The sequence below is a fragment of the Bos indicus x Bos taurus genome, chromosome 11 (genome assembly GCF_003369695.1).
Source record: "Bos indicus x Bos taurus breed Angus x Brahman F1 hybrid chromosome 11, Bos_hybrid_MaternalHap_v2.0, whole genome shotgun sequence".
Classification (NCBI taxonomy): domain Eukaryota; kingdom Metazoa; phylum Chordata; class Mammalia; order Artiodactyla; family Bovidae; genus Bos; species Bos indicus x Bos taurus.
In genome coordinates, this window is record NC_040086.1 from 45,513,295 (window position 1) to 45,585,383 (window position 72,089).

At 46.4% G+C, this 72,089-nt stretch overlaps 1 protein-coding gene and 1 long non-coding RNA gene across 2 annotated transcripts in view; one reads left to right on the top strand and one right to left on the bottom strand.

The window, feature by feature from the left end:
- C11H2orf40 (chromosome 11 C2orf40 homolog) overlaps positions 1-2,365 on the bottom strand; it is a 10,058-nt gene extending 7,693 nt beyond the window's left edge. The window contains exon 1 of the mRNA XM_027555446.1: positions 1,533-2,365. Within this exon, the coding sequence (XP_027411247.1) occupies positions 1,533-1,956 (424 nt within the window). The 5' untranslated portion in view covers positions 1,957-2,365. The remainder of the gene's footprint in view (positions 1-1,532) is intronic.
- A 14,266-nt stretch (positions 2,366-16,631) lies between these two features.
- LOC113901262 lies at positions 16,632-39,415 on the top strand. Its single transcript, XR_003513378.1, has 3 exons — positions 16,632-16,752; positions 23,135-23,305; positions 39,374-39,415. It is a non-coding gene; the product is annotated as an uncharacterized LOC113901262 (long non-coding RNA).
- Positions 39,416-72,089: the final 32,674 nt, after the last annotated feature.

The following is a 72,089-nucleotide window of genomic DNA, read 5'->3' on the forward strand; positions in this document are numbered from 1 at the left end:
TCCTAAAATGATAAATATCAGAGATGCCATGGTGCCAATTACTGCCCACTGAACTGTAAATATCAATGCATGAATGTGGACACCACGCTAACTTTATTTGAAGAAAGGAATAAAGAACGAATGAGCTGCTGTGGGGTTTGTCTTGTAGCATCATGGATTTCTACCCCAACATCACTGGTCACCATTTTTAGGCTGTGCTCATACGCACTCCTGAGTTGATCAAGTTTAGCTCCCTGGCATTCGATCTCCCAGCGGGTTTGGAATTTTAAAATGCTCCCTTTGAAGCTCATGATAAACTGATCGAGAAAGGGCAATGGTCCTTTCTCCATTAAATGCTTTTGGGTGTCATAAATCACCTTGGGGACTTTACATAAAGATTTTTATTTGGTGTCATAAGAACTTTCACATTCCAGCTCAGTGACCATAATATTTTAACCAACTCCTATCACTGCAATCTTGGTATAAATGAAATAAAATACAAATCCTGAAAAGAATGGGTTTCTAGCTGATGTCCACTTGCTGTATTCAGTTATGATTCTTAAAATGGGAGGAACAAGCAGGAGGTGATAAATCAGGTGATGGGGAGTGATTGACTGGCCTCCCTTGTGGTCCTAAATTAGAAAAGCAGTCACCCCAGCCCCTCTGTTGTGCTAATGGCCCCCAGGGCTCCCATTGCTCCTCTGGCCTATGTTTGCTCTTCCCAACTTGTGCTGACCACACAAAACACAGACGTTCAGCAACCAAGGGGGTCCTGCCTTTCCACCCACCTTGCTTGGCTGCTTTGTGGTGTGAGAAACTTCAGTCTCAGGTTCTTGAGCAGGTCACCCTCCCACCTTCCAGCCCTTGAATCTTCCCAGTAGACCTGGGGTCACCACCCCACCTCTCACACCCGCAAAGGCACCCCTGCCTGCAGGAGGCCACTCCTGAGCCATAAAGGATGGCAAGAGGGAAGTGAGCACTCAGGGTGAAACCTCCCTAAGGTGGGTTCTGTGGGCTCCCAGGGTTCAGAAGTCCACACCCCACCCACTTCATCTGCAGCCTGTGCGTGAATGCGCGCATTTTCTAGGGAAAGAACTGGGATTGCCAACCCATTCAAGAGGGCCTCCAAGAAGTAGAGATGTTAAAGAATTTCCTTTCAGAGCTTTTCCCCAGCGAGGAGGTGAGGCCCTGCTCCTGCTCGCGCAGATTTGCAGGCCTGGAACTTAACTGAGACGAGGCGCCAGAAAGGGAACACCTGGAAGGGACCCTGGGGATGAAGGCCTTTTGACTCCTCTGAGTTCTGGGTGCCACCTGCCTACAGCGCCCACTGCGCCCTGCCTCTAGCGTTCTGTCCAAGGCTCCTCCGACTCTTTTCCCAAGGTTGCCGCGAACACCTGAAACCCTGCCCTTGACCCTGAACTCTGCCACTTCCCACCGCGCAAGGGCAGAACCCAAGACCGCTTTCAACTCTTGGCCCTTGCCAGGACTCGGGATGTACGCCTTGGTCTCCGCGCCCTCCTCTCGGCGTTAGCGCCGTGAAATTGCCTCCTTACCTGGGCCCACGCACAGCAGCAGCAGCAGCGCCAGTGCGGTCATGACCAGGAAGGCGGGCCGGGCGGAGGAGGTGGCCATGGTTGCAGCGGATGCGCTGGAGAGAGATGAGCGCGCCTTGGCCACTGCGCGGGAAGGATAAGGAAGGCGCTTGTTCTGGAGGACCCGGCGCCGGCGGACTGCGCCCTGAAGAACTGCGCTCAAGGGTACTGGAAGCGCGGGCGGTCCCCGAGTCCGTGCCGGGGCGGGACCCGGCAGACGGGCGCTGTGCCGACGGGCCGCGGGCCAAGCGTCCGTGCCAAGTCTCCGCGCCCCTCTCTCCGGCCGCGGCTCCTCCAAGGCTGCGGGGCTGCGGGCGCCTGGGCCGCCAAAGACCGCGGGCGAAGGGCAAGAGAGGTCCGGCTGCCTCGGGAGGGGACGCGGCATCCAGCGGGGGAAGGGCTGGGTGCTCTGAGGGTCCCCGCTCAGGCCTCGGGATCTCGCCGCCACCGGCCCTCCCGACCACAGTCCCCTCCCCTGCGCACCGCGCGCCCTGGTCCCTCCAGCCCGCTCCCTCCCTCCCGCTCAGGCCTTCGGAATGTCCTGGCTTTGCGTCGCAGCTCTAAAGATGCCTTTGGCAGCTCTGTGCTTCGTGCTGTTTAAGTCTCCACGCTCTGGGCTCAGAGCTGCATTCCAGGAAAACATCTCGCTCAAGAGACTCCGACAGACGAGCCTTTCAGTAATCAGGAGAGAATGAGCCCCGCAAGTGTTCACACGTCTCCATCGTGTGCCCCATCCACGCACACTAAAGGGGCACCCGGCACCCGCGTGAGGCCACGGGAGCTGGAGCCGGCCTCCCCTGTCCCTGACCTGTGCACACACGAGGACCCCGCGGGCGGCGCGTCTTCTGGGAACTAACCCCTCTAAGCCCATCTACACTGCGGCTACTTCTCCTTTAACACCTTCGCACCCTGAGCCTGTGCTCACCAGGTAAAGAATCCGCCTGCCAGTGTGGAAGAGACGCGGATTCGATCCCTGGGTTGGGAAGATCCCCTGGAGAAGGAAATTGCAACTGGTTCCAGTATTCTTGTCTGGAGAATCCCATGAACAGAGGGGGCCTAGTGGGCTACAGTCCATGGGGTCGAAAAGAGTCCGACAGGACTAAACAACATAATACAGAAAAGTGTGCAGATCAAATATGTAACTTCACAATAGAGATGTTGCTACCTTCCCACTTCTGCAGGAGCTGATGTTCCTCCCAGCTTCTCACCCCAACATGTAGCTTAACAGTTTAGTTTGAGGCAATCCTCTTGTTTTGAGGGGGGAAGATTATTTAAAGTCTTTACTGAATTTGTAACAGTATTGCTCCTGTTATGTTTTGGGTTTTTTGGCATGGATGCATGTGAAATCTTAGCTCCCCAACCAGGGATTGAACCCCGCTGCATTGAAAGGTGAAGTCTTAACCACTGGACTGCCAGGGCAGTCCCTTAGGTAATCCTCTTTTAAAAACACTTCATTGGTATTTTATTTTCATTTCCTTAAAGAGGAAAAGAACCAACAACAACCTCAAAATAAATACTTTTGGTTACCAGTAGGAAGACACTAATGATTAAAAGGATTAAGAGGATCAGATTCATTACTGTCAATTGAATCCAATTTAATTCAGTTCAATCCTTATCAATATCTGTTTCTCAAGATGTTCAGTGGACATTCCTATAAACAGTCTTCCAGAGTGACATGTCTTTGGCTCCCATGTTCACGTCTGCCTTACACATTATTAGTACCGTTTATCAACATGAGTAACAGCGCACAAAGCCCTGCATCCTCCTCTCTCTCTGTCTTTTGTCTGTTTCCATCTTTTGTCTGTTTCCAGGTCTTTGATTGCTTGGGTCCTACTGACTGGGCTTTCTCTCTCTCTTTCTCTTTCTCCTGCACAAACACAGAAGGGTTCCCTTGTAGAGGAGGGCAGGGGAGGGAAGATGACTTTGATGGCCCCAGGAGCCATAACTGCTGCTTCAGTAAGAGGCTCAGGTGTGATGTGTGATGAAATCCCCCATGTTCATTCACAGGGAGACAGCCCTGTGTCAGCAGCAGAACCCTCTCCCCACTACCACCTTCCTGGGGTCTGCCAAGCTCAAGTGCCCAGCTGGAGATGCTGTGCCTGTTCCAACATCCACCTTCCTTTCTGTTTGTTTACTTGTTCAACTGCACTTGCTTATAAAATGAAGCGCTTCGAAAAGTCCTTTTCTTCCTATTTACTTAAATCCACCATCCCCTTCTTCCCTCTACTGAAGCTGGTCTAGTCCTCATTCCACTGTTTCTCAGATTGGGTCTAAAAGTCCCAAGGTGCTTGTTAAGGCAGGTTCCTGGGCTGCATTCCTTGGGATTCTGATCCACTTTGTCCTGAGTGAAGCTCAAGGGTCTTTGTTTTTCTGGGGGATGCTCATGCAAGCAGTGCTCAGGGTGCGTTATGGGTCCCCATCCCCACCAAAACCCACCTGCCACCTTCAGCCTCTGCTCCACTGACATGCATACATGTGGCCTGTCCAGCATGGGGGCCTTAGGGTAGGGGCAGCAGGGAGGCTCAGGGGTCCCAGAGAGAGCATTCTAAGATCAGCTCTTCCAAAAGACAAGAAGAGGAAGCAGCTGACACCTTAAGGGCTTGGCCTGGAAACTGACCCGCATCAATGCTACCATGCTGTTGATGGGAGCAGTCACAGAGCCCACCACCTGGGGAAATTCTGGGGAGGGTCAAAGGTGCCATTTCTCAGTGGGAGGATGTCAAAGAATGTGTGGCCGTCTTTAATCCACTGTCCTCCCCACTTCTCAAGGCCAAGCCCAGATGCTGCCTCCTCCAGGAAGTCTCTCCTGCTTTCCCCTTGGGGCCAGGAGTATACTACCCTCTGAGTTCCTCCAGGCCTATTTTTCCCCTCAAGGTTTTTTCCTTCTGCTTTATTTCTCTTTGACCTCTTCAAGTTGTTTGTTTTCTTTATTTCCCTGTAAAACTGACACCCAATAAATATTTGGTGAATGACTAAATGTTGCCATCGAGAGGTGAATCTGTAGTTACTCAAGTCTTGTATAAATGAGATCATTTCATATGTTTCTGTCTATTTTAAGTTTGCTATTAAAAAAGTACATGTTACATATAACAAAAACGCATAGCAGCCCAGGAACAGTATAAGGAAAGCCCCCTGAGTAGAGACCCTCCTCCAAGGCCAGCGTAGAAACTGCCAACACCCCAGAACTGGCAAGTGCAGGGTTAATCTGCATACTCAGTGGTGGGTCCTCAAAACTCCCTTCCTGTTTATTAAGCAAATTCCCACATTGGAATTTTAATAACTTTTGCCATTTCAAATAACTAACTGAAGCCAAAGGCAGGGAATGCAGGAAAGTTTCTTTTCAGCCTAAAAAAATACTGAGAAGGACAGAGTCCTTATTATGCACAATTCAGCTCCCGGGAAGGCTCGTTTAGCAGGGTTCTGGAGGGGCCAAGGACCCCACAGACAGACCCTCAATGGGGCCCCTCAGGAGGATGCCCTTAGTGATGGGACCCCTCAGGAGGATATGGTCCTTCGTGATGGGACCCCTCCAGTGGACGTGGTCCTTAGTGATGGTGCTCCAAAGGCCACATGGTCCATAGCGATAGGGCCCCTCAGGAGGACATGGACCTTAATGATGGTGCCTCATAGACAGACGTGGTCTTTAGTGATGGGGCCCCTCAGGAGGACATGGACCTTAATGATGGCGCCTCATAAACATACATGGTATTTAGTAATGGGGCCCCTCAGGAGGATGTGATCTTTAGTGATGGGGCCACTCAGGCCACGTGGTTCTTAGTAAAGATGAACATAGGCGAACGTGGACCTTAGTGATGGGACCCCTTGGGCCACATGGTCCTTAGTGAAGGTGAACTGAGATCCCCAGCTGTGGTATAAAGACAGTCAACATCTTGAAGAAATGGGCTTCAGATCCCTAAGGGGCCTGTGGTGAAAAAGAGATGACGATACTAAAACAGATTTGCACATTAAACGGGGCCAGTTTCCAGTCTCTTCCTACGTTAAATTTGTAGCATTTTAACCAAAGCTGAGGAGACCCCAGAAACCTGGAGCAGATCACTGAGGTGGAGTGTAGCCCAGCTGCCCACGGTGGAGCAAGCCCCCTGCACTTTGCCTGAAGTCCTTTGTCCTGTGGAGAAGGGAGCATGCACGTTCTCAGTATAAAACCAGAGCAGTGGTTCGATGACCTGGAGGCAAAGGATGGTGTCCTTGTGGGGGCATCATCATGGGGGCGAGCTGCTCCAGGCAGGAGGGGGTCCCAGCCTTGGGTACCAAGACCGCAGCCAGAGATTTGCTCTTTACACCTGGTCGTGGGGATACCAGGCCTCATAGTGGGTGTCCAGGGACTGGGCACAGATGGGGCAGGGGCCACAGGACCCACAGGGCCATCAGCCAGTGTGACATTCCTTAAGAAATGACTCAAAATAGTCTTATTACCTTCAACAGAGACACCCTGAATCCCAGAGCGATGGGACAAGATCTTGTTGTGGCCTCGCTCCCGTGGTCAGGGGTCAGCAGTGACTGAGCACTGCTGGGGTCTCTTTGGGGCCCAGTTAGAGCATTATCACCACATAGTCCATAGAGCTCCCCCAGGCCGCTTGGGCTCTTCCAGTTTCCTTTTGTTCTTGCTGTTATTTCATTTCATTGTTTGTTGATGCTGTGAATTACTGAGCACAGAATTTTAAGACAGCCGTGTAAGTGCCTTATATGTGTGTGTGTTTAGTCACTCAGTTGTGTCCTACTCTTTGTTACCCTGTGGAAGATAAGATTTCCCAGGCAAGAATACTGGAGTGGGTTGCCATTTTCTCTGTCAGGGGATGTTCCTGATCCAGGGATGGAATGTGTGTCTCCTGTGTCTCCTGTATTGGCAGGTGGATTCTACACCACTGAGCCATCAGGGAAGCCCTAGTGCCTTATGGGTAGATTGAAAATGTGGTTCAAACCAGCTCCCTCCAGCCCCCATGTGAGCATCTGGGATTCATTCCTTCTGCTAAGGCAGCATACTTTCAAGATGCTCTGCTCAAATACAAATATTCTTGATTAGGTTATAGCAGTATGATATCCTCCATTCACAGAGATGGAGAAGTAGCCATGGTACCATCACAGGCAAGCCTCTGTCACCTCCGAGGGTGTAGACACCTGTTAGGCATAAAGGGCTGCCCTTGGAAACAGAACCTACAACTAAACGGTATTTTCCGATTCCCAAGTCCTTCCCAGGACCTGTGGGGCTTGCAGGAGTGACCCTTCCCCCTTTTACAGTTCAGGAACCTGGGTCTCAAAGGCTGTGACTTGCCAGTCAGTCAATTGGCTGACTCAGCCCAGGCTCTGACACTCCTCTGGTCTCTATGCATCCTCAGACGGCCCAGAGACAAGAGGCTGTGCTGGGTGCCCTGCGTGGGGATGTGTAGGGGCAGATTCAAGTCCTCAGGACACTGTCAATCTAGCAAAGGGAGCAGGACACACACTAAAGTGTCAGGAGCAGCGGACTGTAGGTAGATTTTGCAGCTGTTTGAAAGCTATCTCCCAATGGGCATTTTAAGGTCCTCAAACCATCAAGGTTACTATTGTTAGGAACAAGAATGATAAAGCTTTATTTAAGTGATTGATGGTTTATCAACACCTTCACATGGAGTTCTTTATTTTAAACTCATGGTCTGGAGTGAGGGTCAAGTCTTTCTGCCAAATTTTGTCCCTCCATCTTAAGATTCTGCTCAAGAATCTTGTCACCTGAGATATTTACGCAGGAAATTTCCTTTTACCTTTGGTCGGTATAAAGCTGTTTATATCATCTTGGCATGCTAGTTTGAACTCATTTAGCTATTTCCTTTGGGAGATTTGGTCTTTGCTCTATTTTTTCTCCCGTGTGTGTGTGTGTGTGTGTGGTGCAGACTAGGAGGGAGGCAGCTTAAAGTCATTTTTGTATTTCATTTGTCAGACCCTCCAAGCTGGGGATGTGTATCCTGAGTCACTGTTTACTGCCCAGCAGGACCTGGCCCTTGCAGAGCTGCCTGCATGCGCAGGAAGGGGTGGGGTGGCCCTGAGTGCTGGGGCAGCTCCAGGACTGGGGGGAGGGGAAGGGGCTTGTCACAGGGATGGACCCCAGTTACCCTTATTCACTATTCATGTTTCTCCTTGAAGGGCCCTGCCCCACATGGGAACAACAAAATTCACAAGGCACAGCCATAAGATGACCCCCTGCAAGACCATGGCAGGTGTGACCATGCTGTGACCTTCCCTCTATCCGGTAGCCCCAGGCACCAGTCAGTGGACATAAAGTCTTTATTAGAGCCCCACTCCCTATCATGCAACCTGAGTTATTTTTAAATATTTTCATTAAAGTACAGTTGACTTGTAAAGTTGTGTTAATTTCTGGTGAACAGCCAAGTGATTCCATTACGCACATACCTCTAATCCATTATTTTTCATATTCTTTTCCATTCTGGTTTATTACAAGCTATTGAATATAGTTCCCTGTGCTATACGGTAGGACCCTGTTGTTTATTTTACACAGTTGTGTATCTGCCATAGCATCATGAATGGACCTAGAGATGATCACGCTAGGTGAACTAAGTCAGAGAAAGACAAATACCTTCTGAGTTACTCACATACAACTTTCCCCTGCTTCCCCTGACTGTCTAAGCCTGAAAACAGAGGCTAATCACATCCATGTTTTCTCCTGACTGCACTAGGGCGAAACTGAAGTCAAAGCAACAGCACACTGTTTAATGTGCAGGTCAAAGGGGTCTCAGGAATGTGTGCAGCTGTGTGTCCGGCACACATCACTCTAGAAAAGACTCTAACCCGCTGCCCACTCCTGGGTTCACCAGCTGAGGCCTGAGAGCAGGTCACCTCGGAGGGGAGCACACGTGTTTGACTTGAGGGAGGTAGTTTTAATTCCCACATCAGCCATGTGGAGCATGTGCCTGCAGCCGTGAAGGGAGACAGGGGTGACACACAGGCCCCCACAGCTCAGCTGGGTCCATGACCCTCCTGGGCTTGTGTGATACTGCACCAGTCCAAGCCCTGGCTGAGTTAGGGCTTAAGACCCAAAGTGGCACAATGCACAGAAATTTCCAGAGACAGGCTGCTCCTGATTCAACACGGAACCCTCCCACAGAGCGTTCTCCCTCAGGGTTCACGTAGTTACACTTGGGCCAAAACCACTCTGCACTTCCTCTCTCACCCCCACAAGGCTAGCAACTGAGGATTCCGATGCTCTGACTCCAGGCAGCCGACAGGGCTGAGGCTGCCAGCCAGGGAATGGAGCCTGTCTCATTAGTGAGAGACAACCAGGCTCCTCACTGAATGGTGGGGCCTTCATGTAATTTGAACATTAAAGCATTTTGTGCCTCTCCGGGAAGGGGGACATCTTTCTAGTAACTGTTTTCCTGCCCCTCACATACCCCCAGACCCCTGTTTCCAAGATTGGACTTACACCCTCAAAACTAATACAACATTGCAAATCAACTTTACTCCAATAAATTTTTTTTTAAAATTGGATTTGGCTATAATGATTGGTTCCATCTCTTCTAAGCTCCCAAGGACATGCAGCAGTGGTGATTATACCAAGCATTTTGATTTCTTATATTAGTTGGTTTTTATACAGATCAAGTCATATTTTGCACAGCGTGAAAGAGGGCCAGAAGTATTCCAATACTCTGCAAGAAAATAAAATTCTAGGGGTTAAATGTTTCCTTACAGCTCCAAGCAGCTCAAAGAATGTATAGGTAAAACTGTACATAGTTTCGAGGTCATAGTTTGAAGCTCTTTCAGGGGGTGGGCTTCCCTGGTGGCTAAGTCAGTAAAGAATTCGCCTGCAATGTGGGAGACCCTGGTTTGATCCCTGGGTCAGAAAGATCCCCTGGAGGAGGAAATGGCAACCCACTCCAGTATTCTTGCCTGGAGAATCCCATGGACAGAGGAGGCTGGCGGGCTATAGTCGGAGTCTCGAAAGAGTCAGACACATGATTTCACAACTAAATCATCAAGGTGTGGGGGGACATGTCTGCCTCTGGTATGGAGGGTGACTTAAATAACTTTGGTGAAATTTCAGAGAAAAACACATTGGCCCCAAATTGCTCTGTTTAAAAGAACCTGCTTCAATACCATGAAATCTAATACCTAAACCAACTAGATATTTAGTTGACACAAGATATATTATCAAATATTTTGGTGAAAAGGACTTCAATTAAATACTACTGACAATGGAATTCAAGTGAAACTAATTATCTTTACAAAGCTTAGATGCGCATTTTTTTCTGGGTCAGCTCTTTTTCCTTCATCAAAATTCCTATGATGGCAAAAATGCGAAGATACCCATAAAGAAGATTCAGTCATTCATACTCTGCTCTGCATGTCTCATTGCTTCCAATAAGGCAACCCCTCTCACTTCCTCAAGCCCATTAGATGCTCAAACACTCAGGAGATTACTTAAAAATCAATGATTAAAGGTATGCAGGCTATGCTTTGCAGATAAGCCATCTTCCTGCCTGTAGAAGCAGGAGGATTTAAAGTTTGTTCATTGATAGAATCAACTCCAGATCAAAAAAGAATGACAAATTCTTTAGAATGTAAAACAGTCACTTCCAGGACTACTCTTTTTCTGTTGTTGTTTGAATGTTACTCTATTTTTTTTTTTTTTTTGGCTGAGGGATATGGGATCTTAGTTCTCAGACCAGGGCCTGCGTCCCTTGCATTGGGAGTGTGGGGTCTTAACCACTGCACCACCAGGGAAGTCCCCCAGGACTACTCTTTTAAGCTCTTAAATGTACTGTTAAAGAGACCACTCTCATTCAAGGAAGTCACGTGTCTTTTGGTAAATGCCATGGAGCTGACTGTCCTCTGAATCCGTTACCAGGATGAAAAAGGCAGAGATGAAGGAGGAGAAAGAGACCGTCTGGTGAAGATTAGTCCCTTAAACAACTATTTTGCCCCTTCCAGTGCCGAAACGTTGACCAGACCCATTTCCTTGGGCTTCTTGTCCACTGACCCTTCCTGTCCTGTGATGAAACAGCTGGAGGGCCACAGGCTCGGTCACTCTTGGTCATCCCTCTTTAGGACCACTGGTTGTCCATGGTGCGATCAGAGTTTGAAGGAATTGGCTGGAGAGTAGTTGAGCTTGGCTGCCAGGAGCTGGGAAGTCTGTGCAGAAAGGACCTGGCGGGACTTGTTAGGAGCTGTATTAGGAGGGCTGATCCCACCAGGCTGGGGAGCTTATTCTGGTATCCAGCAGGGCGGAGGTCAAGAAACAAGGGTGTCATGGGAGGAGAGCTTGGATGTGTGGGTGGGGTTCCACATACTCCTCTTCTCCAGGACCAGCTCAGGGGAGAAAAACACAAGAGGACTCATGGTGAAGATCAGTGAATAAATAAACTCAGCCAACCTTGAATCTTGTCATCAAGGTAGTGGTTGAGAGCCAAGAGACAAAAACCCACAAAAACAACCAAAGCAGAGACTCAAGAGGAGAAAAGTGGGGACAGGACTATAATCAGTAAATAAACATGGGTGGCAGGGTCATCAAAGCTCCAGCTGGGAGTGAACCAAAGCAGTGCTGCAAACACGGTGACCTTCACCACTGCCAACAGAGCCCAAATGTGGTGGGTGAGGGTGGGAGGGTGAGGGTGGAGGGGGGGCTTCAGCCAGGCTCTTGTTATTACCGGGACTTACTGTAGAAACTGTAGTGCACTTCCACCATGAAGATTCTACTACAAACACACACACAGCCAAAAAGCCCAAAACAACAACAAAAATCTCAACAAGAGACCTCTTTATGGGATGGAAAGGAAACCTACAGACTGTGCTAGCAAGTGGACATGGCCTGTGAGAGATGCTCTTCCCATGAGTCTTAAAAGGTATTAAAAAAAGGTGTTTTAAAAAGGTTATTAAAAAAAGGAGTCTTAAAAAAAGTATTTCTTTAGAAAAATTATTATATTATTCTTATTGTCATTTTATTTATTTTTATTTTTTGGCTGTGCCACACAGCATGTGGGATCTTAGTTCCCTGACCAAGGATTGAGCCTGTGCTCTCTGCATTGGAAGCATGGAGTCCTAATCACTGAGCCACCAGGGAAGTGCCCCTCATAAGTCTTTTAAGGAATTTAAAGCAATTGTCATGTTCAGAGATGTCATTCTGCACATTTTCAAGTTTGGTTGTGCACATCACAACTTATCCACTATTGTAAAAAGGAATAAATAAATAGAAAGTAAGTTTTAAGAATCACTGCAGCTTCCCTGGTGGCTCAGATGGTAAAGAATCTACCTGCAATACAGGACACCTGGATTTGATCCCTGTGTTGGGAAGATTCCCTGGAGGAGGGCATGGCAACCCACTCCAGTATTCTTGCCTGGAGAATCCCATGGACAGAGGAGCCTGATGGGCTACTGTCCACGGGGTCGAAAAGAGTTGGACAAGACTGAGTGAATAAGCACACAGAGGCTTTTGTGTCTTGAATCTCCTGATGAAGACACAGGAGTCTGATCAGGAAGCCCTGAGCTGTTTCAGGTGAGACATGAGGGAGGTAGACGAGGGTAGTGTTGGGAGGGACAGAGAGATGTACACAGACCTCAGAATACCGGATGGAGAATGGACAAGAGTTGGTGATGGGTTGTGGAGGTTGGGATGGAGGGAGGGGCAAGAGGGTGGATGTGCTGAAGTTGAAAGACCTGTGACTCACCCAGCAGGAGTGCCCAGTGGGTAGACAGATCTCCATGGCAGGTGTGGATCTCGAGAAAGAGCAGACTGGAGATGGTTCAGGGGCTGTCAGTATACAGGGGTCTCTGACTCCACATAACTGGAGAGATTTACCCAGGGAGGTGGCCTAAAGTGGGAAGGTGAGTGCCTAAGAGAGAACCTACAAAGAAACTGACATTTAAGGGCACTGTGGTCCTGTAGAAGACTCCTGAGAGTTCCTTGGATGGCAAGATCAAACCAGTCAAAGGTTTGAAAGGAAATCAACCCTGAATATTCAGTGGAAGGACTGATGCTGAAGCTGAAGCTCCAATGCTTTAGCCAGCTGACGCAAAGGGCTGACTCACTGGAAGAGACCCTGATGCAGGGAAAGATTGAGAGCAGGAGGAAAAGAGGGATGATAGAGGATGAGGTGGTTGGATGGCATCACAAACTCAATGGACATGAGTTTGAGCAAACTCCGGGACATAGTGAAGGACAGGGGAGCCTGGCCTGCTAGGCCATGGGGTCACAAAGAGTTGGATATAAGTTAGCAACTGAACAGCAAACCAAAGAGAAACCTAGAAATGCAATGGAGGTGGAGAGGGTTTGGCTATTTCTAAACATTTAAGTACTCCCAGAAAGGATCAGTTATTAAATTCTCATCCCTTTAGTATAAAATGAAATATCAACTGTTCTTTTTCCTGAGAGGAAAAGGCATGAACACAGCAATCACTAAAATGAAGAAAGACCCTTGAAAGTGCTGGAAGGAGAAGTCCCAGTTGTCTGCTACTCACAGTGGAACAGCGGCCAACACTTTGCTCATCCGTGGCGTGGGGGCCCTCCCAATGCCCACCCGCTCACCCCAGGGCTGTGGAGAGAAAGGGGGATACGGGAAAATCCTACCTGTGAGCTCTGATCCTCTCAGTGCTGTGTATAGTGTGTGTGTGTGTGTGTGTGTGTGTGTGTGTGTGTGTGTGTGTGTGTGTGTGTGTCCCCCTAGGCCTGCTGTAACAAATTACCACAACTCACTGGCTTAATTTAACGCACACTTGCTCTCTTACAGTTCTGGGGGCCAGAAGTCTTCAGTTAGTCTCACTGGTTCAATATCAAAGTGTGGGCAGGAACGTGCTCCCCGCAGAGGCTGCGGGGAGAGCCCGGTTCCCAGCCTTTCACAGTGCCCCGAGCTTCATGCCTTGGATTCCTTGGCTCCAGGCTCAATGTTCCATCATCTAATCCATTAACATAGCATCTCACTCTGCGGTCACATCTCTGTGTGATCTTCCGTCTGAGCCCCTCTTGGAAGGACCCTTGAAATCATACCGGGCCCACACCGGGGATTCAGGACAGCAGGCCTCGCCCCCATCTCAAGAACCCTGAGTTAATCACATAGCACTGTCTCTTTTACCAAATAAGAGAACATTCAGAGGATGCAGAGCTTAGGACATGGGCATCTTCAGGACCATTATTCAGGCAAACACACCACATGTGCCTTCCGGGGTGCAGGCGGGGGACTGGCCACATCTCAGGTCAAATCCAGCCCGATGTCCCCAGGCCCCTTTGCGTCCCATGTTCCTGTCTGAATGTGAGACCAGTGGTGCTCCGAGGGTGGTCCCGGGAACTGCAGTATCAGTGTGGGGGAACTCGTTAGGAATGTACCATTTTGACCCCACCCCAGGCTCCTAAGACAGAAGCTCTGAGGTGTTTTACGAGTCCTGCTGAAGGTTCGGATGAAGGCTCTTGGTAGCTCAGGTCTGAGTGGGGTCCAGAAGGAGGAGGGTGGCCAGCTTTTCAGCAAAACCACTCAGAGCTTTAAGCAGGTAACATACTAAGATCATGACATCCGGTCCTGTCATTTCATGGCAAATAGACGGGGAAAAGATGGAGACGATGACAGACTTTATTTTTTCGTCTCTAAAATCACTGCGGATGGTGATTGCAGTCATGAAATTAAAAGATGCTTGCTTCTTGGAAGGAAAGCTATGACAAACCTAGACAGTGTATTAAAAAGCAGATACATCACTTTGCCAACAAAGGCTTGTCTACTCAAAGCTATGGTTTTTCCAATAGTCATGTACGAATGTAAGACTTGGACCATAAAGGAGGCTGAGCGCCGAAGAATTCATGCTTTCACGTTGTGGTGTTGGAGAAGATTCTTGAGAGTCCCTTGGTCTGCAAGGAGATCAAACCAGTCAATCCTAAAGGAAATCAGTCCTGAATATTCATTGGAAGGACTAATGCTGAAGCTAAAGCTCCAATACTTTGGCCACCTGATGGGAAGAGCCATCGCACTGGAAAAGACCCTGGTGCTGGGAAAAATTGAGGGCTGGAGAAGGAGGTGGTAGAAGATGAGATGGTTGGATGGCATCACTGATTCAGCCGACATGAGTTTGAGCAAACTCTGGGAGATAGTGAAGGACAAGGAAGCCTGGCGTGCTGCAGTCCATGGGGGTTCCTATCTGTTGGACACAACTGAGCAACTGAACAGCAACAACAGATCAGAACCCGAGGGGGAGGTTCTGGTAAGGGGTTAAGTTCCCAAGTGATTCTGAAGGGCACCCACTCCTAGTGCTGGGACCCTACCACGAAACTTAGCCTTGTAAGGAGGAATCAGGGCTTCTAAATCAGGGCTTCTCAAACTTGAGGAGGGTCAGAATCACTGGTGGGCTTGTTGGGACTCAGATTCTGGCCCCACTTCCTCCCAGGGCTGGGCCAGCAGGTCTAGGCAGACCTGGCTATGTGCATTTCTGACAAGTTCCCAGGCAATGCCCACAGCGCTGGTCAGGACCCCACTTGGAGGATCTCTGCACCAATGTGTGAGAGCACCCCAAATATACTCCCAGCCCTAGTTAAGACTACTGAGTCTAGAAGCATTAGAAGTAAATTTATGAGATAATTCCCTCTCCCCTTTTTTGGGCAATGCCACTTGAACTTAACAATCAAAATTGTGGTAAATGTGACTTAAAGAAGATGAAAGAAATGGGGTGGAAATGGAATTTAAGGGGGAAGAGAAGGGAGAAGGACATTGGAAACAAGTGGAGGACTTCCCTGGTGGTCTAGTGGCTAAGACTGCACTTCCAATGCAGGGGGCCTGGGTTTGATCCCTGGTCAGGGAAATAGATTTCACATGCTGCAACTAAGACCCAGAGTAGCCAAATAAATAAAGTAAATAAATATATATTTTTAATGGATGGGATGGAGACTTTCCTGGTGGTCTAATGGCTAAGATTCCACATTCCCAGTGCAGGGGGCTTGGGTTCGATTCCTGGTCAGGGAACTAGATCCCACTTACCACAGTGAAAATCGGAGGTCCTGTGTGCCACAACTAAGACCTGGCACAGTCAAATAAATAAATAAATAAAATATTTTAAGACTATTTAAAATATATAAAATACATGTTTAAAATATATAATTATTTTTAAATATATAACAATATATTTTTAAATATATAATTATTTTAAAAATATTTTAAATATTTAAAGAATATTTTAAAAATACACAAAAATAGGCGGGATGGAGGAAGAAAACCCCAAATAATTCTAACTGGCTTCTCAAAGTGCCAACACCTTACTGTGGTGTGTGAGTGTGTGTGTGTCTGTGTGTGTGTGACAGGCCAGAACACTGAAAACCGTGAATAACCCTCCAATGTTCAGGGACAGTTCTCTGAGCATAACACATTTAAGATTCCTCCTCCATGTGGTGTGGTTTGAGTGTCTTCTCTTTCAATCTCTGAATGCTATTCCACTGTCTGCATGGACCACGCTCTCTTTATCCATCTCCTACTAAAGAGCATCTTGCTTGTCCACCAGGTTGTATGAATAAAGTTGCTATAAACGTGTGCGCACAGGTTTTGAGTTAAGTTTTCAAATCAGCAGGGTAGATACCTAGGCGTTACTGCAGGATAATGTACTGAGTTTGTCTAGCTTTGTAGAAACTGTCACTGTCTCCTAACGTGGCTGCACCATTTTGCCTCCGGCCCACCTGCCACCCCCAAGCCATGAGCGAGAATTCCTGCTGCTCCATATCCTCCCCAGAAGTTGCTACTGTCGGTGTTCTGGACCCTGATGCTGGGAAAGATTGAGGGCAGGAGAAGAAGGGGGTGACAGAGGATGAGGTTGTTGGATGGCATCACTGACTCAATGGACATGAGTTTGAGCAAACTGCAGGAGACGGTGAAGGACAGGGAAGCCTGGCCTGCTGCAGTTCATGGGGTCACAAAGAGTTGGACACAACTTAGCAACTGAACAACAACAACAAAATTGTGTACCAGTATTTCATTCTTTTTTTTTCCAATCCACATTGGAGCATGCCCAATTTGGAACATGGAGCAGTTTCTCCCTGGCCTTGGATTTTGTGTTGATTTTTAAAAATCTGTGTTGCGTCAAGGCCAGAGGGCTTAGTGGGAAGCAGCAGCCCTCAGTTCCTCAGCTGAACCTGTGGAGTTTGTATGTCAACAGAAGCATCGACTCGTGTAACGGGGATCTGGGGAGAGATCGGGGGAAAACAGAACACAACCAGGTAAGGTAATTATCCTCCAATTAGAAATAAAAATGAAAAAATTACCCCCTCCTCAAAGTATTGATGGCTACATTCCAAAAAAAGAAAAAGAAAAGAAAGCGACCGCAGTGGAGTGGAACCAGAGTGGCAGCTCTGGTCAGGCAAAAGAATGGCTTTAAATACCCCATCAAAATATGTACAGTTAAATAAATAGCTAAAGAGGTAAAAATGTATCAGCTTAGGAGGTGCTGGTTGAGAGTGGAGTTCTCAGTGTGTCCCCACTGCTCACAACTGTGTGCACGCAGGGCCAGGAAAAGGGAGGCTAACCCCACAGGTGTGTGACCGGTCAGCACCGGGCATGCTACTGTTTGCACTGGGTCTGACTCTCATGCCTGATGACTTCCCCAGGAGCCCCGCACTGAAAGCATGAGCACTTCTATCTCAGCCCAAATCTTTCTGTTTTTCCAGTATCTCTGCCTCCTTGGCTCCCTGCTCCTGCCTCACATTTAGCACAGATCTGTTTATGCAATTCTGCTTGTCTCAGAGGGGACTTCACAGCCAGAAAATACTGGAACATCAGACTCCCGCCTGGAGCCGGCGCCTTCTCCTCCCATCTTCCCTCCCCTCCTCCCTCCTCCCCTCACTCTGATCCTTGACGGAATCTTTGAAAGTCCTGGAATCACACCCCACAGCTGATGCCAAGATTGCTGATCCCAGAGGAGACCTCGCTGGACTCTCTGCTGATCTAGAAAATCTCACTGTTCTCTGGTCTATGCCCTGTATCTAATTTTAAAAGACAGCAATATTTTTCCGTTCCTAAATGATCAATTCCAGTTTTTCAAGTCCATCGACAATGATTTGGCTGATTCTCAAAATACTATGTTGTATTGTAATAGAGCAGGACGCTGTGGGACCTTCCCAGAACAGAGCCTCCACTCCACGTCCATGCCTGAGTTTTGTCTGTAGAAAAATTTTAGACAAAGAATACATTTAATTAGAGAAGTGAGAAAATGTAGAAAGGAAAACAAGCAAGACAAAATAATAATATAATAGTTTAGCCGTTAAACAAAGTCAAGGACCTTTAGTATGTTATCAAGGACTACAGATAACATCCTGAGCTATGCCCTTTGAGATGTTTTTCACATACTGAAACCCCCACCAGGTAGGAGAAGTTAACTCTATTCTGCCTACCAGCATGGAGACCCCAGACCAGTTGGAACCAAAAGAGTCATGATGTTGATTCCTGGTGACCTCACCACCAGCCAGTCAGAAGAATATTCACGAGCTGATCAGATACAATCCCCGCCCCCACCTCGGCTTTAAAAACCTTTCATTTCAGCACTAGCTCCCCGGATTCCTTGCTTGGAGCCTGAAATAAACACCACGCTTTACTTCACCACAGTCAGTGTCAGCACACTGGTTTTACTGCAGCTCTGAGGTGTGGAATTTATTCGAACTGAAGGTATCAGTGGTCAGCCATGATTTAGAAAAACGTGTTACTTCTCTCTCTCCACAGAAAGGATGGGAAGTAATGATGCCCCTGAAGCAATAAGCACAGTTAGTGCCCAGATTTTAGTCTAAGAATGAAAGTGTTAGTCGCTCAGTCATGTCCGACTCTTTACAACCCTATGGACTGTGGCCTACCAGGCTCCTCTGTCCATGGAAATCTCCTGGCAAGAATACTGGAGTGGGTTGCCATTTCCTTCTCCAGGAGATCTTCCCGACTCAGGGATCAAACCAGGTCTACCTGCACTGCAGGCAGATCCCTTGCCGTCTGAGCCACTAGTCCAAGAATCCCTCTCCATTAAAACCTTGATTCCTTGGCAAAGCAGCTGATTTGGGCCTGGAGCAGGGAAAACGTGAGATGAGCCTGGAAGCCTCTCACTTCAGCAGCTACTTGCAGGAGTTTCTCAGTTAGCATGTGAGCCCCTCCAGGAACTGACACCAAAGCTGGCCATCCTGTTCATCTCACTTCCTGTGTTCTCTGTCGCGAGCTCTCATTCTGCAGAATCTGCATATTGGTGTATCTTTAATTTTGAAATTTTTTCCCACTTGTCAAAGCCTTCCTCACCTCATCTTCTCCTTTATGATAAATAAGGTTTTTGTTTGTTTCTGGCCACACTATGAGGCTTTTGGGGTCTCAGTTCCCTGATCAAGGATCCAACCTGGGCCCCCGGCAGTGAGAGTGCCCCAAGTCCTAACCACTGGACCGCCAAGGAATTCTCCAATAAATAAGGCTTTTAAAAAGCCAGTCACAGTCTGCCGGAGGATCTGGGCTTAGGCTCTGAGCTTCTTTTATGTTGTGAAGCCTGCAAAGCTTCCCTGTTAAAACTTTGCGTGAATGTTGAGACCAGAGCTGACTTGGGGCAATGTGTCCTTTTGCAGCCTGTCCTTCCTGTCCCAAGAGTCCCTCCCTCCTTCTTCTCCTGGGAAGGAGCCAATGAGGAGAGAGGGCTGGTGGTGAGGGGAGCACAAGGAGCAGGAATGGAAAACACACTTTTTCCAATGAATGCTGAACCTGTGATAGAAATGCTTTTGGCAGTGCAAATTGAATTGCATTCCTGACATGGGCTGGAGGCACCTTACACGTATCAAATGCACAGAACCCAAAAACGCATCCCCCAAGATTTTCCAGAATATTCTCAGGACACTACTCCCCCTTAAAATAAAGGGGGGGTCAGGGTCCTTTCCTCAGTATGGGTGCTTTGTTGTTGTCGCTCAGTCATATCTGACTCTTTGTGGTCTTGTGGATTGCAGGCAGCATGCCAGGCTTTCCTGTCCATTACCATCTTCTGGAGCATGCTCAAACTCATGTTCATTGAGTTGGTGATGCCATTCATCCATCTCATCCTCTGTCATCCCCCTTTCCTCCTGCCTTCAATCTTTCCCAGCATCAATGTCTTTTCCATGGATGCTGTATGGACATCAAACTTTATCTCCAGACCATTATTTTCCATGTGTATCTGCTCTGAGGGTTTTTCCTGCTCCCTTGGCACATTCATCTCCATCTAATTCACATCTTATTGCCTGTCTTTGTGCTACAACCGTTGTCAGGTGCTGTAAGCATTCTGGGGCCCTTGCCGGCTTCCTGGGGTTCCAGGCAGTGGTTACAGCTTTTGTTTTCAGTCCGATGTGATTCAGGATCATGAACAGCTAGCTCATGGCCAGGAAGCTCCTTGCCAGTAGCTCCTAATTTACTGAGTTTGTGCAAACACTGTGACTTGGAAGTGAAGTAAAACCACTGACTTTCTCCCTGCTCTTTCTGGGTCCTCTGCGTCACTGAGCAGCTGAATCAACACTGAGGAGGGCTGTTCCTATCCCCCAAGGCCTGGCAAGGACCCCACAGGCAGTTTCCCTCCCCTGCAGCATGGAGGCCCAAGACAGCCCTGCAGAAATGGCCCCTGTCGTACTTCTCACCCTCTTCCAGACAGCACTTCTCACATGTGAGAAACACATGGGCCATTTAAAGGGGGAAGATCATGCATAGTTGAGGGTCCCACTCAAAGGATGCTCTCTGAACAGCACTGCAGAAAAAACAGCATTTTGTTCCATAAAACTTCTGTTGCAAATTTGCATTTGCAAATTGTTTTACCTGCACATTGTTGTTTAGTCGCTAAGTCCTTATTGTTTAGTCACTAAGTTGTGACTGACTCTTTGAGACCCCATGGACTGCAGCTCACCAGGCTCCTCTGTCCATAGAATTCTCCAGGCAAGAATACTGGAGTGGATTGCCATTCCCTTCTCTAGGGGATCTTGCCAACCCAGGGATGGAACCCACATCTTCTGCATTGGCAGGCGGATTCTTTACTGCTGAGCCACTGGGGAAGCCTTCTATATACAACTGGAGTAATTTAGGACGTGCCTGCAGCCCTGGCAGTTGGGGAATGGATCGTCTTGTTTTTAGAATTGTTCTTCAAGGAGTTAAGAGGATTACACTCTTACCTCCTCTCTCTGCTTCTGTGTGATGGTATCTCATCAAACCTCTGTTGCCCAGCTAGTTTTTGATCCTCACAACCATCCCCAGAATCCGGAGGGGTACTCTGGGCTTTCCAGTAATGAGGGTGAGGCTCCCCCAGGGTCACAAGAGTGACCACAAGAGGCCAGGCCATGTGCATGGCTGTGTTGGAGGTCAAAGAGACAGGGCAGGCAGCAGAGAGAGCCATGGGGTGTCCTGGGGGCAACTTCATGCCATCCACGTCATCCACACCAGACCATCCAGAACAGAGCCAGGCTGCTCCCACCCTACCCAGACCAGAAAGGGAGAGGACAAAGCTGAGCTCTCCCCACCTCCAACCCCCTTGCTGAGCCCTGGAGACACAGGTCAGACCTGCTCCGGAGGAGGAACATTTTGTATCAGGTATGAGATTGTAGTGTTCCCTGGGGACTGAACTATTATTACAACAGGAAGTGACATTTCTCAGGTTGTCATTGATGGAGGCATAACCCAGCTGGAGGAAGAGATTTGATATCACATAGTTGTGTGTGTATGTGGGGTGACTGGAGATTTCAAGGCCCTCACATGTCTGTGTTGACAATGAAAACATCGTGATCATGTACTGAAGGATCAAGTCCATGGGATCTGGTGAGCATACTTACCTGGGCCTGCATGATCTCATGTTCCAGGTGTCCTCAGCCTGGAATGCAGGTCTGTCCCACTTGGTGGGTGGTCACTGCTGGACATGGTCTTGATCAATGGCCCTGTCATCAGCCAGGTGACCCACGAGCACACTAAGCTCCATGGTTGACCAGAACCAAACGTTGTCTCTTTAGCCAAATCAGACACTGGCTTGTCCAGAGTCCTTCCTAGAATCAGGCTCTCAGCTCTCCCCCCTCCCCTTTATTTTAACTTTCAAAAAAGTGGCTTTAAATGTAGAATTACAGACACATTTTTAAAAATTGGAACATAATTGCCTTATGATGTTGCGTTAGTTTCTGCTGTGCCACATCAGCTCTATATATGTCCCCTCTATATATATGTCCCCTCCCTCTTGCTTCTCCCCTCTATCCTAACCCCATCCCACTCCTCTAGGTCATCACAGAGCACTGAACTGAGCTCCCTGTGCTAAACAGCAGCTTCCCACTGAGTGAGTGAAAACCGCTCAGTCGTGTTGGACTCTTTGCGACCCCATGGACTGTAGCCTGCCAGGCTCCTCTGTCCATGGAATTTTCCAGGCAAGAATACTGGAGTGGGTTGCCATTCCCTTCTCCAGGGGATCTTCTGGACCTCAGGATTGAACCCAGGTCTCCCTTATTGCAGGCGGATTCTTTACCATCTGAGCCACCAGGGGAACCCAAATCCTAACCCCACCCCATCCCTCTAGGTCATCACAGAGCACCGAGCTGAGCTCCCTGTGCTATACAGCAGCTTTCCACCACGGGCTATCTGTTCTACACACTGCAGTGTATATATGTCAGGCTACTCTTCCGATCATCCCACCTTCTCCTTCCCTCACTGTGTCCTCAAGTCCCCTCTGTCTGTCTGTGTCTCCAATGCTGCCCTGTAAATAGGCTCATCCATATCATCTTTCTAGATTCCATATATACACCTTAATATATGATATTTCTTTCCCTTATTTGAATGTAATACTGCACGACAAAGGCACCCACATGCTCAAACATAAGAGCCAAGCTAACCAGAGTGTGCTTTGTGAGTTAATTCCTGCAGAAGAAACTACACACACGGTCACACCCCACCACCCCCAATTATACTACTGGAACCAAAATAGTGGCGTTTTCAGTGGAGGGGTGGAACTCTAGATGATTTTTCTTCCTTTTTTTTTTTTAAATGTGGACCATTTTTAAAAGTTATTATTGAGCCTGCTACAGTACTGCTTTTGTTTTGACTTTTTGGCCATGAGGCATGTGGGCTCTTAGCTCCCCGACTAGAAATTGAACCTGTACCCCCTGCATTGGAAGGTGAAGTCTTAACCACAGGACCACGGGGGAAGTCCCATGCCTTCTTTTTATTAACATATATATTGTCTAATTTTTTATTTAGTGAAATTTTTTTCCTAATAAATGGTATTATTTAATGACATTATTCTCATTAGACCTGGAGGAGAAACTGGCAATCCACTCCATTATTCTTGCCTGGAAAAAATCTGTGGACAGAGGAGATTGGTGGGGCTACAGTCCATGGGATTGCAAAGAGTCAGACACGACTGAGTGACTGAGCACTTTCCTATTAGAGGAATTTTGTTCACTTTGCCTTGAAAGAGGAGCAGCATTTAAGTCCAACAGACGGATCCCCATGGGGTCAGCAAACCATCCCCTGCAGTGGACATCAGAGGAGATGGATGTTAACCTGAGTTCTGTTAAAGAAGGGTTTAAGGCACCCAGCTAATATTTGGCCCAGGGTACAGAATGCACAATTTTACCACTTCCCTGTGGGTTTGCTTTCTAGGTTTACAGTCATTTCTTGCTGTGAAGTTATGTCTTTACAAGGAAAAATTGCATTAAGATAATATTGAAGATTTCAGTCCATCACCTAAAGTGAGCACTGCCTTTTTGTGACATCATAACTGCTCGATGGAGACCCGATTATCATGTCACCAACAGAGGAAGAAGCCCGCAGGTAAGGAGGAAGCTGCAGGAGCAGATGAAGCCCCAGGAAACCAGGATGCCATCTTCATGCAAATGTCAAAGTTAATAAAGGAGAAGCAGGAGAGGGTGACAATTTCACTTTCATGGTATATCTGTCATCCTCACCACATGGGCTCACACTATTTTCTATGCTGCTGCTGCTGCATTTCCATTGATCCCTGGGATGGGATGATCCCCTGGAGGAGGAAATGGCAATCCACTCCAGTATTCTTGCCTGGAAAATCCCATGGACAGAGGAGCCTGCAGGGCTACAGTCCATGGGGCAGCAAAAAGTCAGACACGACTGAGCTACAACAAAGCCAACATGCTCTCCAATGTCTCCATCCTCAATGCAATGATGGAACACACTGGGACCACATCCTCTTTTCTGGTGCAGGGAGTGATGGTGAGGATGGCAGAGGCAGGGGCAGGGACACACGCTTGATGAAGCTGTTAAGGCTATTAGTCAATGTTTAAAGATAAAATGTAACCAGCAATATTTAATTAAGCTACTGTTTCCCCTAGATATAAGAGAGCTTTAAATATTTCGCTGCTGAAAGCAATTTTACTAGTTTTGTTTGTTCTTTTTCCATTATGAAGCATGCCATTTATTTTCTTCCTGTGTAGTATTTGGGTATTGTTAAAAGCACTGCATAAAAGGTAAAACCTCAAATAATGACAAGGCTCAGGGTTTAGGCCGTGGTTTCCAGTTGATGAAATATGCTGGCTCACTGAAGATTAAAATCAAAGACTCTTGTTTTCACCTTTAGGGTTGAGAATATTTTTACAAGTGAAGGTTCTGGGTGGATGAGCTCTGGTTAATTGACACTTTATTATATCTGTCCTTTAGATTAGGTCTAAGACACTTTTTCATTTAAAAGGTCAGGTCTTAACAAGGACAGGAAAGGCATGTGGAATGTGAATATTTCTTTATTGTCCAAGAAGCTGGACCAAATGATGCACAAGTTTGCCAGTCACTCATTTCTGAAAGTGTAGGCCTCCTGCGAATAGCATTTTCTTTCATCAAAACTTTGTGCTGCTTCAGAAGGTAATTTCACTGTTGCCCTTCCTGTACACCTAAATTAGCCTAGCCTAGTAGGAGTGGCGAGTGGCCAAAAGGAGATACCCCTCGTCCAAAGTGAGTAGAGGTGGCCATGAGGAGATACTCCACACCCAAGGTAAGGAGCAGAAGCTGCACTTAGCTGGAGCAGCTGTGAAGAGATACCCCACTTCCAAGGTAAGAAAAACCCCAGTAAGATGGTAGGCGCTGGGAGAGGGCATCAAAGGGCAGACAGACTGAAACCACAATCACAGAAAACTAACCAATCTAACCACATGAATTACAGCCTTGTCTAACTCAATGAAACTAAGCCATGCTGTTTAGGGCCACCCAAGATGGACGGGTCATGGTGGAGAGTTCTGACAAAATGTGGTCCACTGGAGAAGGGAATGGCAAACCACTTCAGTATTCTTGCCTTGAGAACCCCATGAACAGTATGAAAAGGCAAAAAGATAGGATACTGAAAGATGAACTCCCCAGGTTGGTAGGTGCCTAATATGCTACTGGAGATACATGGAGAAATAACTCCAGAAACAATGAAGAGATGGAACCAAAGTAAAAACAATACCCAGTTGTGGATGTGACTGGTAATAGAAGCAAGGTCCTAACCCTAACCCTAACCTTAACCCTCTGGAATGTTAGGTCCATGAATCAAGGCAAATTGGAAGTGGTCAAACAGGAGATGGCAAGAGTGAACGTCGACATTTTAGGAATCCATGAACTAAAATGGACTGGAATGGATGAATTTAACTCAGATGACTGTTATATCTACTACTGTGGGCAAGAATCCCTTAGAAGAAATGAAGTAGCCATTATAGTCAAAAATAGAGTCCGAAATGCAGTACTTGGATGCAATCTCAAAAATGACAGAATGATCTCTGTTCGTTTCCAAGGCAAGCCATTCAATATCACTGTAATCCAAGTGTATGCCCTGACCAGTAACACTGAAGAAGCTGAAGCTGAATGGTTCTATGAAGACCTACAAGACCTTTTAGAACTAACACCCCCAAAAAGATGTCCTTTTCATTATTGGGGACTGGAATGAAAAAGTAGGAAGTCAAGAAATACCTGGAGTAACAGGCAAATTTGGCCTTGGAATATGGAATGAAGCAGGGCAAAGGCTAATAGAGTTTTGCCAAGAGAACGCACTGGTCATAGCAAACACTTTCTTCCAACAACACAAGGGAAGACTCTACACATGGACATCACCAGATGGCCAACACTGAAATCAGATTGATTGTATTCTTTGCAGCCAAAGATGGAGAAGCTCTATACGGTCAGCAAAAACAAGACCGAGAGTTGACTGTGGCTCACATCATGAACTCCTTATTGCCAAATTCAGACTGAAATTGAAGAAAGTAGGGAAAACCACTAGACCATTCAGGTATGACCCAAATCAAATCCCTTACGATTAAACAGTGGAAGTGAGAAATATATTTAAGGGACTAGATCTGATAGATAGAGTGCCTGATGAACTATAGGTGGAGGTTCGTGACATTGTACAAAAGACAGGGATCAAGACCATCCCCAAGACAAAGAAATGCAAAAAAACAAAGGGTCTCTGAGGAGGCCTTACAAATAGCTGTGAAAGGAAGAGAAGTGAAAAGCAAAAGAGAAAAGGGGAGATAGACCCATTTGAATGCAGAGTTCTGAAGAACAGCAAGGAGAGATAAGGAAGCATTCCTCAGTGATCAGTGCAAAGAAATAGAGGAAAACAATAGAATGGGAAAGACTAGAGATCTCTTCAAGAAAATTAGAGATACTAAGGGAACATTTCATGCAAAGATGGGCCCGATAAAGGACAGAAATGGTAGGGACCTAACAGAAGCAGAAGATATTAAAAAGAGCTGGCAGTAATACACAGAAGAACTATACAAAAAAGATCTTCACGACCCAGATAATCATGATGGTGTGATCACTCACCTAGAGCCAGACATCCTAGAATGTGAAGTCAAGTGGACCTTAGGAAGCATCACTATGAACAAAGCTAGTGGAGGTGATGGAATTTCAGTTGAGCTATTTCAAATCCTGAAAGATGATGCTGTGAAAGTGCTGCACTCAATATGCCAGCAACTTTGGAAAACTCAGCAGTGGCCACAGGACTGGAAAAGGTCAGTTTTCATTCCAATCCCAAAGAAAGGCAATGCCAAAGAATGCTCAAACTACCGCACAATTGCACTCATCTCACACTCTAGTAAAGTAATGCTCAAAATTCTCCAAGCCAGGCTTCAGCAATATGTGAACCGTGAACTTCCAGATGTTCAAGCTGGTTTTAGAAAAGGCAGAGGAGCCAGAGATCAAATTGCCAACATCCTTTGGATCATCAAAAAAGCAAGAGAGTTCCAGAAAAACATCTATTTCTGCTTTATTGACTATGCCAAAATGTTTGGATCACAATAAACTGTGGAAAATTCTGAACGAGATGGGATTACCAGACCACCTGACCTGCCTCTTGAGAAACCTATATGCAGGTCAGGAAGCAACAGTTAGAACTGGACATGGAACAACAGACTGGTTCCAAATAGGAAAAGGAGTACGTCAAAGCTGTATATTGTCACCCTGATTATTTAACTTATATGCAGAGTACATCATGAGAAATGCTGGGCTGGAGGAAGCACAAACTGGAATCAAGATTGCCGGGAGAAATATCAATAACCTCAGATATGTAGATGACACCACCCTTATGGCAGAAAATGAGGAGAACTAAAGAGCCTCTTGATGAAAGTAAAAGAGAAGAGTGAAAAAGCTGGTTTAAAGCTCAACATTCAGAAAACTAAGATCATGGCATCCGGTCCCATCACTCTATGGCAGATAGATGGGGAAACAGTGGAAGCAGTGGCAGACTTCATTTTGGGGGGCTCCAAAATCACTGCAGATGGTGATTGCAGCCATGAAATTAAAAGACGCTTACTTCTTGAAAGGAAAGTTATGACCAACCTAGACAGCATATTAAAAAGCAGAGACATTATTTTGCCAACAAAGGTCCATCTAGTCAAGGCTACGGTTTTTCCAGTAGTCATGTATAGATGTGAGAGTTGGACTATAAAGAAAGCTGAGTGCTGAAGAATTGATGCTTTTGAACTGTGGTGTTGGAGAAGACTTTTGAGAGTCCCTTGGACTGCAAGGAGATCCACCCAGTACATCCTAAAGGAGATCAGTCCTGAATATTCATTGGAAGACTGATGGTAAAGCTGAGACTCCAATACTTTGGCCACCTGATGTGAAGAGCTGACTTATTTGAAAAGACCCTGATGCTGGGAAAGATTGAAGGTCGGAGGAGAAGGGCATGACAGAGGATGATCATCAACTCAATGCACATGAGTTTGGGTAAACTCCGGGAGTTGGTGATGGACAGGGAGGCCTGATGTGCCGTGGGCCACGGAGTCCCAAAGAGTCAGACATGACTGAGCAACTGAATTGAACTGAGGTTCATGACATGAAAATAAACAACTCTAAATTTCAGTGGCTTTGAACTTCAGAGTTTATTTCTGGTTCATTCAAAGTCTTTTACTGTCCAAAGGCAGGTGTTGTTGAAGTGAGGTTGAGGGATCAAGACTTTATCAGAATTGCAATCTATCTTCATACAGGCCACTCCCAGCCCCTCCCTGGGAGGCAAGAGATTGAAGAACAGATGAGCTTTCCACTGCCCATCACTTCTGGGTATGAATCTGTGGCCAGATCTAGACATGGGGCCCCATCAGACTATAAGATGCTGAGAGGTGTACTTTTCTGTGTTATCATCAGGTAGGGTGTGGAAACAGACTTGGATACCATCTCTTCTGTATCAGCTGCTTTAGACGTTGTAAGAAGAAAATGTCTTTGCTGAGAAAATCTGAGACCTTGACATATTATTATATGTTCAGTGCTCAGTTGCCCAGTTGTGTCCGACTCTTTACTACCTGGACTGCCACCTACGAGGCTCCTCTGTGCATGGGATTTCCCAGGCAAGAATACTGGAGTGGGTTGCCATTCCCTTCTCCAGGGGATCTTCCCAACCCAGGGATTGAACCCATGACTCTTGCATCTCTTGCATTGGCAGGAAGATTCTTTACCACTAGCATCAGCTTGGAAGCCCATATTATATATATAATTATATATAAATATATACATATTATATAAATAACATAGTACATAGAATATATAATATGAAATATATATTTCAAGGTGTTCCTGAGAAAAAGAGGGGGTTTCCACTGCCAAAGAGGCTGAAGAACACTGAATTCTGCCTTTCACACTTGGTTATTCACAAAACACTCGGATGTATAAGGACCATGATCAAAAGCCTTTAGAGGGAGTTCCAGTTATGGGAACTTGAAGATGCCCATAGGTCCTCTAGGGAAGAACATCTGTAAAGCCGCACAGAAGTGTCTGAAATATCCATTTCAGGGTACCAGAAACCAAAGGCAGACAACAAGTTTAGATGCGTCCTTGAAAAAAGTGCTAGAGTTTTGAGAAAGCGTCTGTGGTCTTATCACCCAGGGGTGGGCTGCTCTCTGACTCTCAAGGACAGCCGCTCTGTTGTCAGGATGTACAATCTCTGGGGGGGTTGGGGGGACTCCTGTGACTACTGGGGGGAATGTACACACTTTGTGGGCTGGGGGACCCCTGTGACTGCTAGTGGGAAGCTGAGGGCTTGGCAGGAGATGAATGAGGAGGGTAGAGACTGTCCTTGACCAGACTCCAGACAGCTTCCCCCAACTCTTCTCCTAATGCGGCCTCATCCTCAGGTCTTGTCCCTATCTCAGGCCTGCAGAGCCCAATTTTAGCAAGAAGCCTTCCATGTCAGGTTGGCACATACCCCCCACCTCCCTTATCTGATCACCCCCAGTATCTGATCAAACTCCTCATTCCCTACCATGTCTGTGGTGATAGCTGATCACTCTGGTTTATCTTCAGCAAGAAATCTGTTAAGTCAGTTTAGCAAAAATTTCCCCCACCCTGGTCTCTCTCAGTAATTTTCCAGCCACTGAGCCCCATAACCTGCCCCTTTCTCATAAAGCCCTGCCTGTCCTTGCTGCTTTTGGAATCGAGCCCAGTTCTATATCAAGGGCTCCTCCCCTCACCCACCTCACCATTGCAATAGCTCCTGAATAAAATCTATTTTTACCACTTTGACTCCTGTCCAGCTCTGGTTTCTTTAGCAAAGGACAGCCTGCAGCTTTAATAGCCTGAAATCAGAGACCTCAGTTAGGGCAAGCAGCAGACTTGTGAGAAATTTAACAAGGAAATTCCAGAAATGAGAGAGCTATAGAAGGGCTGAGGTGAGCCTCTACATACTCCTGAGTGACTGGAAAACTGTTCGGTGCAGAAAAGACTCCAGTGAGCCTGATGAAAAGTGAAACTTGAGACATAGCTGTAACTCGTAATGCATTCTCCAGCCCACACACCTGTCCTTCAGAGAGGACTTGAGTCTCACAGACACGAGGTCTGACGTGTCAGTGACCGCAGAGCTGTGTAGACACAGGAGCTGTGATTAGGACAGGCAGACAAAAAAAAAAAAAAACCTTAGTAGCAACATCGACTGAGTATCATAGAGGAGGCAATTCCAGGGTTTCAGTCCAGATGAGGAGGAAGAAGAATCACAATCTGAAGAAAAGTAGAACAGAATCTAGAATTGTTATAACGAATTGCCTAAAATGTCCAGATTCAGTGTAAAACTTTAAGAGACTGAAAAGAAAATAGGAAAGTATGACTCATACTCAGGGAAATTAAAAAAAAAAGGGAATATAAGCTGTCTCTGAACGGGCCCAGATTTGGGGTTTGGCAGACAAAGACTTCAAAGCCCCTTTTATAAATATGTTCAAAGAATTAAAGGGAAATATAACAAAGAATCAAAGAATCTCAATAATGAAGTAGAAACTATGAAAACATTAAAAATTAATCCTAAAGTTGAAAATATTTTAAAAACGAAAGAAATCACCAGGTGGGCCCAGCAGTAGATTTCAGACAGCCAAAAGATGAATCAAAGATTCATCAGTTCAAAGAATCGATGAATTCAAAGATTGCTTAATAGAAACTACCCAATATGAAGAATAGAATAAAAGAGGTTGAAAAAAATGAACAGAATTTTAGCAATCTATAAGGCAAAATCAAGTACACTAGGAGAGAAGAGGGAGAAAAAATAATTGCTGAAAACTTCAGAAATTACTTAGAAACAACCTGTACATTCAAGCTGCTCAATAACCCTCAAACAGGAAAAACAAAGAAATCCCCAAGTAGATCTTCAGACTTACCACTGTAGGCAAAGGAAAAAGAGAAAATTTGAAAGCAGCAAAAGAAGACAACATATAATGAACCATTGTTAAGATTAACATCTGTATTCTCAGACAATGCAAGCCAAAGGCCTTGGAATTGCATATCCAAAGTGCAAAGGTCAGCTGTGGACCAAGAATTCTTTGTGCAATGAAATTCTTCACAAATAAAGATGAAATTAAGATATTCTCAAATAAACAAAAGCTTAGCCCCAATCTACAGGATATTTTTAAACAATCCTTCAGGATGAAAGGAGATCGATACATAGGAATGCATAGAAAATACCAGAAATGGTAAACATGTGGGCAAATATAGGACTCCATAAAGCAGTAATCATAACATTGATCTTTTTTTAGGTAAAGCCTTCTCATATATGACACCAAAAAAGAAAAAATGCATGATAAAAAAACAAATAAATAAATTGGACTTTCTCAAATTCTAAAACTTGTATGCTTCAATGAACACCCTGAAAAAAGTGAAAAGACAGAAATAGAATAGAGACTATGAAAGAAAAATTAGAAAAAATGTAACTTTAAAAATGGCCAAAAGATCATGATAAGAATTTCTCCAAAGAATTTATTGCTGTTGTTTATTCGCTAAGTTGTGTCCAACTCTTTGCTACCCCGTGGATTGCAACACACCAGGCTTCCCTGTCCTTCACTATCTCCCTGAGTTGGCTCAAACTCACGTCCACTGAGTCAGTGATGCCATTTAACAATCTCATCCTGTCGCCTCCTTCTTCTCCTGCTTTCCGAGCATCAGGGTCTTTTCTAGAAATGGCAAATAAGCATAAGAAAAGATGCTCAACACCATTTGCCATCAGAGAAACTCAACTCAAAATCACACCAAGATACCACTTCACACTTGTTAGAATGGCATAATTAAAAAGACAGTTCTAACAAGTGCTGACAAGGACGTCAGAGATGGGAGCCCTCATACACTGTTGATGAGAATGTAGAATGGTGCAGCCACGGTAGAAAATAGTCTGGAAAACAGTTTCGCAAAAGTTTGAACATGGAATTACCACATGGCCCAGCAATTCTACTGCCCAAATTGTTCCCACCTCAGATCGACCCTAAAGGAATGAAAACATATCTCCACACAAAAATGTATACATAAATACTCATAGCAGAATCATAACAGTGAAGATGACTCAAACTGAGGAGTGGTTGAGTACAACATGTGGCATCTACAAAGGAGAATATTATTTAACAATAAAAAGAATACTATTTAGCAATAAAAAGCACTATAGCATGGGTGAAATTTGAAAACATGCTCAGTGAAAGAAACCAGTTATAGATGACCACATGTGGTATTATTTCCTGGGTATGAAATGTTCACAGCAGGCAAATCCAAAGAGAGAAGGCATGTAGTGATTGCCTGGGCTGGGGAAGGGGGAACTGGGCTGGAATAGGGAGTGATTCTCAGTGGGGCTGCATTTTTGGGTGGGGGGTAAAGAAGACATTGGGGGGCTCCCCAGGTGGCTCAGTGGTGAAGAGTCTGCCTGCCAATGCAGGAGACACAGGAGACATGGGTTTGATCCCTGGGTCGAGAAGATCTTGTGGAGAAGGAAATGGCAATCAGTATTCTTGCCTGGAGAAATCCCATGGACTGAGGAGCCTGGCGGGCTACAGTCCATGGGCTCACAAAGAGTCAGACACAACTGAGCACATACGCAGGAAGACATCCTAAAAGTGATTGTGATGATTGTCGCACAACTCTAAATGCACTAAAAATTATTGCATTGTTAAAAAGAAAAGCCAAGTGAGTACCTAGATGTGGTGTACATTTCACACTCTAATCGGTGGTATAGGGTCTAACTACTGAGCTCCAGATGTCCATACAGTGCACTAGGAGATAAGGACAGATAGACAGCCTTGTCCTTCGAAGAGCCCAGAGCCGGGCTTAGCACACGACAGGCAGGCAATCAAATTGACCGTGGACAAGTTTCAAAATAGAGAATTTAAAACAGAACAAATCCCATGCTTTCCTCGTGCTTCATTCTATCTCTTGTCTGTTCACTGATTGATGAAGACATTTCAGAATTCTTCTGCCCTCTGAAGTTAATTGTATGAACTACATGAAGCCGAGGTTTCCAGGTGCTAGAACCCACGTACCACAGGGAACCTGTAATGAGCAAGACCTATGTGTCCAGGTGTGGAGGATTTTTCAACTCCCCAGGGAGTATTTTGGCTTGGATATTCTGGGTTGCTTTATGCATTTTCCAGATTGCATTGACCATAAATTACCATTGGCTTGGAGCGGTTCCCATTCTCCTCGGCAGGCTGCTGATCTAGATCGTAAATGCGCCAGCCTGACCTGAACTCACCGGCCACTGAAAACACAGCTGCTCACAAATGTGCCAACAGGCTGTGGCCACAGCAGGGGCCAAACCATGGGTCTAATCTCCATCAATTGCTCTTTCTGTGTCAGCTTGGAAGATGGTTCCCTCTGATCTGTTCCCTGTTTACCTGACTGCTCCCCGCTTCTCTCATCTAGGAGCCTTGACTAGGTCTTCAACAAAACCTCTTTCAACACTCATGCCTTCTTCTCATACAACTGCAAGGTTCTTTAGGAAGAGATGCCTCCCTTTAGCACTTCCCAAGTAGCTCAAATGGTAAAAAAAAAAAAAAAAAAAAAAAAACCTGCCTGCCAATGCAGGAAACGCAGTTTCGGTCCCTGGGTCAGGAAGATGCCCTGAAGAAGGAAATGGCAATCCATTCCAGTATTCTTGCCAGGACAATCCCATGAACAGAGGAGCCTGGTGGGCTACAGTCTGTGGGGTTGCAGAGAGTCGGAGCTGACTGCAGGTCTCTCATTATATGTTTCTGTACTGAGACTCACACAGCACTTTCTATACAATGAGCACAGGCAACGTAACTCTTGGTATAGCTACCACCAAGACACTAATTGGGACTTTAGAAAACAAAATGGACTTTTCCTGCCAACTATATCTGATAAGGCTTAGTGGTAAAGAATCTGCCTGCCAACACAGGAGACTTGAGTTACGTCCCTTGGTCAGGAAGATCCCCAGGAGAAGGAAATGGCAACCCACTCCAGTATTCTTGCCTAGAGAATCCCATGGACAGTGGAGCTTGGCATGTGAAAAGTCCATGGGGTCACAAAGAGTTAGACATGACTTAGCGACAGAGTATACACATTGCTGGTAAAAGTAGATTGTAATAACCAAAAGGACTGTGGGAGGAATTTAAAAAAAAGAGATTTCATAAAAAAAAAAAAAAAGAAACCTTCTGGGATGTGTCCAGGATGAATAGAAGTGATCCTTAGGTTTGGAGAGGAGTGGACATGTGCCACATTTTCTTGAAATTTCACCCCTAGAAATTCATCTTTTAGTTGAACACTTTTCCTACTGTGAAAATGTAAATTCACGCAAGATAGTGAGTACACTGAAGTCACATGGTTTTTACTATCGTAGTGTGGATTAGTTGACTGGTTTCTCACGTGACAGCTCACAACTCCTGAGAATTCGTTTTTGAAGACACAAAGACATGGCCCACAAGTTTGTTGTGGAGGCAGGTAAGCAGACCCAGCTGTGCAGCGATGGTGTAGGTGTGGGGTCCGCAAGTGGGCTGGGGTGCTGGCAACCCGTCGGAGGAAATAAGGGAAACAAGTGTCTCTCAGGAGAGGAGGCAAAGCGAGAAAAGAGGGGAGCGGGTGCTGAAAGGAAGGAGGAGGCACCCATCCCACAGCACGTGCGGAGAGGCCCGGGGCTGCTGGAGCACGCGCTGTTTGGGAAACACTCCATTGTATACCTGGCTGGCACGGCAGCCAAGGCTGCTGCCAGGTGTCTGATCCTGCTCACGGTGGCCCCGTCCTGCTGAGAGGTTCCTTCTTCAAGCTGTTAGAGTTTCCTTGAAGTTGGCTGAGGTGTCCTCCATGTCCCCAACCCTTTCTCCCCGCCAGTCCCTACCTACATGACAGAACTTCACTTTTCCCCCACATCCACAGCACCCCGCTTTCAGGACTCCGCCCTCCACTGTCTCTGCCTCTCCAGCAACCCGTCCCCTAATCAGACCACAAGGGCCTGGTGACAAAGCACTCATCTTCACAGACTCTGTGGCCAGCAGAGAGGAGACCCTCAAAAAATAATAACAAAAACAATTTTCTTAACAAACGAATACTATGTTTGTTTGAATTACAGTACTATGTTTACAAAAATACAGCTATGAATCAGTATTTCTCTGAGTAAATAAACCACTGAGCTTGAGAAAATTGTTCTCTCTCAAGGGCTTTGCCCCAGATGGGTTCCTCTCAGGGGTAGAGAGTGATTTATGAAAGCAGGGGATTTCCACCAAGGGTAGGATCCCACTCTGTCTGCACGAATGCTCCACCAGGCCAAGAGGAAGAAGTGGGGATGTACGTGTTGCCCGGGTGACGGATAAAGCAACTGGGAGAAAGGACACTGAAATGTACTCAACACGCACACCTGACCATGAGGGACCTGGAGTTCTTCACAGAAGAGGCAGAGCCTGAGCAGGTGCTCAGCACCCACCACGACCCACCTGCGACCAGCATCCTCTGGTGATAGGGGCATAGCAGGGTGGGATGCAGAGAGCCAGGGGGAGGGGTGATGGAGGGCACACAGAAATTGCACTTTCTGCTGTAAAGGGCCTTGGAAGTGAGATATTCCTGCCCCCCGTTCCCCCAGCCTCCCTGCCACCCTATTCTCCTAGAGAGTTCAGAGTCCCTACACACAGACATTCTCAATTTCCAAAGCACTCAAGCGAGACACAATAGATCTTTCCCATCTGTAGTTTCATGGACGAATGATTCACGAAGCTGAAGGGCTCTTTGCCCAGCGCTTTGAAGAGGTTCCTTCTGTTCTTTGCCATACAACTGAAAATAAGGGCAGATCCACAGCTCTGCAGTGTACCTCGTGGGTCAGATGATGCTCGGCATTTCGGTCCTCTGGGCCCTTTCCATGTGAAACGGTTCTTGGCTAACACAGACAGATGAACTGTGGGCTCGGGGCTTGGTCTGGCAGCACTGTAGTCTCAAGGAACAGGGCACCGAGGCTGGATTCCTCCTGTGTCTTCCCTGTGAGGCTGGGGGGCTCATCCAGCTGGGAGCCATGGACCCGTGAGAAGGCCAAATCTCTCCTGAAACCAGGCTCCCCTGGGCTAATGGGGGGCCCTGTCTCTGAGACAAGCCTTTTCTGTAGGGGTTCCCTGCCCTGTCCAGTCTGGGAAAATCAAACCACACACTAGCAGACTACGGCACTAATAATATAGAGTGAAGGATTTCCAAATCTCCAAGGATAACATCCTATCAGGGATCATGACTAATTCATCCTTTTTTTGGAATGATTTTTAAGCTTGAAAACCTCTTAGATTTTTTTTTAATAGGATGAAATGATATAAAAGCAAATAAATAGGTACACAAACTGGAAAAAGTCATTTTTGCGTAAGGATTCCAATCCTGTATAATTTTTGTTTGTTCAGTCACTCAGTTGTGTCTGACTTTGTGACCGCATGGACTACAGCATGCCAGGCTTCCCTGTCCTTTACGATCTGGAGTTTGCTCACATTCATGTCCATTCAGTCAGTGATAATATCTAACCACCTCATCCTCTGCCACCTTGTTCCTCTATGCACAAACCAGTTTACTAGAACTCTAAATTAGCTAGAATTTTTAATATCCCGATATGTATATATAATCATGTGTCATTAATTTTGGTCTGTCTACATCTTTATCTAAAATGTGAATTTGGCTGAATTTCTATAGCCCTCCATTTTAGAAACCTGGGATTCACTGATAAATTTACTATAAGCATCTTTTTCTTTGAACTAATCCATTTAAAAATAGCTTATACACATATTTTAAAATAGCATATGCATGCTTTTTTTTTTAACAAAATAGCTTATATGTACCCCACTAAGGGAAGTTTGATGGAAACAGCCACGTTTAGAAGGTGTGCAACACCACAATGCAGTGCTCACACTGAACAGGCAGAGTGAGCACAGACTTCAGACTTAAGAAGACTCTCCACTTCAGACACCAGCCACAAGTTCCCGTGCTCCCAGGCCCCCCACGCTTCTGACCAACAGGCTACAAAGACTCACAGCCCTCTCAGGTTCAATAACTCCCTGGCACAACTCACAAAATTTGGGAAAACATGATACCCGTGATGCCTGATTACTATAAAGAGCACAAATCAGAACCCGCCACAGCAAGGGACCCCTGGGGTGAGGTCTGGGAAGGTTCCAGTCAAGGAGCTTTGTAGAATTAAGGTGCACTACTGAAAGTAGTAGGCTTCCCTGGTGGCTCAGACGGTAAAAGCGTCTGCCTCAATGCTGGAGACCCAGGTTCAATCCCTGGATCAGGAAGATCCCCTGGAGAAGGAAATGGCAACCCACTCCAGTACTCTTGCCTGGAGAATTCCTTGGATGGAGGAGCCTGGTGGGCTACAGTCCATGGGGCCTCAGAGTCGGACACGACTGAGCAACTTCACTGTTTCATTTTCACTGAAAGTAGCCACGAAGTTAAAAGACACTTGCTCCTTGGAAGAAAAGCTCTGACAAACCTGGACAAGCATATTAAAAAGCAGAGACATCACTTTGCTGACATAGGTCAGTCTAGTCAAAGCTATGGTTTTTCCAGTAGTCAGGTACGGATGTGAGAGTTGGACCATAAAGAAGGCTGAGCACCAAAGAACTGATGCTTTCAAATTGTGGTGCTGGAGAAGATTTTTGAGAGTTCCTTGGACTGCAAGGAGATCAAACCAGTCAATCCTAAAGGAAATAAAACCTGAATATTCACTGGAAGAACTAATGCTAAAACTGAAGCTCCAATACCTTGGCCATCTGATGCAAAAAGCCAACTCTTTTTGGAAAAGACCCTGATGCTGGGAAAGATTGAAGGCAGGAGGAGAAGGGGACAACAAAGGATGAGATGGTTGGATGGCATCACCGACTCAATGGACATGAGTTTGAGAAAACTCTGGGAGATGGTGAAGGAACAGGAAAACTGGCATGCTGTAGTCCATGGGGTTCCAAAGAGTCGGACACAACTCAGCAACTGAACAATAATAAACAACCCTCCTGGCACACTGATGAATGGTCACCAATTAAGAAGCTGAACGAAGCTTGTCCAGAGTATTTATTCTGATTTCATTACATAGGCATGATTCCTTAAATGATTGATCCCAATCAGCCCCCTTGTCTGAACTGTGATTTCTACTTGAGGAATATACCCTGGGGGACAAGCCAAATATCTCACTGGCCCATGTGAAAGATGAGAACATTTACTTTTATCTCATTTTTTCATTTTGGTTTGGTAGTTTTTTTATGGTGTGCAGAAGATATCTATGTAGAGTACATTCACATACGTATAATGGAGCGATATACTCAGACACTTTAAATAATAAAAATTGTGTCCTACATCAGATGAAGAGCACTATTTTAGAGCTGGAGAAAGTAAGATCTCTCCAGGCTAAACTCATACATTTGGTTCCTCCTAATGAACTCTGATGTATTCCTCTCTAAACAGATGTACATCAAAACATACTTGTTTTGTTTTAACGAGGACCTCAGATCTTGAGAATAACATCAGGCTTAGCACTCATATCTTAGTGTTTAATGTTCATCCATACACTTGGAAAAAGAAGTTCTTTTTTCCCCACTCTGCTGTAGCAGTTTCCATGCTGGCGGATGCCGTCATACCATGTAATCTTTCCAGGAGGGAGGACCAAGACCGTTGATCAGGCTGGTCAGCACCTTGCTTTCTTCTCCTCTTGTTTTGGGAGCAGCAGTCAGTGTCTACACCCTGGGCACCCCAAGGAGATCCCAGAGTTGTCCTCAGGAAGCCGACAGGTGGTGCTGTGGTCCCGTGCTCGGGATGGGGCCTGGGCTGCAGTCAGAGCTTGTTCCCACAGGGAGGACAGAGGACACTGGTCACCCCTCTACCTGTGCACATCAGGAAAGGATGCTCTGCTTCACTGCATGGCGGAAATAACAGCAGTTCTCAAAGGCAGCCTCCACAGCTAGTAGAGATCAAGAAAACACTTTCATTTCCCCTTCAATGATTGACAGTAGCTTTCTTTTTGACTGGAATGCAGGGTTGGAAGTTACCAAAATTCCTAAGCCTGCAGGGCACAGCTGGCCACGGGGGAGGCCCCAGCTGGTAACTGCTGATGGTTACCTGGAGCTGTGCCTGCCATGATGACCTGGTAAATGGTCCAAGGGTCACTGGCCGTCCAGACGGCCCTGAGGTCCATCTCATTGGCAGCTCTCCCATCCCAGCCCCTCCCACCCCAGAGACACCACTAGAATCTCTCCTTCCTCCATCTACACACTAAAAATGTACCTTTCCACGGCCTATTTGTCTCCAGTAATTGTAAAGTATTTGAATGAAGACTCCCAGAAACAAATTTTCCATGAAATTGAAAACCTTTTATCAACTTCAGTTTCTCTAAAGCTGAAATGTCTGTTAAGGTGTGTGTGGGGGGGGCTAGATGGGGGTACTGAAGGGTAGAGGGCACTTGGGCTCCCATAAAACCATTGGTTTTCCACCCTGGCTACACAGCAGAATCACCTGGGAAGATTTCTATGTCTGATGCCATAGGGACCCGCACCACGGCCACATTATGATTTTTGTGGGCCCTGCCTTCATAAAAATTATTGAAAATCATATTTTTACAACTGTGTTGGTATAAAGACAAATATGTTAATGTTTCAGGTTAAAAGCTTTCCTATGATCTAAAAGTTCATTTTGAAAAAATGTTTGTAGGTCCCTGGAAGTGCAAGGAGATCAAATCAGTCAATCCTAAAGGAAATCAATGCTGAATATTCATTGGAAGGACTGATGCTGAAGCTCCAATACTTAGGCCACTTAATGTGAAGAGTCAACTCACTGGAAAAGACTCTGATGCTGGGAAAGATTGAAGGCAAGAAGTGAAGGGGATGACAGAAGATGAGATGGTTGGATGGTATCACTGACTCAATGGACACGAGTCTGAGTAAACTCTGGGAGATAGTAAAGGACAGGGAAACCTTGTGTGCTGCAGTCCATGGGGTTGCAAAGAGTTGGACACGATTGAGTGACTGAACAACAACAACAAGTGTCGTGGGCCCACGCACAGTGCCATCTGTGTCCAATGGGTTAGTCAGTCCTGCCAGGAAGCGGACTTTCTCAGGGGAACTAAGGCTACAGTGTTTTCCTAATGTTCCAGCTTTTCCAGAGAAAAGCCAAGAAAGACACTCACTTCCAACCACTGGGGAAGGAATGCCTACTCACTGAATGGGTGACCAAGAGACCAGTTTCCTCTGGTCCCCACAGAACACAGTCAGCCAAGGTCAGCCTGAAAAAAATCTGGCAGAATAAAGCATCACTAACTCCATCATCATCCTGCCTCTGGGATTCTGACCCCACCTGCCTAATGAGACAGCCCCAAATCTTAGAGCAGAGGAGCAGGAAGCCATGTCCATCCGTCTCATTTCCGGTTTAGGAACAGCCCTGTTGCTAAAGGCCTGGACCAAGGTCATGGAGCTGCTGGAGCCAGAGCATGCCTCCACATCTCCCTGCAGGCCTAGAGGGCAGAACCTGAGCTGCAGGCCAAGTGTGCTGAGGATGGAACAGGCCCATCACTGTGCCCCGAGGCTCACTGGACCTGGCATCTCATCACACGTGCCATTCGAGCTGGGTTTGAATAAAGGTTCCTGGGTTGCCATGGAGATGAGTTTGGGGGCTGAGAGGGCACATGTGTGGAATTGGAGGGGAGTTCGTGTCCTGCAGTGCCATTTATTTAAGTGTTTTCCATTAGGAATTAGAGCATTAATTAATTGAAAACACCTAGTCACTTTCTTGGCACCCTTTGTGCAAAGGCAGCCGGAAGGCAGGGCTGAGTGCTTCACAGGCTTTTCCCTTCTGTGTGCACCCCCTGAAAGCCACTTACGATTCTTGTCCACAAGACCTGCATTCCTAGTTTCCTCATAGTCATCAAGTTAAACACTGGGGTTGGGGCATAGATAAGACAGAGCTGGAAATGGAAGCAGCCAAGAAAGTGCAGGAAAGGGCTGTGTGGGAAGTAAAGCTTACAAGTTGATGACAATGTATGTTTTCCTTGGTAGGGGTCACTTCTGAGCACTGGAATCAGTACAGCTTGGACCAGCCACTCAGAGCCCAATACTGTTTGCTGGTTATTATGGTTTCTCACCAAAGCTATGCCCAGCCACATACAGCACAGAAATATTTTAAAAGCCCTTTATCTCTTTGATATCTTGCATTACTATTTTAAATCACTGCTTAGAGGAATATTGAAGAGAAATATACCAAAATGTTAACAGGATTTGTGCCTGAGTGATGGGATTTTTAATAGTTTATCTCTCATATTTTCAACTTTTTATTTTGAATTAGATTCACAAGAAATTGGAAAAATAATACAGTGTATCCTTCACCCAGCTTCCCCCAACAGTTACATCTTACATCATAACCATAGTTACAGTCACCAAAACCAGAAAGTTAACTACAGATCTTAGAAGATTTCACCATTCTCTAACACATGCCCTTGTGTGTGTGTTTCTATGCAAATTCATCACACAGAATTGTGTTCTCTTGTTTTAAAAACTTTTTATAATGAAAAATGTATTTGTCTTGTTATAAAGAGAAAGGTTTTACTTTTAAATCTGTTTCTGGGAATCCCAGAAAAAAACTCAATATGTAAATTGCTAGGCACAAAAATATTTCCTGTTAAATTATTTATAAACAAATTTAAACCACTTACATGTCCAACTTGACATAATTGAATTGATTTAACTGGAGTACATTTGCTTAATGGATATGGTGCAACCATATGCACTGTTTATGAAAAAGGATGTGATGACAAGCAGGTGTCTGCTGCTGAAAAGGAGCAGGAGCCTATGGTCCTTCCCTCCCATATCCTCTTCCTGCCTTTTTTCTGTAGAAAAACTTTAGCCAAAGCATAAGTTTCATCAGAGAAGAAAATACAGGAGCAAAATAAACCAGCAAGCAGGACAAAATAATAATAGTTTAGTCCTTAAACATAGTCAAGGACCTTTAGTTCCTCCTCAAGGGTTATAGATAATATTCTGAGCCATGTCCTGTGAGTTGTCTTACAGATACTGAAACCCTGACCAGATGGGAGAAGTTAATCACATGAAGGCCAGACTGCATCCATGACATAAGCTGCCGCAATTCTGAGAGCTGGCCTCAAGGAAATGGAAACAAGCAGCTTGGAATTGAAGACTAACTGTACCTAAAGCATTCAAGGTGACATTGATCAGACCACCAACGACCAGTTTCAAGATGACAGTCAGAGCTGACGGTGCTGTTTCTGCCTGGAGCCCCCTCCCTCCACCTATGAAAGCTCTTGCCCCTTGCTTATCAGTTGGGGAGGAGAGTTGGCCTTTGGACAGATGTCCACCCTCCCCCTCCCACCTCCCCATACCCTCGGGTTGCCAGCATCCAAAATAAAGCAAATTTTCTTTTCTACCAACTTGGACTCTTTATTGGCTTTTGAGCGACCAGCAGCTGGACTCCACTTTCAATAACAATGAGGTTGAATGAAAGCAAGATATTAATACAAAACTGTTCAACTGGATGATAACTGTGGAAAGAGATCAATGCACCAGAAGTGGGGGAGGATGGTTGGGGGGATGGGAGGCCAACATACTAAAATCGTTCCTGTCCATTTTCCTCTATTTTCCAGACTTTCCTTCTTGTGAAGGACTTTCAAATATTGCACCAGTGTGCATCACTGGTGACCTTACTAAAGTACAGATTCTGATTCAGTTGGCAGGGCCAAGCTGCAAGCATGGCCTAACGTATTAGTTTCTAACAAGCTCCCAGGTGATGTTGATCCTGCTGTTCTGTAAGCCACGCTGTTCAGTGATGGATTATAAGAAAACAAGCCCTTCAGATATAAAGTGCTTATATTCAAAACTGACCTCGAATGCCAAAGCATACCCAAAAAAAAAAAAAAATCAACAAAATCTCCAGATTCCACTTGGATTTCAAGTAACAAGTGCAGGCATTGCTTTGCCCAGCCCCCAATGGTGAGATTATTCTTTGTTTTGAGTTGCCCAATTTTATTTTTTTTCCCGGCCGTGGCATGAAGGATCTTAGTTTCCTGACCAGAGATAGAACCCGCACCCTCTGCACTGGAATCGCAGCGTCTTGACCACTGGATTGCTAGGGAAGCCCTAGAGTTACCATATTTTACTGGAGGTGGCAGCACAGGTTTTTTTACCTACTCTCAACTATACATGCTTCAATCCAGGGCTTGAGCCTTGTTGACACACTGCTTCCTTGGGAAACCTTTTCTGTCTCCTTATGATGATGCCCGAGGACCTAGGACCACACACAAAGTGGGAAAATGGGGCTCTCACTCCCCCTCCTTGGGTCCCACAACCACCTGTCTGTTTAAGAAAAGTAACTTGAGGAACCTGGGTGCGCCTTATCTCTTAGTGGCCTAAACCACGAAGCACTTTTTTCTTTCAACCTTTCAGCAGAGGCTGTTTGTTCTTTGGTAGCCAAATTAGATTACTGTATAAAACTTTCTATTTTTAGTGACAGAATGCAGCAGAGTTATTTCTTGTGAGTCAATACAGCAACATACGACTCCCTTTCTTTGTTATTCATAGATTCAAGCGCTCTATGAATAGTACTTGACTTTTGTAATATATTCTTATTACCTGCATGTTCTGTGCAGAATATACGGACTTTTAAAAATGTAGGACTTCCCCCGTGGTCCAGTGGTTGAGAATCTGCCTTGCAATGCAGGGCACAGGGTTGACCCCTGATCCAGGCGGATCCCACATGCCTTGGGGCAACTAAGCCCATGTGTGTGCTGCAACTACTGAACCTGTGCTCGAGAGCCCGTGCTCCACAAGAGAAACCACCCCAATGAGAACCCCGTGTACCATAACTAGAGAAAGCCTGCGCACAGGAGCAAAGACCTAATAAATAGATTAAAAAAAAATAAACTGCCCAAGCTTACAGGAGGGTGTGTTTTTTTTTTTTTTTTTTCACTTTGCTTGTTTTTAGTTTTGCCTGGATATAACATGCACGACTCTTTCTGAAGTTGTTACCATATGTGTCAAGTTGTGTCACATCTGCTTTATCTTACTTGATCCTCAGCAGCTTCTGGAGGAGCTGGGTGGATGTTACAACTCCAGGTCATCTGACTGGCTCACCATGTGATGGTTATTCCACCATGGACCCAGAGGCTCTTGAAGCTGCTCCTTTTCAGCCTGGTCTGTCACCTCTCTGGGGACACTCCCTGAAGACCAGTCACAGCCTAAACTGCTCTGCTAATGTATCAACAAAACAGACTAATGCAGGAGGGGCAAGCTGCTCCTAAACATTAGTTGGATGAAATGGAATTTATGGAGCACTCCCATCTTGGAAGAGGTGGCTGCAGTGTACAAGATGGTTTCCATCTTTTACTGAGTCCAAGTTTATTCTGCTCACCACAGGCCAAAAATTTGAGAGATGAATTGTTGGGGCAAGGAACAGTGACTTTATTCTGAAATCCAGTAGACAAAGAAGATGGTGGACCTGTGCCCCAAAGGACCATCTTGCCTGAGTTAGGATTCAGGCTCCTTTTATCTTAGAGGGGAGGGACTACAGCATTTTTGGGTCCCTGTCAGCCTCTAGAGGGAATGTGTGAACTTCTTCCACCTGTAGCTACTCAGAGCTGGGCCTGGCCAGGAAGTTTCTCCTGTTGTTCTTTTTTGAAGACTTTAAAAACACCATCTATCAATTGAGAAGTGTTCATTCCAAATGCACCATCTAATTTTTACAACTTATCACCTATTTATCTAAGGCACTTTACCCCCAAAATCAAGTTTACCACTAGAATATGTGCAGGGGCCTTGGGATCTGCATTAGTACAATGTCTGATAAATCCTTTCCAAAAATTCAGCAGGTTCTTCACTTCTGGGGCTTTTTTTTTTTTTGCTGACCTCCTGGAATTCTGTTCAAACCCTTTTGCTTTGGTTCCCTTTCCAAAATCATGCTGAGATACACTGATGTGTGTGTGCTCAGTCGTTGCTCAGTCATGACCAACTCTGCAACCTCATGGAGCCTGTCAGGCTCCTCTGTCCATGGGATTCTCCCCAGGAATACTGGAGTGGGTTGCCATTTCCTGCTCCATGGGATCTTCCTGACCCAGGGATCGAACCTGGGTCTCCTGTGTTTCCTGCAATGGCAGGCAGGTATTTTACCACTAGTGCCATCTGGAAAGTATGACTCAGGGAACTCAAACCGGTGCTCTGTAACAATCTAGAGGGGTGGGAAGGGGTGGGAGGTAGGAGGGAGGTTCAAGAGAGAAGGGACATAAGTATACCTGTGGCTGATTCATGCTGATGTATGGCAGAAACCAACACAATATTGTAAAGCAATTATTCAATTAAAAATAAATGATTTCTTTAAAAAAAACAAACACAACACTGTAAAACCACAGGTACCAAGGGATCATCTCTAACCATTAAAATGACGACTTTCCGCTTTGGCATCAACCAACCGGGCTGAATTGTAGGGTTTTTGGAGATTGTAGGAACCAAGTGGAACCTTTCTCTTGTCCTCGGGACGAGAACATCCTGCTCTTGGACAAGAATAGACAGGATTTTTTCTTTTGGTTCCTTTCTTTCATGGGACATCAGGAAAAGTTTTAAGTATCACAAGGTTGACTTGGCTGTAAATGGAGAAACAGTACCAAGCATAATGAAACAAACAAACAAAAAACCCAGGGGACAAATAGAATCCTAAGTAAACCCTCAAGTTTGTTTTGGGGTTGTACATATACCAAGAACACAAAGCAGGAGACCATACATGACATAATTAAAACAAGCGGAACAGCACGTGGTGCACAGGACCCCAGGATGACGCTGCCTGCCTAAACCCCCAGTGGAGACCCTTTCAGGACTGTGTCCACACATTGTCACAATAAGACACCATCTCCCCTCACTCACAGGTTTATGGCTGTAAGCAGACTACATATCCAAAATAAGCCTCAGGGAACTTTCTTTAGGGATAGTTGTAACATTCCCTGTTTCTAAAGATAAACTCAAGACAAATGAAGCAAGCTGCCCACAGCAGTGCTAGCAGCCAAAGAAGCAAGTGAACCACTTCCCAAATCAGGTGAAAGTCCAACAACTCTTTCTTCTCTCCAACAGTGTGCCCCATTCAGAGATTTAAAAAATTGACTTATTCTAGTGAAGAAGACCCAAATGGAGAGAAATACAACTCTTTATATCGGGGGGGGGGGGGGCACCCCAAACACATTGATTTATTCCAGAGAAAAGACCCCAAATGGAGAGGAAGTAAATTCCCAGCTGTTAAATGCCGGGGAGACTTATTCTGTGGGCCCCTCGGCTCCCAAGTGTAGATTTCTTGCTCCAACTGCCATTGGGGTGGCTGGTGTCACTTCAGGGAACTTTGAAGGGCAGACCCTCAGGACAAGTGGTCTTGGGGGCTGCTAGGGCCTTACCCGGAGAAGGCAATGGCACCCCACTCCAGTACTCCTGGAAAACTCAATGGACGGAGGAGCCTGGTAGGCTGCAGTCCACGAGGTCGCTAAGAGTCGGACATGACTGAGTGACTTCACTGTCACTTTTCACTTTCATGCATTGGAGAAGGAAATGGCAACCCACTCCAGTGTTCTTGCCTGGAGAATCCCAGGGACGGGGGAGCCTAGTGGGCTGCCGTCTATGGGGTCACACAGAGTCGGACACGACTGAAACGACTTAGCAGCAGCAGCAGCAAGGCCTTTCCAGAAAATTTCTCCAATCAGGGCCACCTGGTCACGAGCAGCAAGGCTCCTGGTTTTTTGCACCAAATTCATTAGCAAGTCCAAGCTCACATTGCTTGCCACACCACAGGATAATAAATTGAGATGAATTGTTAGGGTAAAGAATAGTGACTTTATCCAGAAAGCCAGCTGACCAAGAATGTGGTGCGCTCATACCCCTCAAAGAACCATCTTGTCTGACTTAGAATTCAGGCTCCTTCTATACTGAAAGGGAGGGAGTATATAAAGCCAAGCATTTCCCAGCAGCCTCTGAAGGGAGTGTGTTACTGTTTACCTCCACACACAGGTGGGCCTGGTCAGGAGGTCTCCTGGGATCTAAACAAAGGTATTTTAGCTTAATGCTCATTACCTCGGAAACAGCGGTCCCAGAGATGGGCCATTGTGTAGAATTTAGGCTGACGCTTTTAAAGTGATTAACTTGCCACAGAATACAAAGCTTCTTCCCTTTAACACACCCAACCTAGAAAATGACACTAATAAGGAGCGTGTTAACACCAAGTCTCTGATAAACCAGCTGTGGTCTTCATACATAGAGAAGTTCTGTGATCTGAGAAGAAATGTTCTCCAGCCACAGGCAACAGTATGAATTGATGTGTCTGTCAACAATATGAATCGATGTGTCTATAAACAGAATAGTCAGTAAAAGAAGCTAGGCACAAAAAAATACACCCTGCATGGTTGCATTTACATAAAGTGCAAACACAGGCAAAAGGAATCCATGGTGTCAGAGGTTGGGAGAGGGGTCCCACTTGGGAGTGTGGTGACTGGGAGTGGTGGGCAGGAGGCAGGATTCTGGAAGCCCTGATAACATCTTTTTTTTTTTTTTTTTTTTGCTGTAGAAAGCAGACTTTCTGAAAAACCACTTTATTAAGTTATGATTGGCATGCATAAGTCTACTTGTATTTAATGTATAAAGCTTGATGAGTTTGGACATAAGTATTCACATGTTTTGGGGCTTCCCAGGTGACTCAGTGGGTAAAGAACCTGCCTGCAATGCAGGAGACACAGGCAGACTTGAGTTTGATCCCTAAGAGTTGACTTTTTCAGACTCCATGGTCATGCAGTATTTGTCTTTCTGTGTCTGACTTATTTTACTTGGTTTAATACTCTCACTGGAAAAGACCCAGATGCTGGGAAAGATTGAGGGTGGGAGAAGATTGAGGGCAACAGAGGATGGAATAGTTGGATGGCATCACCAGCTCAATGGACATGAGTTTGAGCAAACTCCAGAAGATAGTGAAGGACAGGGAAGCCTGGCTTACTGTGGTCCATGGGGTCACAAAGAGTCGGACATGATGTAGTGACAGGACAACAATAGTGTTTTCCAGGTTCATCCGTGTTATCACAAATGGCAGGATCTTTTCCTTTTTTAAGGCAGAATAATATTCAACTATATATTTACTTCCCTGGGGTAATGGAGGATGCTGCTTGGCCCTGCCCAACTTGAATCCAAGTTGGGGGGGATGCAAGGTCTTCCCAAAGTGCCTGTCTGTGCTGTCCCAAGCCCAACTGCACACAGTGGACAGAGAAGCTGTCCCGTTTCTCAGCCCTGCTCAGTCCATGGGAATATCACCCTCCTGCTTTTATTCCTTCAGACCTCAAAACACCTGAGCCTAACTGGGCAGGGCCAGTGGCAGGCCTAACCATACAGAAGGGAGAGCTGGTGACCATCTGGTAAGAAGTTGATTAGCATCCCTCAGAGAGGAAGAAAAGCTGGAGCTGGATGGCAAGTTTTATCCAGATACTTTCAGTTTTGCCAGGGACAACAGTGGCTGCCATGGGGATCCAAGTGGGTTCTTCCTGGCCCCTCAGAGGGTGGAGACCCCCCTGCCGTCTCCCTGTGTCTCCCCACCCCCTCCACCCAATTGTTGTACCAGGTGCTCCAGGGAAAATCTCCACACTTACTGCCCATGTTCAGAAGGCTGGGAAGTAGTGGCAGCAGAGACACAGCCTCATACCAGACTGTAAACCCAGTGTATGGGATGTGTACAGAGCATGGGCCTTGCTGTGAATTACAGCCCAAGGGCAGGTTGTCTGGAAGCCCTCACTCTTTGGGAGGATGCAGCTCGTTTGGAACAAATTTTTCCAGGTGGTGTGAAAGAAGTTCTCACTGGAGCGCGAGTAGAGACAGGGATGAATGGGCAGTGCTGTCAGGGGACAGGAGGTGCTTGTCAGCGAGGCGGAGAGTGAAGTCATGAGCCTTGCAACCTCTTCCAAGTCTAACATCCCCTGTTTGTAGACTCTGTTATGAGGGAAAATAGGATCAAAAGTTCCAAAGGACATCTGCTCCTTCACTCATCCGATTCACTGAGGACTGTCTGTGTAGAGGAAAAATTAAAAGTGAATAAAGTAAGCTGAGACTGTTTAAAGGTAGAGTTGAGCAACCTAAAACCTAGGAAATTATTTTAGGAGATGAATTCAGACTAAGTAGGAGCTGATGGGCAGAGAAGATGTGCAGAACTAAGAGCCCTGAGGGAGGGCAGCCCGAGGACACCAGATGCATAAAGAAGTCAGGTGCAGGGACACTTGGTGGCTCCATGAATGTGTCAGGATCTGCTCTGTCATGTCAGGTGGGTCCCATCCTCCTGGTCCAGAGGTGGACACTTCAGCCACTTGAGCCACTTCAGCCAACATCTAGGAAGAGAGAGAGTGCCGGCCTCATGGAAAGCAATTTCCTGCGAGTCCCTCAGGCAGGTCTGATGGCACCTCATTACCTAGAACATCCATCTGCAGCCTCTGTAGCTGCAGGGCAGGCTGGGATGTCTTTTGGTTGCAGGAATGCAGATTCTGTTATTTTGAGAGAAGGGAAGAATGGCCACTTTTGTCTGCCACAAAGTTAATGTAGAAAAGTCCAGGTACACAAAACAGTTAAGACAGGTGATGATTCTCCCCGCAAGTGACCTGCTTGACCTCCACATCAAAAGCCACGCCTTCAGCTCTGCATCTGAGACCCTTTCTGACTCCTATTTCCTGTCTCCTTCTACCCTCCCTGCCCACACTCACCTCCTTGCCGCCCCCTGGGCAGCCCCAAGCTTCTGCTACACGAGAGATCCCCAAGTTCTGAGTCTCTGCTCTCTTCGTCCCAGCTTGAAGTTCAACTCACACACAAGAAGCCATGTAAAACCATTGTGTTGGCCTTCCCTGGTGGCGCAGTGGATAAGAATCTGCTTGCCAATGCAGGAGACATGGGTTTGAGCCTTGATCCAGGAAGAATCCACATGTTTTGGAGCAACTAAGCCCATTCACCACAACTACTGAACCTGTGCTCTAGAGACTGGGAGCTGCAACTACTGAAGCCCATGTGCCCTAGAGCCTGTGCTCTGCAACAAGAGAAGCGACTGCAATGAGAAGCCAGCACACCATAACTAGAGAGTAGCCCCCGCACCCTGCCACTAGAGAAAAGCCTATGCAGAAAAGACCCAGCACACTCATATTAAAACAAATAAATAAATGAAAAAATGAAACAGGAAACCGGGAGATCCAGCAGGGAGGAAAGCCTAGGCCTCCATGAGATGACAGGAAAGACACTGATTTTCACCAATACAATATCCACATACCATGCAGCTTCATCAAATTCTGTGCCTTTTCAGGCTGCACTCATGACCTGGGACTAGATGAAAAAAATGTTAAGTAGACAGTGTGAAAAGCCATTCTCACATCAACACAGCATAGAGGATATGAAGGCCTGCATCCTTCAAATGTCCACAGCCCAGGAAGAGGTCCCAAAGCTACAGTGAACAACAGGTCATGGGAATCAGAAGAGATTTGTTTACTTATAGGACGTGATGTTGTTCTTGTGGTCACCCCCTAAATATTCAGTGCACACGTATCTTAAGAAAAACTACCTAAAACTTGGAAATAAGGAGTCGGGGACAGCTGGTCCTTTCAGTGTCATATGGTGGCATTAACAAGCCTGCCCAAGGGGGTTTTGAATCTCTAGGAGAATAAACCTGCCCGATGTTGCTGGCCACTGGTGTGGGCCCAGGCTGGGATGTCACCTTTCCACTTCTCTTCACTGGAGAAGCTGTGATTCCCTCATCCTGTGGAGCATTAACCGCTGTTTACAGACAGGATGGACAATCTTATTCTGTGTTCTGTTCTTCAAAATGTCTATAGATACCCGACTCCTTCGATTGCTTTCTGAACCACCTTTTTTATTACATGTATTCTTGTATCAATGATCTAATAGATCTTTGACCCATATTTATTCAAGATTAAGATGACACTGTAGTTTTGATTTTTTGAAGTTACCCTCTATGCTGTCAAAGATGTGCAAGAATAACAGCAGGAAATCAGAAGAGAATAATGACTTAGGGCCAGAAACTTTATTGTTGTTGTTCAGTTGCTCAGTCGTGTCCAACTTTTTGCGACCTCATGGACTGCAACTTGCCAGGCTTCCCCATCCTCCACTATCTCCCGGAGTTTGCTCAAATTCATGTCCATTGACTTGGTGTTGTCATCCAACCATCTCATCCTCTGCTGCCCCTTCTCCTGTTCCCTTCAATCTTTCCCAGCATCAGGTTCTTTTCCAAAGAGTCAAAACATTCCAGGTCTCTATGCAATATTGTTCTTTACAGCATCAGATTTTACTGTTACCACCAGACACACCCACAACTGGCTGCTGTTTCTGCTTTGGCTCAGATACTTCATTCTTTCTGGAGCTATTAGTAATTGCCCTCTGCTAAATTCTTAAACAGATGGGAATATCAGACCACCTTACGGGCTTCCTGAGAAACCTGTATGCTGGTCAAGAAGCAATAGTTAGAACCGGACATGAACAATAGACTGGTTCCAGATTGGGAAAGGAATACGTCAAGGCTGTATATTGTCACCCTGCTTATTTAACTTCTATGCAGAGGTCATCATGCAAAATACCAGGCTGGATGAAACACAAGCTGGAATCAAGATCGCTGTGAGAAATATCAACAACCTCAGATATGCAGATGACACCACCCTTATGGCAGAAAGCAAAAAGGAACTGAAGAGCCTCTTGATGAAAGTGAAAGAGGAGAGTGAAAAAGTTGGCTTAAAACTCAACATTCAAAAAACAAAGATCATGGCATCTGGTCCCATCACTTCATGGGAAATAGATGGGGAAACAGTGACAGGCTTTATTTTCTTGGTCTCCAAAATCAATGCAGATGGTGACTACAGCCATGAAATTAAAAGATGTTTGCTCCTTAGAAGAAAAGCTATGACCAACCTAGACAGCATATTAAAAAGCAGAGACATTACTTTGCCAACACAGGTCCATCTAGTCAAAGCTATTGTTTTTCCAATAGTCATGTATGGATGTGAGAGTTGGACTATAAAGAAAGCTGAGCGCCAAAGAATTGATGTTTTAAACTGTGGTGTTGGAGAAGACTCTTGAGAGTCCCTCAGAAAGCAAGGAGATTAAACCAGTCAATCCCAAAGGAAATCAGCCTGAATATTTATTGGAAGGACTGATGCTGAAGTTGAAGCTCCAATACTTTGGCCACCTAATGCGAAGAACAGACTCATTGGAAAAGACCCTGATGCTGGGAAAGATTGAAGGCAGGAGGAGAAGGGGACGACAGAGGATGAGATGGTTGGATGGCATCACTGATTCAATGGACATGAGTTTGAACAATCTCTGGGAGTTGGTGATGGACAAGAAAGCCTGGCGTGCTGCAGTCCATGGGGTCGCAAAGATTTGGACATGACTGAGTGATTGAACTGAACTTCCCCAGTAACATATTGGACACTTTCCAACCTGGTGGGCTCATCTTTTGGTGTCCTATCTTTTCGCCCTTTCATACTGTTCATGGAGTTCTTGTGGCAAGAATGCTGAAGTGGTTTGCCATTCCCTTCTCCAGTGGACCACATTTTGTCAGAATTCTCCACCATGACCTGTCCATCTTGAGTGACCCTGCACAGCATGGCTCATAGCTTCATTGAGTTATGCAAGCATCTTTGCATAACTGGACAAGATTGGAAACTTTGGGAACCTTTAAGAAAGCAGGGCTGTCCAAAGAGCCTAGGCAGTGGGGAGAGGCGGGGCCATCATCTCCTTGTGCTTTGGGATATTTAATTCCATCTCTCTTACTTGTGTCTCTTTGTCTTTCTTTTCTTTCTTTTACTTTTTAAATCCCTAGACCCTCTCATCCCCACTCATCCTTTTCTGTTTCCTTTTCTTGGCCCCCAACCCCTTTCTTAGGGAAATCAGGCAGCGGCGCCTCCCACAGACATGGAGCTGAGCACGGCTTTCAGCAAATTGCCAGCTTTGCTGTCAGCTGGAGCTCATTTTAAGGCAAAAGCCCTAAGGTATTAGAGGATAAAAACCAAGGCCAAGGAGCTGGGCGATCTGCATTTATTTAAAATGGTTTCATGGAGTTGGCCGTTCCCTTTAATAGGCAATTTAAAACAATATCAATATTCATGTGGCATTGCTACAGCAGGGACGAATACCGCCGACACTTCCATCCTGAGGCATGGAGGATTATAAAGGCCTTGTGGGTCTGAGCCTTCGGATGAGCTGAGCAAATTGCTCCCTGGAGCTGAGATCATTCTTCCAGGGCATGGGGAGGGCCTTATACAGCCCAGAAAGAAGAGTTGTGCTCAGCGGTCCCAAGAGCCCCCAACACTGGCCCCTAACCCATTCAGGCTCAGCATCCCTCCTATCAGCCAGGATCTGGATCAATCAACCAGTCAGAGCACAGTGGTCCCCAGCTGTTCTGCATTGTTGTTGTTTAGTCACTAAGTCGTGTCTGACTCTGCGACCCTATGGACTGCAGCATGCCAGGCTTCCCAGCCAGAAGGAAGGAGCAGAGACCACCCCTTTCATTTCACAGACCCAAGGCATCTTGCCTGACTGAGTCTATCCAAAAATGGGTGACAGCAATGAGAACCAGGACCCCAACTTCAACCCAGCTCACACTGCACACACGTGTTGGCTCCTGGGGCCAGAACATGAGCTGCAGGTGCCCCTGGGTCTCCGTATGTGGACCTGAGCAAAAGGCTTTCTCTCAACAACTCGACTTTCCCGTGGAAGGAACGGCGGCCCTCTCCCACTTGGAAACGCCTCTTGTTAAAATTCCTTTTTCTGGAGAGACTGAAAGCCTAACTCTGTCCACAAGTGGCTCGGCAGAGGGGCTGTGATGTAGACACAGTCGTCCTCTCCAGGTGACAGAGGTTCAGTATCTCCAACTTGCTTCCAGTGACACCAAGAAAACCTGAGTTGGTTCCAAAAGATGTTGCCTCCGGGACAACAAGACACCCCACTGTCCCTGATCTGCAGGGTCCCTGGAAGCTTCTGATCTGCTGAACACCAGCTCCTGACCTAGTTGGAATCTGCACCCATGGAAACCGTGTGGAGTCTTACAGAATCGGGGTCTGGATAACAACAGTAACAAGCGCTGCTCGGGTCAGGGAGGAGGGCCTTTGCTGTAACTGACACCAGGGCCAGGGACCCAGGCTTTTGTCTGAGGACAATCCTACCAAGGAACCAAGGGGCCTTTTGATGTTTGAAGGCTGGAAATAAAGCTAATTGTAGAGAAAAGGCAAGGAAACAAAAAGGGGAGGCAGAGACTTGGGGAGAGGGGGTCAGAGGGAGGAAGGCTGGGTTGAAAGCAGGATGAGACTTCAGAAGAGGGGCTGCCCATAGCAGAGGCTGGTCTCTGACAACCTATCTCCTCGGAGCTGCAAACCAGCTGCCTATCTGGCCAGAGATGGTTTCTTTGTTCATTAGACTGAGCACGTCAGAATGATCAAGATCACAGTAGTATCTGGGTTTTGTGTTCCCTCCAGATCAGGATCATCAGGGCTCCCATCTCCCTCCTACAACAATCCCTGTGCTTCTGAAGACAGCTTCTCCCTGCCTTCCCTCCTTTCCAAAACGTGAGCAGCCGGAGGCACCCTCAACACACCATGCTTAGTTTAGCCCGCCTTTTAGTTCAGCTAGTGGGATGCATACTGAGATGTGCCCACATGGTTGCAAACACAACACTGGTTTATATCAGGGACCTGAGCATCCGCGCACATTCAGGAACAACCATGTATCTTGACCCTGTTTTTGGGTTGCCCCTTGCAAATCCTCTTGGCATCTCGAGCTTTTGGTTTCCCTTTGAAAATCTTCCCTGGGCCCTGGTAACGTTTGGTATCTGAATGCCGAGCCCTTGAATCAACTCAGCTTCTGCACAGGCCTCCGCACAAGAGTCCCTGCCCGCTCTGCTGAGCTGTCCTTCTGGGAACTGAGGCTCTTCCTGCCTCCCAGCACTCCCCAGTCCGCTGAGTAGAGATGCACCCAGGGGATGCCTGCAGCTGGTACGGAGGAGGTAGTTGTGTCCTCCTGTGTGCGTGCTGAGTCATTTCAGTAGTGTCTGACTCTTTTGTGACCCCATGGACTGTAATCCACCATGCTCCTCTGTCCATGGGATTTTCCAGGTAAGAATACTGGAGTGGGTTGCCACGCCCTTTTCCAGGGGATCTTCCCAACCCAGGGATCAAACCGAGGTCTCCTACACTGCAGGTGGATTCTCAAACACTCACATCTCTTTCCCAACAGGAGAGAAAGTCGAGGCTCACTGGACACCTTGGCATCAAACCCAACAGATACTCTTTCTTCCTTTTTCTCAAGAAAGTGATTCCTAAGTGAGTGTCCATCTCTGTGAAGCAATCTGTGAAGCTGATGAGGGTGGTTTTAGGGTTACTCTTCCTTTTCCCAAAACTCAGCATTTATTGATGGGGCAGGTCATAGCCGAGGGAAGACGATGAGCAGCAGAGTAATTGTGGAGCCCAGAGTGATGGCGGAAGAGGAAAAGAAAACTGGTCTCAATGCTCTTCCTCTGCAAGAGGACATCATGCTGTGAGAAGGCAGTCCTCTTGCCCTCGGGGCAGCACTGGCCCTGACCGTGCAGTAAAGCTTAGAAGGACCTCATCTAACCCAACTCTTTTGACCAAAGAGGAGCAGAGTCCTGGTTTGGGGGGGCTGATCCCCTTGGTTTGTGGAGGACACTGATGACCAGAGAGGTCAAGTGCCTCACCCAATGACACACAGAGCTTCTGTCCTTGGTTGGCTCCCCTCAACCACAACTATTTTTGGCTAATTATGCCTATGTTGCTTATTTGGCAATGTTTTCATGAGTTTAAAATTTTTGGTTTCAGAGCCAACTGAATTGTTTGAAAGAAAATTGGTTGAACATCAAGGTTTTCTACTACATAGGTAACTTCTCATTTCACTGTGTGTTATTTTAAAGTGTTTAAAATTCACTTTAAAACATGTTTCTTATTTATGTTTAGAAATTTTAGATACTTAAAAAATCATGGTAAGATATACATCATCTACACAAGATGAGATTTAGCATTTTAATTATTTCATGTGTACAGCACAGGCAGAGGCTCCAGAGAGCAAATAGAAACAGCAAGGCACTCTCAGGCTTGATCTCAGGGTCGGCATAGCATCACTTCAATTCACTGGCCAAAGCAGGTTACATGGCCAACAATTAGGGAGGGAAATGTATTCTTCTTGGGAGGAAACTGTAAATTCACATGGCAAAGATTCAGGCATAGAAGGGCTGAAGAATTGTGGCACCAGTGGTAAAGAATCCACTTGCCAGTGTAGGAGACAAAAGAGACTTGGGTTCAATCTCTGTGTCAGGAAGATTCCCTGCAGGAGGGCATGGCAACCCACTCCAGTATCCTTGCCTGGGAAATCCCATGTACAGAGGAGCCTGGCAGGCTACAGTCCATAGAGTCCCAAACAGTCAGACACGACTGAGTGACTGAGGACAAACAGGACAGAGACAGGACAGAGCAGTGCACCCTCCAAATCCAGCCATGGAGAAACAGCCAAGAACAACTCGGTCTTCCCAGAGAGGCAGCAGCAATCAGGTAGCATTCAAATGAGATTGGTCAGCACCTCAGTGAGGACCCCAGCAGGATGCAGCCAGACCCCAGGGGACATGAAAGAAAGGCCCACGTTCCTGCTCCTTTCAGGGCACTCTCTGGAGCTACCATCAGCCAAGAGTGCCTTCCCTACTTAGGTGCAAACTCTCAGATTCTCTCCATAGATTCTCATCCTCAGAACCTTCATTACATGGCAAAACCAGCTTCTGACTGTTGAAGGCAAAAGGAGAAGGGGGCAGCAGAGGAGGAGATGGTTAGATGGCATCAGTGACTCAATGGACATGAGTTTGAGCCAACTCCAGGAGATGGTAAAGGATAGGGAAGCCTGGCATGCTACAGTCCATGGGATTGCAGAGAGTTGGACAAAACTGAACGACTGAACAACAACAAACAGTAAACCCTACTCTCTCCTCCAAGAGAAAAAAAAAAAGGTGTAACTTCTTCTGTGCATGTGATTCTTCCATGATGCAAGGCCTGCTGATGTCAGAGGCTATTTGGATGGCTTTGTTTTCTGGCAGCTGGAGGTAAGCCCCTGGCATGAGCTCAAAAGCAAACAGCAAGGCCCCTCCTGATACTGGCTCTGGATCCAGGTGTGGGGCCAGATAATTAGAGCAACATTCCTGTGGTTCATCTCCTGTGGCAAGGAGCTCTCATCAAAACCAGACACACTGGAACAGAGTACCAGTCAGGCTGGGCTCCTTTCAAGATGCCAAGTTCTGTGGCCAGGGTATGTCTGGGGGGCCCCACGTCCCTTGCTGTCCGGGTCTGGTCACAACAGGAAGAGTCGGGGACACAGGAGGCACAGATGCCCAGGGCTCCTCTGCCCAGCTGCTAGTTTCAGAAGGGCCAGCCGAGGGCACTCCTCATGTCCTGAACACTCACCCCAGAGCTCTTCCTCTGTCACCAGGATCTGAGAGACTCTTTACTCAGAGAATGTCTAGGGAGCCAGGGCTCTGGGAGGGAGCGTTTATGTCATAAAGACGATTGAGGTTGGAGGTGACGTGATGAAAATGGATGTCAGGGAACAACAGGAGGGAGCCCTCTCTGTGGATCTGTCTAGAAAAGAGACAATAAGCATTTCCATTCCTAATCCCAGGTGGACATGACAGACTTTTCCATTTTACCAGACTGCGTTGCGGAGGACAGACAGATGCTGAAAAACCTGCCCCCAAACTCTTGAAATGTAAAACTAACTCAGACCTTGTGTCCTAGGCTGTGAAGACAATGGGGCCATTTCTCTGCCGACTCTGATGTCCTGGTGAGCACACAGGGCGGTAGGGTGAGGTCTAGGGGGCATGATTCGCACCATTTCAGAAGACAGGAAACTGGCAGTCAAAGTCTTGGTGGGTGCCCTTGACACAGGCAAGAGAAGCCTTCGGTGGCGCAGTGGTAAAGCATCCGCCTGCCAATGCAGGAGACAGCAGAGACTCAGATTCGATTCCTGGGTCGGGAAGATCCCCTGGAGAAGGAAATGACAACCCATTCCAGTATTCTTGCCTGGGAAATCCCATGGATAGAGGAGCCTGGTGGGGCATAGTCCATGGGGTTGCAAAGAGTCGGACATGACAGAGCATCTGAGCACACACACGCACACACACTCGACACAGGCAAAAGAAGACCTAGGTGCAATTCTGAAAGGTTTGACAAACGCAAATGAAACCTTCCAGAGGCTGGCCACGAATTTTGGGTGGAGGGAGAAAAAAAAATTTTTTTATCAAATACATGAAACTGGTTGAGAGGAGCAGATCTGTTACTATGAGTTGCAGTTAATCACTTAGCCATCATTTCCTGAGGACACCTAAAGCCTCTGCTTACAGGTTAGAGATGCACAGATCACCGACCTCAGGAGGAAATGCTGATTCAGGGTAGATTCAGTCTAAGTTGATTCTGAGTAACTCCAAGATCCAAGGGCATTTTAAACACCACATTTGCGTCACTAGCTACTTAATAACTTTCTACCCTTTCTCTAAGGTCATCAGGGAAAACCCTCTGGATTCTGAAAGCTCACTTTGGAAAGCCAGCCTGTGGTGCTAGTCCAGTCTCCAGGTGCAAGACCCACACAGCCAGGCAGCGGGAAAGCCAGATGCCCTCACAGTCTCTCTGCTTGACCCTGTGCCTCGGGGGGCCCTTCATCCCAGCGTCAGTGTGAGGTGAGGATGGTCCATCCTGATGCCTGACCAGTACCCACAAATGTTCTTGGGCCTGATCAAACTACCTGTGCTTTCCTGAAAGGCAGAGACCAACTTCCACTCAGGGACCCCAGAGGTGAAGCAGGAGCCTGGTGGGGTGTCCTATGAGTAGTGTTGTATGCAGACAGCATTTTCCTAGCTTTCTGATTCTAAATAATCCTTATACTATTGAACAAATGATTAGGCATTTTTCACATCTCAGGATATAAGACCAATATTGTTAAATGGGGTCACAAAGAGTTGGACAAGACTGAGCGACTGAACTGAACTGAACTGAACAAACTAGACAATTTATTTATTTTTTTTTCCGGTTACCTTGGAGTTTATTTAAACTAAGAGAAATAGGTCATAATGTTTTCATGCAATACATACTTCATTCTTTAAATAACAATTGTGACAAATAACAGAAATTATTAAGGAATGTTGCACTTGTGATCCATACAAAACACCAACATTTTGGGTTGTACACAATTTAAAGAAATGTCCTGAACACTTTTGAAATACTGTAATAGCCAATACATACAGGCATGCCTTAGGTGGCCACAGGAATGCAGTTTAAAAAATGAAGAAAAAAAAAATCACACTGGAACTACTTAATTTCTTCAAAACCACTGAGCAAGAAAAGCAACATTGAACTTCCACACTGATTTTATATAATGTCTATACAGTACCTTGACTTAAATCCAAGAGTAAAAGTTAAGACTCTCCTCCTTTATTTTTGGTAAACAACTGCATGGTAAACTTAGATGACTTTTTCCCCTGGATTTTACCTGGGAGTGGCCTTTTTAATTTTTTATTTAAAAGAGGGTAGGTTTGGCACTTTTATACTGATGTCACCAATGTTAATATTTCTTGGGATCTCAGGAAGATTCATATTCTTTACAGCTGATACAGCACGGGCTGGAGCTCCTGCTAAGCCAGCCTCAGATTTCTCCAGTTTATTCTGTGCATCAATTTGTGTAACAATCTCATTCATGTTGGTCTCCAGTACCATTCACCCCATCACCATTTCTGCAAGAATATTGTGAACCTTGTCTACATGGAAAATTAAATCCAGTTCACAGACGTTTTCAAAACACTTGTCTAATGTTTCCACAAATACTTGAATTAGATCTAAAATGCCAAGTTCACTTTCTGAAGAATCCACACAGAAGACAAAATATAATGTTGCATAATGTCTATAAATCAGTTTGTTGTCGGATCCTCCAATTAATAATCCTCCTTCTAGGAAATTACAAACATTTTCATCTCTCTTAGATACCAAATGGAATGTCTCCCTGATGATTTGCTGTTGTGTATCTTCACTGTAGGGCTGGTAGAACTTGGAGAGCCGCGGCTTCCCGTGGTTGTTAAAGATGAGGATCGCCTTGATCGTGGCTGAGCCGGGCGGACTGGGTGGGAGCTGGGGGCCAGGGCGGGGGCAGGGGCGCGAGCCTCGCCTCGGGATCTCGCCGGCTGTCTTTCCCCACCCGCCCCCTCCCACACAGGCGCGCGCGCCTCCCCCCCCCCCCACAAACTAGACAATTTAAAAACTATCCTGGGATTTCCCGGTGGTCCAGTGGTTAAGACTTCCCCTTCCAGTGCACGGGGTGCAGGTCTGATCCCTTGTGGGGGAGCTAAGATCCGAATGCCTCAAGGCCAAAAAACCAAAACATAAAAAAACAGAAGTAATATCATAACAAATTCAAACAAGACTTGAAAAATGGTCCACATCAAAAAAATTTAAGAAAAAAGGCCTCTCCTGGAACCTCTAATTTTCTTAGTTCCTTCTTATGGATCCAGCATTCCAGAATTTGTCTAGAATTGTTAAAGCAGATGAATCTGTGAGCACATTGCACCTCATAGACAGGCCAGCAGATGTGAATGGAGAGGTGGGGCTGTTCTGTGTTCCTCTGTGCCCCTCGCTCGCCCCGAGTGTTCACCCAAAACCAGGCACCAGCCACGCACAGCCTAGAATCGCTACATCCTGCATCTTCTCCTTGTGGGGTGATGGAGACCCCCATTGTCCTCCCAGCTTCACAAGTTCTGGGATGTCTGTCCCCAGGCCACTCCCTGCAGACCAGAGCGGGAGGTTGGTGCTGTTCCTCATCTCCCTTCCCAGAGCATAAGTGTCAGAGGGAAGGAGGTCTGGAGTCTAGCCCTGTCCACGTCATGTTCTGAGTCCCAGTGCTCAGCCTGGCCAGGTATTCAGTCAACATTCTAGAGTAGTGTTCAGATGACCTGCCACCCCTTCCCCCACTACTGCTCCATCCAGGCGTCTTTCCTGAGCTCCTTAGCACATCTCCAAGTCCAGGAAATAAAGAACAACTTCCGTATTTCCATTGTCACCAGATAAATCCGTCTATCCTTCTGCTCCTCATCTGAGTCACCTCCATCCTCAAGGTGAGGATGGGCACATATGGCAACTCTGGAAAGTGAGCCCCCTGGAGTCCCTGAGGCTGGGTCCAGTCAAAGCCCACAACTCGGGGTTTCCTAGTTTCTTCGGGACAAATCAGGATCTGGAAAAGCCCTTCTTGTTCTCCTGCAGTCTCTCCAACCTTGACCTTGCTCATCAGATCCAGGGGCTGGTCGCCCTTGGCATCTTGTACTTCCTGCTCAGGGTGTTTCCATTCTGTCTTCCAGAATACCCGGCCTTGTTCCTTCCATTTTTGTTTGTTTGTTTGTTTTGTTTTGTTTTTAAAGCGTTCTTGACCTTACCCTTGCTTTCCAGCAACATTCCCATAAAGCTTAGATTGGGAGCTTGCAATCACACGGTCCTGTGGCGACATCAGCAGGTGCCTGGGTCTGTGGGAACCTGGGACATGCTGACACCATGTCAGCCCCGGGGAAGCAGGAAGGAGCACAGAGATGGACACAGCTAGCTTGGAGCAGGAGGAAGGGGAAAGGATGAGACCCGCTTTTCGGGCCACGTGCTCCTCCAGGATGTAAAGTCAGGGGAGGGAAGGGAGGTGATGCTCTGGGATGAGGACTGAAAGATGCAGGAGCCAGTCTGGCCCCTCGTATGGGGAGTCACAGGCTTTCCCTCCCTGCAGTGAGCAGGTGGCTGGGTCTCCCCTCTGAGCCTCCCTACCTGCACCCAGCAAGGCTCTGTTTGCAGAGACAAGGGCCCCTGTGAATCCTCGAAGTAAGAGTGGAGAGGGGGCCTGAGGATCCTTGCTCAACCCGAGGTTTGTGCAGCTTAGCTATGGATCCAGGCCTTGACCCAACCAGGCAGAGTCGGTGCTCATTAAGGTGAGGGGGCAGCTCCTCAACCCCACGCTCTCAGAAGACAGGAAGTCACAGAATGCTGGATATTGTGTTTAAAAACCCCCATGGAAATAGCAACCTGTCATATCGAAAGCATGAGTGTTTGATGAGAAGATAAGACAGATAGTGGAGGGTGGGGGCCTCAGCTGCCATCTCCCCACTCCACTCAGCCTCTCACCAGTCACCAGCAGGCTGCCCTCCAAAAAGGCACGGAGGCCCCTTCCAGGGTCCAGCAGGACTTTGACTCATCTAAGTCCACTTCCGCTGAAATACAGGTGTTTTTTTTTTTTTTTTTTTCAGATGTTAATTTGAGACTTGTCACCTAGCAATCTCTTTAAGCCTGTCAGATGGCAGCCGTGATGCTGGGTCGCCCTTGCCTCCTTTTCCTCAGACTCCTTTGAGAAGGCTCAAAAAAAACCCCAACAGAATAAGGAAAAGTGGTAAATGAGGCGGGGTATGAGCAGAGGGGGCAGCCTGGGGCTCGTATGCCTGGGGCAAAGCAAGCAGGAGGACCAGGCTCTCAGGGCTCTGGAGACCCATCCGTGAGCTGCAAATGTTCTCGGTGCTTTGAAGTCCCTGGACAGTGGTGGATCCTGGTGCCTTGGTGGGGAACCAGATCACTTAGCAAGTCGAGCTCAGACTTGTGGGAGCTCAGAACCGTAGGTGCCTGGTTGGGCTTCTCCAGCTGCTTGGACAGCTGGCCTTGTAAAGGGAACACCTTTAAGGCCATCCCATGGCACTTTAGGGCTTCCAAGGTGGCACTGTGGTAAAAAGTCCGCATGCCAGTGCAGGAGACCCAGGAGACGCAGGTTCCATTCTTGGGTTGGGAAGATCCCCTGGAGGAAGGCATGGTAACCCACTCCAGTATTCTTGCTTGGAAAATCCCATGGACAGAGGAGCGTGGCAGGCTATAGTTCAGGGGGTGGGAGAGTCAGACACGACTGAGCATGCGCACATGGGGCTTTCATTCTGGAACACAGAGCAGGAAGGGCTCCTTGGAGGTCTTGCAGCTGGGACCTCACTGCTCAGGTCATGATACCTGCCATCAGGCCTGGCCTGATACCTACCGTCCCACACTGCCCTGAAGTGACTTCTTCTGGATCTTCACACGTTTTTCTCCAGACAGCCCTGGAAGGTTGGGAACTTCTGCTGCAAAAGGAAATCAAGATAAATTGATCAGCAGCTTGGTCTTGTAGGGTCTTGGGGGAGGGGGTGTCCCAGTGAAAATGACAAAGAGCAGTGGGTGGGGAATGAGGAGTGTGGCTGGGTGACCATCCCCTGGCTCCTAAGACCTCCAGCCCCTGGGAGGAGACAGTGAGTGGGAAGAAGGCAGAAATACAGAAAGAGGCGTGAGGGCAGCTCTGATTCTTTTCTTTTATAGGTTATTACAAGATATTGAGTATGGTTCCCTGTGCTGTACAGCAGGTCCTTGTTGGTTATTTATTTCATATATAGTAGTGTACATCTGTTAATCCCAACCTAATTTATCCCTCCCCTGATCCCCTTTGGTAACCATAAATTCGCTCTCTGTGTTTCTATTTTTGTAAGTAAGTTCATTTGTATCATTTTTTTAAGATCCCACATATATATGATATCATATGGTATTTGTCTTCCTCTGTCTGATTTACTTCACTTAGTATGATCATCTCTAGGTCCATCTGTGTTGCTGTAAATGGCATTATTTCATTACTTTCTATGGCTGAGTGGTATTCCATTGTATACATGTACCACATCTTCTTGTCCATTCGTCTGTTGATATGCTGCTTCCATCCTTGACTATTGTAAAGAATGCTGCTATAAACACCGAGGAGCATGTTTCTCTTTAAATTAGAGCTTTGTCTTTCCCAGATATGTGCCCAGGAGAAGGACTGCTGGATCACATGGTAGCTCTGGTTTCAGTTTCTTAAGGAACCTCCTTCCTGTTCTCCCTAGTGGCTGCACCAATTTACACTCCCACTAACAGGATAAGAGGATTCCCTTTTCTTCACAGCCTCTCCAGCATTTATTGTCTGTAGATTTTTTTGATGATGGCCATTCTGACCAGAGTGCGATGGTAGCTCACTGTAGTTTTGACTTTACAGATTTAGATTTTAACATATTCTGGAAACACCCTCACAGACACACCCAGAAATGATGTTTGACCAGCTAGGGAGGCTTCCCCCAACCCAGTCAAATTGAAACAAAATTAACCATCTAAGAGAGGAAATCAAAATTGAACTCAATATTTCCGCAGGTCAGGGTAAGCCTGGAGCCCGGCTTCCTTTCTCTTGCAATCCAGGGCTGGGCTGTCTCATCCAGAACCATCACCACCCAAGACCATGGAGCTCTTGGAGCGAGTCTGGTCTGACCTGAGGTGTGTTTGAGGGTCAAATATACCCTGGATTATGAAGATAATTTTTATTTAGAAAATTTCAAAACAAGAAAATATCAAGGATTTCCTTGGTGGTCCAATGGTTAAGACTCTTTGCTTCCAATGTAGGGATTGTGAGTTCGATCCCTGGTCAGAGAACTAAGATTCCACATGCTGCCAAAAAGTAAAATAAAGAAATAAATTAATTTAAAAAATAAAAAGAAACTGCTGCTGCTGCTGCTAAGTCTCTTCAGTTGTGTCCGACTCTGTGCGACCCCATGGACTGCAGCCTACCAAGCTTCTCCGTCCATGGGATTCTCCAGGCAAGAACACTGGAGTGGGTTGCCATTTCCTTCTCCAATGCATGAAAGTGGAAAGTGAAAGTGAAGTCGCTCAGTCATGTCTGACTCTTAGCGACCCCATGGACTGCGGCCTACCAGGCTCCTCCATGCATGGGATTTTCTGGGCAACAGTACTGGAGTGGGGTGCCATTGCCTTCTCCCATAAAGAAACTAGGTTTTAAAAAAGAAAATATTTCAATAATAATTTTTGACTACATGTTGAGATAAAATTATATTGGTCTATTGTGTTAAATATATTGTTAAAATTAATGTCAAATGCACATGGCTACTGGGAAATTTAATATGACATCTGTGAATTGCACTGTTGTCTATTGAACTGGCCCTGATCTAGAAGGAAACTGAAGATCCCCATTCACACCTTTTTTGAATCTAAGACTCCAGCAAGGAAAGGCCCTGGGGGGCTTCCAGAGTTTCCACTGGAAATGTCAGGTCCTCCTGGTTGTCCAGAGTCAGAGACACCCAAGCAGGTGCTCCTCGACTCAAAAATGTGCCTCCCACAAGGGGCCTTCTCAGAAGGGCCTTGGATAAGGCCCCCTCACAAAGCCCCAAGCCTGCCTTCCAGTGCCTGGTTCTCCTTGTACTCTGTGGTGTATCCTGAAAAACCTTGCTCGCAAGTTCCGAGGGGGCTTTTCCTGGTGCAGGAGTCCTCAGGGCTTTTGTCCATCCACTGTTATTGTTGTTCAGTCTTTGAGTTTTGTCCAATTCTTTGTGACCCTATGGACCACAACACAGCAGGCTCCCCTGTCCTTCAGTATCTGAGTTTGCTCAAACTCATGTCCATTGAATCCGTGATGCCATCCAACTATCTCATCCTCTGTCACTCCCTTCTCCTCCTGCCTTCAATCTTTCCCAGCATCAGGGTCTTTTCCAATGAGTCCGCTCTTCACATCAGGTGGCCAAAGTGTTGGAGCTTCAGCTTCAGCATCAGTCCGTCCAGTGAATATCCAGGGTTGATTTCCTTTAGGACTGACTGGTTTGATCTCCTTGCTCTCTGAGGGACTCTCAAGAGTCTTCTCCAGCACCACAGTTTGAAAGCATCAATTCTTCAGTGCTCACCCTCCTTTATGGTCCAACTCTCACATCCGTATATGACTACTGGAAAAACCATAGCTTCGACTATATGGACCTTTGTTAACAAAGTAGTGTCTCTGCTTTTTAAAATGCTGCCCAGGTTTGTCATAGCTTTTCTTCCAAGTGTCCTTTAATTTCATGGCCACAGTCACTGTGCTCACCAGGACATCAGAGTCGGCAGAGAAATGACCCCATTGTCCTCACAGCCTGGGACACAAGGTCTGAGTTAGTTTTACATTTCAAGAGTTTGGGGGCAGATTTTTCAGCATCTGTCTGTCCTCAGCAGTGCACTCTGGTAAAATGGAAAAGTCTGTCATGTCCACCTGGGATTAGGAATGGAAATACTTCTTGTCTCTTTTCTAGACTGATCCACAGAGAGGGCTCCCTCCTGTTGTTCCCCGACATCCATTTTCATCACGTCACCTCCAACCTCGATCGTAATAAAAGTCTGTCAGTGTTTCCCCATCTATTTGCTGTGAAGTGATGGGACCGGATGCCATGATCTTTGTTTTTTGAATGTTGAGTTTTAAGCCAACTTTTTCACTCTCCTCTTTCACTTTCATGAAGAGGCTCTTTAGTTCCTCTTCTCTTTCTGCCATTAGGGTGGTGTCATCTGTGTATCTGAGGTTGTTAATATTTCTTCAGCAACCTTGATTCCAGCTTGAGCTTCATCCAGCCTGGCATTTCACATGATGTACTCTGCATAGAAGTTGAATAAGCAGGGTGACAATATACAGCCAAGATGTTCATGATCATGGGAGATCTCAAAAAATATGTGTAATTTGTGTACTGGGAGTACGAGAGGGAGCCTTTTAGCAAGAGGCCTAATTCATTTAACTCAGGGAAAATAAAATCAATTTTCAATAGGCAGCTTTAAGACTTGCAAAGTGTTGGATTGAGGATCTTACTCAGTAATCATCTGTATTATGTCATATCCTGGCTCTGGGCCTTCCAGAGTTGGGGGGTGGGGAGGATAAGGTCTGTGGCTGGTGGCAGGGGGCTGCCAGTGGACTGGGGCTGTTCGGCTGGAAGGGAGCCAAGAAGTTCATTTCCTTCCATCCATTTTGCTAACAGTGGCTGCTATGATGTTCCACCCGAGTCCCTGCCCTCTGCACCTCCTACCACTCTGAGATCCCTCCTAGAGGCTCCATTTGGGCTCATAGATGCTTACAGCTTCTGCTCCCAGCTTCTGTCATCAGGATTCCATATCTGGCCCATTTTTACAAAAAACAAATGCCACCGATAGGCTGGCCTTGCCACCCCAGGCATTTTGTTACTCTTACTTTGTTACTCTCAGTTTTGGTTTCATCATCACTTAACAATCATTTATTAAAAGAGCAGGCACAGTCTGCATCCACTCCAGCATTCTTGCCTGGAAAATCCCATGGACTGAGGAGCCTGGCCGGCTACAGTCCATGGGGTCACACAGAGTCGGAAACGACTGAAGCAACTTGGCATGCACAATCTGCACTTGCCTTCTGAGATGGCCCACACTATAAATACACTTCTCACCTAAAAAAAAAATAAAAAAAATAAAAGAGCAGGTACATGCGCCAGGCTTAGGGCTAAGTGTGGACCAGGAAGGCAAGCTTTTTCTGGGTCTGCACATGTGGACAAAATTGGTTGATTTGGATTTTTAATAAAAGCCCTCATTGGTTGAATTCATTGTTCCTTTTTGTTTCTTTCATCTTCATGATAACTGAGTGCAAGTCCAGTCCTAATTCATGCTGGACCTCATCTGCCTTCAGCACCACATTGCTTTGGAATCTTCCCCCATGGTCCTGAGATGGCAGCACCCGGCCTTGGAGGGTCTGCCCTTCCTTCTCCTTGGTGTCCCATCCCAGAGCAGGGCCATGGCCAGACACGCAGTTTCCTCCGCCTCTGAGCGGGCCTGTGGCCGTGTGGATACAGCAGAGACCCAGTTTCAGCTGACAGTCTCACTCTGCAGGGCAGGAAACAAAAGAGTGATTCAGTTCTTGCGAAAACCGGTCAGATTTCCACCCAATTGTTTTCCTTCTTGAAACCACTTTTCATGTTTCCATCCCAGAAATGAATTAGAAGGAAAATGAGTTGTTGCGGATGTGCTTGGCATGGCTGGTCCCCCACAAGTGAGTGCGTTCTTGCATGAAGCTGTTGATTTCAGTTTCTAGGGTTTTTGGATGTAAAACAAATGTTTGATGTATTGTGTATTATCTGCCCTGTTATAATTAAACAGCCTCTCCCTGCTTTATTTGGAGAAGTACTTCATGGATTGGTATATATAGGGTCCTTGGAAAGCTGCTTTTACGTAAGTTTAACACAAGAGAAAATGGTCATGAGCCTTCGTTTGGATTTCTTGATGCCTGTTCCTCCCTGCAAGTTCCAGAAACTGCTGCTTCTTGCTGGCTTTTAGGTGATGGCCACGTCCAGTGATGGCCCAGTGCACATGGGCATCAAGATGAGTCTCCAATTTGGATAAAATAGCAGACTCCACTCTCTTCTTCTGTAACACCATCCTGGGCACAATTGACTAAGAGCCACATATGTACCAGAAGCTGGTCACAGTGTTTAACATGTGACTTCCTGTAATTCTAAATAGGTTTTCTATCATCTACTTCTTTCTTTTTAACGTTTTATTTTATACTGGAGTATAGCAGATGGGGCTTCCCAGGTGGCGCTGGTGGTAAAGAATCTGTCTGCCAATGAAGGAAACATAAGCAACACGGGTTTGATCCCTGGGTCACGAAGATCTCCTGGAGGAGGGCATGGCAACCCACTCCAGTATTCTTGCCTGGAGAATCCCAAGGACAGAAGAGCCTGGTAGGCTACAGTCTATAGGGTCGCAAAGAGTGGGACACGACTGAAGCAACTGAGCCCTCATGCACGCATAACTGATTTACAATGTTGTGATAGTTTAGGTGGACAGCAAAGGGACTCAGTCATAAATATATGTGTACTGATTCTCCCCCAAAAGGCCCCTCCCATCCAGGCTTCCACATAACACTGAGCAGAGTTCTGTGTGCTATACAGCAGGTCCTTGTTGGTTATCCATTTTAAATACAGCAGAGTGTACATGTCCATCCCAAACTCCCTAAGTATTCCTTCCCCACATCATTCTCCCATGGCAACTATAAATTCATTCTCTGTGAGTCTGTATCTGTTTTGTAAGTAAGTTCATTTGTATTATTTCTTTTTATATTCCCCATATAAAGGATGTCATATGGTATTTCTCCTTCTGTCTTACTTCACTCAGTATGACTCTCTCTAGGTTCATCCATGGCACTACAAATGGCATTATTTCATTCGTTTTAGTGGCTGAGTAGTATTTCGTTGTATATATGCACCATCCACTTTCTTCTGCTGCAAAGTGGGGATGGATGCTGGATTCCGGCCAGGCCTAACCACCTAGAATTCACTCTTCACGCAGCTCAGAGGGGCCTAATTCATGCTTTTTGCCCAAATGTTGGTCCATCCAGGCCCATGTTTACCAGGACCCCAGGTTAGGCCAGGCCTGAGCTGGGACACCTCTGCAGTCAGCATCCCACTGCCCCTCTGGTCTAGCCTCACCACTCAGCTGCATCTGGACATCAGCTTCTGCCTTTGCTTTCCAAGACAATGCCGATGCTGCAGTCATATTCCTCAGGGTGTGCTGCGAGACAGAGCCCACATGAGCTGGTTGAAGCAAAAGGGGGTTATGACAGGCTGTAAGGTGGCTTTCAGGATGCTAGGGAGAGCAGGAGCAGACTCCAGGAGGAGCAGATCTCCAGAGCTGCCCAGCAGACCCAGCTGCACCCACGGTGAGCAGGTGGGGCTGCAGGGCCTGTGCTCAGCCCGCACCTGCTGCTCCCAGTCCACACACCCACTCTCCTCACACAGCCACGCAGGCGTTGTGGCCACATGACTGGTTCCAGATGAAATCTCCCCACTCTGCATCAGAGGGTGGACCTGAAGTGATGCCAGCTTCTGGCCGGATGTGGCCAATAGGAGGCACTGGGGGAGGCAGAGGAAGGAGCCCCAGGCCTGCCTCCAGCAGCAGCTTCACCCATTCTGTCATCACCTCCTAGAAGCCTGCCAGGTGAGCGCAGCCCCCTCGTTCTGTAACACCTCCTCCTCTTAGATCCCAGATAATGGAATTGTCTCACTAAAAAACCTGATGGGATTCACAAAAAAGCTGTTAGAATTGATGAGTTTAGAGAAGCTGCAGCATACAAAATCCAGACACAAAAATCTTACATACCTATATCCTAGGAACAAACGATTGGAAATTGAAATGAAAATCAATTTCATTTAATATCACATCAGCTATATTAAGTACTTACCAATACATCTGACTGAAGATGCAAAAGATCCGTGCCCTGAAAACTGCAAAACTTTGCTGAGGGAAATCAAAGAAGATTTAAATTGATGGAAATATAGACCTTATTCATAGGCTGGAAGGCTTGATTATTTTCAATTGATCTATACATCCAAAACAGACCCAATCAAAATCCAAACAAACCTTTTTTTTATTTTTGTAGAAGTTAACCAGCTGTTTCTAAAATGTGAATGGAAACACAAAGGACCTAGAATAGGCAGAACAACTTAGAACAAACAGAGAATTAATGCCACTGCGCTGTGCTTAGTCACTCAGTCATGTGACCCCATGATCTGTAGCCCACCCGGCTCCTCTGTCCATGCGGATTCTCCATGTGAGAATACTGGAGTGGATTGTCATGCCCTCTTCCAGGGCATTGTAATGCCCAACCCAGGGATTGAACCCAGGTCTCCTGCATTGCAGGCAGATTGTTTACTGTCTGAGCCACCAGGGAAGCCCAAGAATGGAGTGGGTAGCCTATCCCTTCTCCAGGGGATCTTCCCAACTCAGGAATCGAACCGGGGTTTCCTGCACTGCAGGCGGATTCTCTACCAGCTGAGCTACCAGGAAAGCCAGACTAATGCTACCTGCTGTCAAAAATTATTACAGAGCTACTAGATCCCCTGGAGGAGGAAACTGCATCCCACTCCAGTATTCTAGCCTGGAGAATTCCATGGATGGAGGAGCCTGGTGGGCTATAGTCCGCAGGGTCACAGAGTTAGACATGACTGAGCACAGAGCACAGCACAGCATACTAATTACTATACTAATTATTATAGAGACAGTGTGTTACTGGCATAAACATTAGCAAACAGAATAGAGTTCAGAATAGACCCACCATATATAGACACCTTATTAATAATCTTGACAAAGGGACAGAGACAACCTACATTAATGTGGTTATAAAACCCAGCTCGGAAAATGCTGACAAACTTCTTTTGAGAAACGGAAATTCCTTTTTAATGGAGTTGCATTTGTCTACTATTTACCTTAAGATTTCCACATTTTACAAATTTTTTTCCAGCTCAAATTCACAAAAATATAGTTTAAGGCATCCTCTAAAAGCTTTGCCTTTCACATTTTTGTCTTTATTTTGCCTGGGATTGTATCTCCTGTTACAAGAAAGGAAAAGGGGTCTGGGGTGGTGGGCTGGCTGGTCTGTCCCCTTCTTGGATTTGCAGTGCCCCCTCCATCTTCTCTCCAGACGAGAACCTAGCAGCTCTTCTGCACCTAATATCCACATAAATGTGGTAAGACTGGGAGAAGGAAATGGCACTCCACTCCAGTACTCTTGCCTGGAAAATCCCATGGACGGAGGAGCCTGGTAGGCTGCAGTCCATGGGGTCGCTAAGAGTTGGACACGACTGAGCAACTTCACTTTCACTTTTCACTTTCATGCATTGGAGGAGGAAATGGCAACCCACTCCAGTCTTCTTGCCTGGAGAATCCCAGGGACGGCAGGGCCTGGTGGGCTGCCGTCTAGGGGTCACGCAGAGTCGGACATGACTGAAGTGACTTAGCAGCAGCAGCAGTGGTAAGACTGCTCTATTCTGGGTATTCAGTTTTTGACATTTTCTATCAACTTCCTGTGGCAACAGACCAGCACCCTCTCCTCCACCTCCCTGAACTTGGGGCCTTTTCTCTCCCCTTTTCATAGCTTACCGCTAGTTCCTCTCATACATCCTATAGTTTTCTTACCTCTTTTCTCCATTCTAGAAGATTTTCTCAAACTACTGCCCAATTCCTCTGATAAATTTATTAATAAGGGTGCCTCATTTTTTACTTTCCAGGAGCTTTGTTGTTTTCTCTCCATTCCTGCTCTGGAGCATTCTGTCCCTGTCAAGGCCACACTACACTCTGAGGACAGAATTGTTCAGGAGTGAGAGTGGGGCAGGGGCTGGAAGGAGACAGAGGGACCCAGCTGGGGGACCTGGGGAATTCAGGCAGATAAACAGCTCAGAGCAACTCTGTCCCATAAGATACAATGCGACCCAATTATGTCATTTTAAATTCTTTCATAGATACAGTTTAAAAGGGGAAAAGGAAAGAGGTTGGAATTTACTTCAATACAGCATTTTCTTTAACCCACTAAATCCAATACATTTCATTTCAACATATTATAATATTACCTAGACAGAATTTCAACATATATTATCAGTATAGAAACATATTAATGAGCTTTTTTCCATTTCTCAGTGTGTCTTCACTACTGGGTGTGTAATTTATACTTCAGCTCACCTGGACTCGCCACATTTCTTT